At 33.3% G+C, this 60,891-nt stretch overlaps 7 protein-coding genes across 7 annotated transcripts; 4 read left to right on the top strand and 3 right to left on the bottom strand.

The window, feature by feature from the left end:
* The first annotated feature begins 7,548 nt into the window (after window positions 1-7,548).
* Window positions 7,549-8,010, top strand: LOC137822163 (uncharacterized). Its single transcript, XM_068627066.1, has one exon. It carries the CDS (start codon window positions 7,549-7,551, stop codon window positions 8,008-8,010), a length of 462 nt encoding a protein of 153 aa, XP_068483167.1.
* A 1,133-nt stretch (window positions 8,011-9,143) lies between these two features.
* On the top strand, window positions 9,144-9,899 carry LOC150025137 (uncharacterized). The gene has a single exon (XM_090295633.1). It carries the CDS (start codon window positions 9,144-9,146, stop codon window positions 9,897-9,899), a length of 756 nt encoding a protein of 251 aa, XP_090151759.1.
* A 1,787-nt stretch (window positions 9,900-11,686) lies between these two features.
* Window positions 11,687-12,280, top strand: LOC137822162 (secreted RxLR effector protein 161-like). The gene is made up of 2 exons (XM_068627064.1): window positions 11,687-11,877; window positions 11,971-12,280. The coding sequence occupies exons 1-2, from the start codon at window positions 11,687-11,689 to the stop codon at window positions 12,278-12,280; spliced, it is 501 nt and encodes a 166-aa protein (XP_068483165.1).
* A 3,838-nt stretch (window positions 12,281-16,118) lies between these two features.
* LOC137823204 (uncharacterized) lies at window positions 16,119-17,148 on the bottom strand. The gene has a single exon (XM_068628374.2). The coding sequence runs from the start codon at window positions 17,044-17,046 to the stop codon at window positions 16,447-16,449; it is 600 nt and encodes a 199-aa protein (XP_068484475.2). The 5' UTR covers window positions 17,047-17,148; the 3' UTR covers window positions 16,119-16,446.
* An 11,329-nt stretch (window positions 17,149-28,477) lies between these two features.
* Window positions 28,478-29,265, bottom strand: LOC137822864 (peptidyl-prolyl cis-trans isomerase 2). The gene has a single exon (XM_068627878.2). It carries the CDS (start codon window positions 29,178-29,180, stop codon window positions 28,662-28,664), a length of 519 nt encoding a protein of 172 aa, XP_068483979.1. The 5' UTR covers window positions 29,181-29,265; the 3' UTR covers window positions 28,478-28,661.
* A 2,834-nt stretch (window positions 29,266-32,099) lies between these two features.
* LOC137822899 (proline-rich protein 4) lies at window positions 32,100-33,462 on the bottom strand. Its single transcript, XM_068627922.2, has 2 exons — window positions 33,208-33,462; window positions 32,100-33,029 (listed from the first exon to the last, which is right to left on the bottom strand). The coding sequence occupies exons 1-2, from the start codon at window positions 33,377-33,379 to the stop codon at window positions 32,389-32,391; spliced, it is 813 nt and encodes a 270-aa protein (XP_068484023.1). The 5' UTR covers window positions 33,380-33,462; the 3' UTR covers window positions 32,100-32,388.
* A 5,436-nt stretch (window positions 33,463-38,898) lies between these two features.
* Window positions 38,899-41,444, top strand: LOC137821796 (large ribosomal subunit protein eL20). The gene is made up of 4 exons (XM_068626550.1): window positions 38,899-39,122; window positions 39,210-39,325; window positions 39,506-39,569; window positions 41,028-41,444. Exons 1-4 carry the CDS (start codon window positions 39,108-39,110, stop codon window positions 41,367-41,369), a joined length of 537 nt encoding a protein of 178 aa, XP_068482651.1. The 5' UTR covers window positions 38,899-39,107; the 3' UTR covers window positions 41,370-41,444.
* The last annotated feature ends 19,447 nt before the right edge of the window (window positions 41,445-60,891 follow it).

The following is a 60,891-nucleotide window of genomic DNA, read 5'->3' as shown; positions in this document are numbered from 1 at the left end:
TTCTTGTATAAGGATTGAAATATCCTTAAAATGTTTTGTTTAATTTTTTTTATTCTTTGTCGATAAAAAAAATCTTATTTTCAAATATTTATTTACATAGATTAAAATTGATATAATGTATAATTTTTAAAATATTTTAAATTATAAATTATTTAATCACTTTGTCATTATGATTTACATATTAGTAGAAAGGGTTATTTAGTAACAACTTTTTACATAGATTTATGGAATAATTAATATAGTTTAAACTATAATGATATGCTAACTAGTAATCTGTATTAGAGATTTAATTAATAGTTAATGTAAAAGTCATCATTTTATGTTAAAAGATAATATTGTTTGTTGACAATATTCTTTACTACATATAACACACAAGTAAAACCAACTACCTATAATGAACTTAATTAAGTCAATATGATCGTAAAATAATAATTAATATGATAGTTGATTTTAATGTAATAGGTAATATGATGACTATGAGTATGACATATATTAAATTTGATTCATACTAATAGATAATATAATAAATTATGTTTAGATTCAAGTAGATTATAGATAAATTAAATGTGATTCATATGTTAATATTGTTAGTATCATTAATATTGTTAGTATTATTATTATTAGTATTATTAATATTTTTAGTATTATTAATATTGTTAGTATTATTAATATTATTAGTATTATTAATATTGTTAATATTTTTAGTATTATTAATATTGTTAGTATTGTTAGTATTATTAATATTGTTAGTATTATTAATATTGTTAGTATTATTAATATTGTTAGTATTATTAATATTGTTAGTATTGTTAATATTGTTAGTATTGTTAGTATTGTTAATATTGTTAGTATTGTTAGTATTGTTAATATTGTTAGTATTGTTAATATTGTTAATATTGTTAGTATTGTTAATATTGTTAATATTGTTAATATTGTTAATATTGTTAATATTATTAATATTGTTAATATTGTTAATATTATTAATATTGTTAATATTGTTAATATTATTAATATTGTTAATATTGTTAATATTATTAATATTGTTAATATTATTAATATTATTAATATTGTTAGTATTATTAATAATAATAAGTATAATAAAAATCATAATAAAACTAGATAATTTGTTTAGTGTAGTGGTTAAATTTTACTTGGTTGCTGAAAGATTGCTGAAGGAACCTGGCTTCGAATCCCATTCACTGCTAATTTTATTTTATGGTGCTAATATTTACATACGGATTATATCCGTATGTAATATTGATTTTACATAATTTTACATACGGATTTTGATCCGTATGTAATAATCTGTATGTAATTCGCGTTTTTTTTGTAGTGTTCTCCACCTTACACCCATAATAAAATATTAATATTTGTAATAAAAAAAATAAAAAAAAAAATCTTAATGAAAATATAAGCAAAATACAAAATGTTAAAATAATTTTCAAAATTAAAAAAATTATAAATTTTTATAAAGAATTAAAATATTAATATTTATTGAGTTGTAGGATGAAGCATGGATGTAAAAAAACATTTTTGTTAGAAAAAAAAACTATTTTCACAACTTAACAACTGTATATATTAATAAAATATTAAATTAAAATATAAATTAAATGGTGAGTAGGATGACCTATCAGAAAATCAGAAGGATCAACTTTTTTTATAGAAAAATGATAGTGTGACAACTCAAAGAGAATTGTATACAACCCTGATGTGATAGGTTTAGAAATAAATATATATAATAATGAGTAAATTTGTAATTAAATGATATAAAAAAAATATTGAAATAATAGTATTGAGAGTTGTAATGTGGTTGTATAAAAAAAGATGGTTGTCCATGTATCATTATTTTTTTTTTTTATCGGAATTTCAGAGAAGCAAATGACTGCCCTGAAAAAGGTCACACATAAAGAGTTAGAAGCTAGCTAGGACTCACACAGAGTTAGAAGCTAGCTAGCTGGAAAGATATTTGGTTGACATTCGAAATGGTTATTCTTTTTAAAATAAATACCTGTGGTTATTGTTTTTTTAATAAAGAGGGGTTGATGTTTTAACAAAAATAAAAAAGAGCTTTAGTCACAATATGAAAATTTATTCTCATGTTTTCTCCTTCTCTCATGTATATCGTCTTTCCCTCTTATATGTGATCTCACTTCTTCCTGTTTCAATTAAATATGGGATGATTTTTTGTTGTGGTGTGCAATTATTGTATGTAATTTCTGCATGCATTCTCTCCCTCTCCTTTAATTCCTCTGCTATAGGGTTATTTTTTGATTCGGATTGAGCCAAAAGTCAAGCAGTGTCCTTCAAATTTTTATTGAATCACAAGTCAAACACTTCTCCAGTCAAAACTCAAACACTTCTTCACCCAAATTCGTAAAAAAATCCTTAAACTAAGCTTCGTGTCTTCAATATTTACCCAATACTGTTTGCATGTTTCAAAGTTTTAATTCTTCAAAGACAAAATTACTCTTCCCTACATAAGTACCACGTGCCATATCACAATTATCAAGAGGGAGTATTTTGCTTACATTTGTGAAACTAATATTTTTCTTAATATTTTTTAATAAATTATTATTTTGTTATAATGTAATATTTTATTTCAAAAAACAGTTGGAAAGTAGTTGTTTTTACTATATTTGCAAGTCTCCAACAAACTTTATTCTAAAATCTTTTATCTTTGTTTGTATCATTGGAGATATTTTTTATCATAAGCATTGTTTGGGTTGCAAAACTTGTTTTGTATTTCTACACGGCCTACTTTTATTGTTTATTCAGGAAGATTTTTTTTATATATCGGACAGTTAGTTTGTATTTATTTTTAAAAGAAATTATTTTTCATAAGTTAAGTAGAATTTTACTGTGTTTCTAATGTGTTTATTTTGAAAATAAGTAGTTTTCTGCTTATTTTAATAAATAAATTCTATCCACTTTATAAAAATAGTGAATTTTAAGAAAGTAATTATTTCAAAAACATGTAATTTAAATTTAAACAATGCTATGCTTTATTAAGAAAACATATTAAGAGACTATGCATGTTCTAGTTTAAAATAACGGAGACATGCTATTTGTAGAGTAAAATATCCACAGTAAATAGTTGAAGATTTGATTAACATTATGTCATCACTAGAATTTTAATTTGTTTTTGAAGTGGGGTTATGATAAACTTCAATAATAAATTATGAGGCTTGTTATGTCACAAATATTTTTCGGACTGTTTGAGCAATTATAGTAAGTAATACATTTAACGAGATTTAAATCGTTGTTAACATTACTGATAATTTTTGTGTGAGATAAATATAATTTTATATAAAAGAATTAAAATTTATGTTAGGATTCTAAGCATAAATTTGACTCTCACGTTAAATAAAAATAAACAAGTTCTTATCTCCTATATAATTTTTTTACAATTCATTAGTGTTGAATTTCTCCATAGTTTTCTTATAAAAATTTAATAATTTATAATAACCATGTTAAAGAATATATATATTCAATAAGAGATTTAATTAATTATTTTAGAAATTTAATGTGTCCTTAAAACCCCGAGTCCCATTAGTTTTTTTACATTGTTTTTGGGCACATGAATGAAAACACATTTTGTTGCATTAAGGGTTGAAACAAATTGAGTCTCCCACATAAACGAATGCATGGTGTTCCAACCATGAGACTAGAAATAGTGAGCCAAACAACCTTTCTTAACCTTCAATTACATAAAAACCACTCCACCTTTTTGTACTTCCAAGATCACTACCTTTTAAAGTTTACTTATATTATTTAATTATATTTTTAATGGATGTAATTATGAAACAAAAAATAATTCCAACTATAGAGACACTAAAATTGTTTTGCTTGAACGTTTACAATCAATACATTATTATGATTTTTACTATGTTTATCTGTTTTATAATTTAACAAAATACATATTAGTAAATATGTAATTATGAATAATGATATATATATATATATATAATCCAAATAATTGTAGATTTTATAAATATATTTGTATTTGTATATAACATATAGATATAGAATTCTTTAAAAAGTATTTATCATAAAAAATCATTGAAATTACATTTTGGCAATCGTTGGTTATTTAAATATGTATTTGTCATAAAGAAAAGAAGTGAACAACGCTGATTAAAAAAATAAAAATAAACATGTATTCTTTAAATCATATCATACATGATAAACTAGAAAAATAGTAAAGACACGTTGACGCATTTTTCTTAATTATCCATTTTCAGAATTAAAAATATAAAAGTCGCCATTCATAAAAAGAATTGACAAAATTCTACGGGATTGACATGTGACATTTACTTAGAAGTCAAAAACCTTCTTCACACACATTTTTCTATTATTTTCCGTATTACAAAAGGTCATGCTAATAGTTAATTTATATATGTATTTTCTGGAATCGGGTAGGTATTTGGTTGAGTTCACTAAAGCTCATTTAGGGAACGTGACAGCGTGAAAGTTTAGTATGGCCGCGAACTAATCTAATAGACCCAAAAACACTACCTGGCCTTGGCTAGTATCGTGCAACACCAGCAAGGGATAAATTCCACTAAAAGAAAGTATAACGTTTTTCCTACACGCATATTCTCGATAGCATAATAAATATAAATACATATTCCCAACAGCGTAATGAATATAAATGTCATATCTCCGATAACGTAATAAATATTATCCTCAGTATCCCTAATTACGTTGTTTAACTATTCCGATTTACATGCTTTATATCCATATAAGTTACTGTAAACTGACACATGCCTGGAAAGACCAGGGTCAGAAATCCAAGCTCATGGACGCTTATAAATAGACAAACACCCACAGAGAGTATCTCAACTTGCATCTTTGTCGTATATTTTACCATACACAATATATTTTGTGCTCTCACTGACTTGAGTGTCGGAGTGTAATCGCAGGTGGAGCCACCCTCATCCCCAGAAGATCGGTTTGTTGAAACCTGGAGGTCATTCCTAAGCACCTCATCCACTAGCTGACCGACCACCAAAAATGAATCCGAAAAGAGTTCATCCATACTCCGACAGACTTCGGCGAGAACAATATATAAAAGAAAATGACTATAAAAAAATCGTGATATATATTTTTATTTTTGGATGACTTAGAAAGATCATCTTTCGAATTCTAGTATGTTTGGAAGTGAATTGGATCTCGACTCTAAAATATTAGATTAAGTCGTTAGAATCAGAGAAAAGTATATATAAAAGATCTCTAAACTTAAGTCATTATACTTGATAGTTAAAATGATAAATATTACTAAAATGATAAATATTATTATGCTCAATTATAATTTTTGGATAATTCGGACCACTAGTCTATGAATTGTGTCCACTATTTACAATACAATTTTCACAATTAAAAAGTATTTCATAAATCGTCTTAAATATATTTTTCATTTGTGAAATAAAAAGAATCATACAAATAAGTCGAAGAAAATAATAATAAAGGGATATTAGCATTGGTAAGAATTGAGAAGGTGTATTGGTATGGGCGAGACCGAAGATCTGGTCATCCTGACCGAGACCCGGGCTTGCTGACCAAGGCCGGGGAAACTTGGCCAAGACCACGAGAACTTGGCCGAGACTACGGAAACTTGGCCGAGACGAGTGAAATTGTCACGGTCGACCTAGCCGACCGACCCATACATCCATCAATGCTCAAATCAAGGTCAATAAAACTAATTTGTCATTAAGGATTAGGTAATACACCATAAGTGAGATCCATTCCACTAATCAGGCCCAATAAGGTAACCCCATTAAAATAATATAAATAGCACACATCCCAAGGAGAAAGGTACGTCATTTATTATTGTGCACCTACCTGAATACTGATCACCCGCTTTACTGACTTGAGCGTCGGAGTGCCTTCTGTAAAATATGCATATATGTCCTACGTGGCATATATGTGATTTAAAAAAAAATCATAAAGTTGAAAGGTAGTTACTTTTGAAATTTGAAATTTGAAAGGTAGTTACATTTCAAATTTGAAATTTGAAAAGGTATTTTTGAAAAGTTTTGTTTCTATATTTAGGCACATTGATGGGATGTGTTGATGATTGTTTTTTATTAAGTGAAAGAAATTGGTCCTCCTTCAACCAAGTACGTGAGACATTTTCCTCTCCATCAGAAAGTCTTGTAAAAGTGAGAAAAAGGTAAAGAAGGAGAAACCAGTTTTGTGATCATCTTTTATCAACATATTGAAGAACAAATCTTCATGGATCAAGGTACGCATATTTATATTAATGATATTGTGAAAATCATATAGTTCTAAGATTAAACAGATTAAATAAATTCTTACATGTGGTATCAGAGTCGGGTTTAAGAACGTATGATTTTCCATTATTTTTGTCAATTATTTTCACTAATTGATAACCCTAATTTTGTTGATGAGAAAATTGATAATTTTATCAATTATATATTTCCACTGCTTAACAACGCCTTTAAGGGTTCGTCAAATTAATAATTTATTGCATTTGAAAAGTAGATTATTCTTCTTTATGATGATTCAAGATTTATTTGATTGCATAGATATAAAAGTAATAAATTGTTCTTCAATAGTATAGTATGAACGAGTTATATATAATAGCACTAAAGACTAAAGTACAATCATAGAAGTGGAAGCATAACAAATTATACTTTGTTATTGCAAACAGTGACATGAAATTGGAGTCATACTATGTAAATTTTGTTAATGGTTAGTATTGTTTTCTCAAAATCATGGTAGTGGGATGAAAGTAACACAAACAAACTTCACAATGAAGAACATTGTTCTTCATTAAATTATGTGTACATTACAAATAATTTGTTAGTCACCAAAGTGGCCAAATTAGAATGTTTTGATAAATGTAAAATTAAATAAAATTGAATTACTCATGATTATGTGATGTTATTAATGTGATGACATGATGATTCATACATGTTTATATTTTATAATGGGTATATTGAAGTTCATTGATTATAAAATGTTTAAGGATCACCCAAAGGTTGATTAATTGTTTTATAATCATGAACATGATAGTAGTTAATTAATATATTTGATCAGATGTGTTTAGTAAATCTAAAGATTGCAAACATGTCTAATTAAAGTATATCTAATTATCATTTACGTAAGAAAATATATGTATATATATTTTATTAGCATCAATTATGTTTATTGAAATGCATTGTTGGATCACCCAAAGGAGAATTTCAATGTACATTTATTGTCTATATGAATGTTATCTGAATTTGTATTATATGTTTATGTTCATAACTCAAAGCATTAAACTTCGAACATTATATGTTTTATGCAACATTTGATTCTGTCTCTCTTCATTTGCAAGCATCGTCTATTGTGAAGTTCAATGGGCTTAATTTTCCTGAATGGTCTGAACAAGTTCAGTTTCACTTAGGTGTTCTGGATCTTGATTTGACACTCTTAACTGATAAGCCCGCTGCTATTACTGAAACTAGCAGTGCTGAACAAAGATCTTTCCATAAGACTTAGGAAAGATCAAATAGACTATGTTTAATGTTGATGCTAATGACAATGACTGAAAGCATTAGGTCAACAATTCCTAAAACTGATGATGCTAAGAAATTTTTGGAATCTGTGGAAAGTATGTCTCAATTTGATACGGCTGATAAGTCAATTGCTGGGACATTAATGGGTACGTTAACTACCATGAAGTTTGATGGTGGTCGTACAATGCATGAGCACCTCACTGAAATGAAAAACATAGCAGCAAGATTGAAATCCATGGGATTGGAAGTGAATGAAAATTTCCTTGTACAATTCATCATGAATTCCTTGCCTCCTCAGTATGGTCCATTCCAAATAAATTACAACACTATTAAAGATAAATGGAATGTGACAGAATTGCAAAGTTTACTTATTCAAGAGGAAGCAAGACTCAAGAAGCAAGGAAATCACTTTGTCAATCTTGTGGGAAAGTCAGGATTAAGAATAAACCAGAAAAGAAGAATCAAAGGGGCAATAAAGGACCGTTAAAGGTTAATGAGTCATCTGCCAAAATCCACAAAGAACAAAAGAAGGACATGTGTCATTTTTGTAAGAAAATTGGACACTATAAGGAAGATTGTCTGAAACGTAAGATATGGTTCGAAAAGAAAGGTAAGCCTAGTGCTTTCGTATGTTTCAAATCAAATTTGGCAGAAGTTCCTTATAATACTTGGTGGATTGATTCTGGTTGTACCACTCATGTTTCTAATACGATGTAGGGAATTCTTATGACCCGAACCACAAGCCCAAATGAAAGATTTGTGTTTATGGGAAATAGAGTCAAAGCTTCAGTTGAAGCCATCGGAACTTATCGTTTAATTTTAGATACTGGACATCATTTAGATCTTTTCCAAACTCTTTATGTTCCTTCTATTTCTAGAAATTTAATTTCTTTGTCTAAACTTGATACAGTTGGATATTCTTTTAAGTTTGGAAATGGATGTTGTCGTTTGTTTAAACATAATCATTTTATTGGTTCTGGTGTTATTTGTGATGGTTTATACAAATTAAAACTTGATAATTTGTTTGTTGAGACTCTGTTAACCTTGCATAATAATATTGGTACTAAACGCAGTTTAGTGAATGAAAGTTCAGCTTATTTGTGGCATAAACGTTTGGGTCACATATCCAAAGAATACAAAGATTGGTAAAGAATGAAATCCTACCTAATTTGGATTTTACTGATCTTGGTATTTGTGTAGATTGTATTAAGGGAAAACATACAAAACACACAATTAAGAAAGCAGCCACAAGAAGCACACAACTCCTTGAACTTATACACACTGATATATGTGGACCTTTTGAAGCTTCGGCTTTTGGTAGAGAAAAGTATTTTATCACATTCATTAATGATTTTTCACGTTATGGATATATCTATTTGTTGCATGAGAAATCTCAGTCAATAGATGCCTTAGAGGTATTTATTAATGAGGTTGAAAGACAATTAGATAGAAAAGTGAAAATTGTCAGATCTGGTAGAGGTGGTGAATACTATGGAAGGTATGATGAAATGGGACAACATCCTGGTCCATTTGCTAAGTTCCTTGAAAAGCGCGACATAATATACAATGCCAGGAACACCACAACAAAATGGTGTTGCAGAAAGGCGTAATCGTACTTTAATGGATATGGTTAAGAGTATGTTGAGTTATTCTTCTTTACCCTTGTCATTGTGGATGTATGCTTTGAAAATCGCCACGTATTTGTTGAACATGGTTCCCAGTAAGGCAGTTCCAAAGACACCTTTTGAACTGTGGACAGGAAGGAAACCCAGTTTGAAGCACTTGCATGTTTGGGGTTGCCCGTCAGAAGTAAAAATATATAATCCACAAGAAAAGAAATTGGATTCAAGAACAACTAGTGGTTTTTTCATTGGTTATCTAGAAAAATCTAAAGGGTATAGATTTTATTGTCCTGGCCATAGTACGAGAATTGTTGAAACTGGAAATGCCAGGTTCATTGAAAATGGTGAAATCAGTGAGATTGTCGAACCACGTAAGGTGGAAATTGAAGAAGTTAGAGTGAAGATTCCTTTACCTAAAACTTCTTCTCAAGTTGTTGTTCCTACAGTTGTTGAAACATTTGACAACATACAAGAACAACAAATAAATGATGGAACACCTCAAAATGAAGTTGTCACCAATGAACTTGTAACAAATGAACCATATGGGGCAGTATTGAGAAGATCTGAAAGACAGAGAAAACCTGTTATTTTTGATGATTATGTGGTTTATTTACAAGAGTCAGATTTTGACTTAGGTATTGATGAAGATCCAATTTCATTTTCACAAGCCATGAAAAGCAATAATTCTATTAAATGGTTAGACGCCATGAAAGAAGAGTTGAAATCAATGGATCATAATGAAGTTTGGGACTGATAAGTGTCTAATTTCAGTAATATTTCATATTAAAATATAGGCACTTATGAGGATTTATTGCTAATTTACATATAAAATAATCCCTAATTTATGAATTTATACCTTTTTACATTTTTATGATCTTTATTTGAATAAGAGTATTTTATTCCCAAATTTGGTGTTAATTGCAGATTTCTAAGGAAGATTGGAGATTTGGATTAAAGATGAATGATTGGAGCTAAAAAGATAAAGATATAAGGTCCCAGAATGGAAAAGATGCAAAGAAAGATTGTGCCTTTTTTTATGTTTTATCATTTAGCCCATTAGCGCGACATAGGAAACAACCTAACCCTAGAAAACTAGGATAAATAGAGGGCTAGAGGCTCAACCTTAGTGTGCCAGATTGAGAGGAAAACACCATAGAGTGAATTGTAACCAATTGGGAGAATGGAAGGTGCTAGAAGTATGCGTGGCTAATTCTACCCTTTGGGATTGGGAGTAATCTGCTCAAACTCTTATGTATTGAGGTGATATATTATATATTAATATTCAGTTCTTGATTGATTATTGGTAATGTTGTTTTACTTTTAATTTTCCGTGACAAATTGAGAATCTTAAATCTGACCGGGAGGTATTTTTAGGGTTCGGACCTAAACAACAATACTTAACATATTTGAGTGCTAGGAATAGACTTGAAATGTTAATTGCTATTAAACGTCTGAGCTTCGTTCTAAGTTGTTCTTATAATTATGCGAGGGATCGATAGTTAGGGGACATTCTTAAGGATTTTATATGCGAGGAATCGATATAAATGATATTTATACGGGCATCAATTTCAATCAAAGAACTTAATATTGACATGCTAATCAAAATACTTGAGAGTGAGAGAGATGAAACTAATCCTTATTTTTCCAATTGAAACAACTAATTCTTTGTTTGTTTTCTTATTGATCAGTGTCAACACAATTAATTCAAAACTCTTTTAATTGTTCTGTTTTTATATTTAGCGATTATTGTACTCGATAGTTCACTGTTCCTTGTGGGATCGATATCCGTCCTTAGGGACAATTATTACTTTTGACAAACGCGGTGCACTTGCCGTAAAAAGTCATCAGGGACCTTGTGGAATTGCCTGAAGGATGTAAAAGAGTTGGGTGTAAGTGGGTCTTTAAGACGAAGCGTGACTCTAAGGGTAATGTTGAAAGACACAAGGCTAGACTTGTTGCTAAAGGTTTCACTCAGATAGATGGTGTTAATTACAAAGAGACCTTTTCTCCAGTTTGTAAAAAGGATTCATTTAGAATTATCATGGCATTGGTAGCTCAGTATGATTTAGAACTTCATCAAATGGATGTGAAAACTGCTTTTCTGAATGGGAATTTAGAGGAAGAAGTCTATATGGATCAAGCTGAAGGTTTTGCAATTAAAGAAAAGGAACACATGGTGTGTAAACTTAAGAAGTCAATATATGGACTTAAACAAGCTTCCCGACAATGGTATCTTAAGTTTAATGATATTATCACTTCCTTTGGATTTACGGAAATCATTGTTGATCGATGTATATATCTAAAGGTCAGTGAGAGCAGGTTTATAATTCTAATTTTGTATGTTGATGATATTTTGCTTGCTACTAATGATTTTGGCTTATTACATGAGACCAAGAAATTTCTCTCAAAGAACTTTGAAATGAAAGATATGGGTGAGGCATCCTATGTGATTGGAATTGAAATTATTCGTGATAGATCACAATGATTATTAGGTTTGTCTCAGAAAGCATATATTAATAAAGAGATCTAGAGAGATTTAAGATGGAAAAATGCTCTGCAAGTGTCGTTCCAATTCAGAAAGAGGATAAGTTTAGTCTTATGCAATGTCCAAATAATGAGTTGGAACGCAAGGAAATGGAACGGATTCCTTATGCATCTGTTGTTGGCAGCTTGATGTATGCTCAAACTTGTACCAGACCAGATATCAGTTTTGTTGTTGGAATGTTGGGCAGGTATCAAGGTAATCCAGGATTAGATCATTGGAAAGCTACAAAGAAAGTATTGAGATATTTGTAAGGAACAAAAAATTACATGCTCACTTATAGGAGATCCAATCACCTTGAGGTGATAGGATATTCAAATTCAGATTATGCTGGAAGTGTGGATACAAGAAAATTTACATTTGGCTATTTGTTTCTTTTAGTTGAAGGAGCAATCTCATGGAAGAGTGCGAAGCAATCTGTCATTGTTTCATCCACTATGGAGGCTGAGTTTGTGGCATGTTTTGAGGCCACTGTTCAGGGATTATGGCTGCGAAACTTTATTTCAGGACTTGGAATTGTCGATAGTATTGCCAAACTGCTGAAAATTTATTGTGATAATATCGCAACAGTCTTCTTTTCTAAAAAACGATAAGTATTCAAAGGGTGCTAAACACATGGAATTGAAGTTCAGAAACAAAGGGTGTCAATTGAACACATTAGCATCAATCTTAAGGTTGCAGATCCTTTGACGAAAGGTCTGCCACCAAAGACATTTAATGAGCATGTTGAAAGAATGGGTGTATCTAAAAACCCTTATTGACATTATGATTGAGTATTATGTTCTTCATGTATTGGCACTCTAAGCTCATTAGATTATTGTTTCTGATATTTAATGCATCCTATTTATTTAATTAGTTGTTGTATATACATAAAGAGTTATGTTGATATAACAGGATTTTTCTTTGACTAAGACATTATAGTTGGACCATCATGAGCCTTTCATTTATAGGTCATATTAAGTAGAAAACTAATATTGTAGTACTTAGAAGGAATTATGTTGATCCAATGACATAAAACCGTTAAGACTCATATTAGCCTATACTTAATGATGATATAATGATACAACCAATTCTTCAGATATTTCAACTTTATATTTATGGTTTATTTTCAATTAATGTAGTTCTTCCATATTGGCCAAGTGGGAGAATGTAAAATATGCATATATGTCTTACGTGGCATATATGTGATTTAAAAAAAAAAATCATAAAGGTGAAAGGTAGTTAGTTTTGAAATTTGAAAAGTAGTTACTTTTGAAATTTGAAATTTGGAAGGTACATTTCAAATTTGAAATTTGAAAAGGTATTTTTGAAAAGTTTTATTTTTATATTTAGACACATTGATGGGATGTGCTGATGATTATTTTTTATTAAGTGAAAGAAATTGGTCCTCCTTCAACCAAGTACGTGAGGCATTTTCCTCTCCATCAGAAAGTCTTGTAAAAGTGAGAAAAGGGTAAAAAAGGAGAAAACCAGTTTTGTGATCATCTTTTATCAACATATTGAAGAACAAATCTTCATGGATCAAGGTACGCATATTTATGTTAATGATATTGTGAAAATCATATAGTTCTAAGATCAAACAGATTAAAGAAATTCTTACACCTTCCGTAGGTACCCCATTTGGTGCTCACCCGAGACTGAGAGCTGAAGGAGAAGCACGAAGACGAAAAAGACCTCAGTCAAGCACCCAGCAACCTGCCCGACCGAAGGAAGAAGACGAAGACTTCAATAGTTCAAATTTTAATCTACAATTCAAATTTTTTATGTACAAAATAGAGAATAAATTTTTACCTTCAATATAATTATGGCATTGAAATCCAAGCATATACATACTTTGCCTATGTAATGCTCCATCATTTTCCTGTCTAATTACAAGATAATAATAATAGTAACTAAAACAGTACAACCCTTTTCATAAGTACCTTCTGGATTAAAATATTAGCTTTCCAAATGTGAACGTATTTGGTAAAGAAAAAATAAAATAAAAGAGGACAAATATTTAAAGACATGAAATATTTTGATCAGATTTTTAATATATTATTTATTTATATTTTTACCTTTATACTTTTAATTTTCTCTATTTTCCTAGATGATATAATAATGTATTCCTCTGCTTTTCTTTCTAGAATCGGTCCCACCCTAATCCTGAAGGTACCAGCTATGGCTTTTCTTTCCTATTAATGGCATACCTCTATTTGTGGAATTGTCCTTCTCAAGGTCACAGGTCATGGAAGACATTACTATGTCTTAGAAAAATACAAACAAATCAAATTAATATTTATTACTCCCATCCCATGGACCAGATCACCAAACCCATATGCACAACTAAAATTTATTTCTTCCAAAATCCACTTAATTAAATAAATTATTATATGTTATTTTGGTTAAAAAATTTAAATGTCTCTTTTTAAAAAAATCATGGTTAGATTACTCATAAGTTGGTTAATTTAGGATTATTTATAAAGATTGTTTTTATTGATATAATAAGTTATCATCTACATCTAGTTTGTTTTTAAAATTCTTTATGAATATGTATAGTCTAAGTTGATTAATTTAGGATTTATTGAGAGATTTTTTTATTGGTATAATAGGCTACCATCTAGTTTGTTCTTAAAATTTTGTATGAATAGGTAAGACAACTTATGTATCATTTTTGTTAACATGAGTTTTGGTCTAGTCTCTCATGTTTTTTTTCTTTTTTATTTTAATAATACTTTTTTTATGTGATTTCAAATGATTGTTTTTACTTGAAGTGTGAGCATAAGGAAGATGTCAAATTGCATAATAATATCTGACATGAAAACTTTTATTTTAAAAAATTAAAATATTTTAGTCTCCTTCGTATATAAGTTCAAGTTAGTTGTTATCAATATTAATTACTGTGAGATATGTATATATAAGTTAAAGTTAATTATTCTGAATTGTAATTAATATTATTTAATTTTTAAAGTAATTTTAAATAATTTATATTTTTTATTAATAGGAAATCAGTTGAGTTATAGGTGGGACAAATCAAAACATTTTATAGTGATCTTAATAAAAAAAAATCATGTAACAATCTTTTTATGTGATTTCAAAGAATCGATCTTACACTTTAATTGTTATTTTGTCCTATGGGTAGCTTCTTAGTTTTTTAGTTTTTCCTTCCGCTAAGTATATTGGTCTTATACTTTTTAATTTTTGCGACCACTATATTAATTTGGTCTTACACTTTTTAATTTTTTTAGTCATGTCGGTGTTACACATTTTAATTTTTGTTGCTGTTTCATAAGTTGGTCTTATATTTTAGAATAATCAAGTCCTTTCGACTAACAATGTCAGAAATTGCACTGAGATAAAGTCCTTGTACCAGGAGTGTCAAAAAAATATTTCTAGATTGATAGTACTAGAAAATTTTGTATAGACTAAGAGTGTGAAATTCTTTCGTCAACTAAGAGTACTAGAAATTTTTTGAGAAGTTATTGAAAGACGAGGGGTGACCTCGTTAAAAGCTCCGCAACAAATATACTCCTTCAATCAATATATGTTTTGTAATTTTAAGTCAAATCATATTTTTGGAATGAAAGAGTTTTATTCAAATTAAATACAATAAATTAAAATTATCTCTTTTCACCAGAATCCAAGATTTTCAATTAAAATAATATAATGTATTGTTCTCAAACTTGTTATATTATTAAAATTATAATATACCCTTTTTTATTAGTTATAATTTAAAGAAAATATTGATGAATTCATTTAGTTGAAAATATAATTTTTTTATAACTTTCAATTAAAATAATAAACTGAAAAGGAAAAATATTATTAAAAAGGAAGTAATTAATACTATATTTATTATAAAACATATAAAGAATAATAATTATATGAAACAATTATCATCAAAAATAAAAAATTTATAAAAGTTAAATTTATATTTATTCTAACTAGATCTTCTAAATCTTAACTACTAGATATTTTCTTTTAAGATTTTGAATAGTTTTATAATACCTGTATACTTTAAAAAAATTGAAAGCTTTGAAATGACTAACAACTTTTCTTTCAAATTAATGGGCATAGTTTAAAAGGAGATTATAAACTATTTATATAGTTTCCCTTAATTTGAATGGACAAAAAAAATCCCAGTAAGCCTCCTTATATGTACAAAGATAGGCATAAAATCCATAGCCACTAGAGATATAACATGAACTGGATATAGAATTTTTGCCATCCACGTTCTCATCTCAGTGCAAGTATAGATGCAGAAATCAGGTGATTGTTAGTTAATGCAGCAATCCGTTAATGAAAGTTGTAATAGTAACAAAACATGTAATACCAGTTTTTCATCTTCACATTCTTATGTGCAGTCATGAGTTTATAAAGATTTCCTAATTAGAAAAAGATCCCCAAAGATATAATAATTGAGTAGACATAAAAGCTATGGGAAGAACAGGGGCGTGATAAATGCAAAGCAGGCATTTAAAGATTGGAACATTAAGGTAAGGCAGACATATTACGTTCAAGCGCATTAAACAGTAGGAAACAGAGTATTCAGCCGATGATTTCAGAACCTCACCAAAACAAACCCTCCTTTCCCTAACCCCAAAAACATAGCAATAATAAACCCAGCAACTAAATCGCTTTTAATGTAAAAAAAGAAAAAAAAACGCAGATAAGCCACACCCTAGCTAACCCTAATTCTAAAGGGTAATCTTCAGAGTAGAATAAAAAAGAAAAAGAACCACAAAACACAAAAGCAAGGCCCCACCCATCATGTGCTACTACATCAACGCTCATTCGAAGGGCAGTCCCTTGCAAAATGGCCAGACTCGCCACAGTTGTAGCAGCTACCGCCGCCTCCGCCGCCACCTCCGCCGTACCTTCCACCACCACCACCTCCACCTTGACTACAGTCCCTCGCTATGTGACCCGTCTCGCCACACTTATAGCAACCCCCTCCACCACCACCTCCTCCACCATAACCACCACCTCCGCCGTAGCCACCTCCACCATATCCGCCACCGCCTCCATATCCACCTCGCCCTCCGCGACCTCCACCGCCATAGCCACCTCTTCCACCGCCGCCACCGTATCCACCTCTTCCTCCTCCTCCTCCTCCTCCTCCTCCGCCTCCGCGGGTGCCCTGCACGGGTGATTCGTCAGGGCCGGTGACGTCGACGGCCTTGGTGCGGCCTTCGGTGTCGGAGTCAATGAAGAACTCGACGGACTCTCCGAGGGCGAGGCTGCGAAAACCGTCGGATCGGATGGAGGACTGGTGGACAAAGAGATCTTCGCCGCCGTCGTCGGGGGTTATGAAGCCAAATCCCTTCTGGTCATTGAACCACTTCACCTTTCCGGTTATCCTCTGCTTCTCACTCTCGCTCATCTCTCTCTCCCCTTCGGATCTGATCTCTCTCTCTCTCTGTCTCTCTCTGTCACTGTCTGCTCTACGGCTCAAACTGCTCTGCACCTTCTGCCTTTTATACGACACAATTTTGACCTACACTTAACTTTCACGCAGTCCATCATCCAACGCTTCTGCTTTCTTCTTCTTCTTCAATTTTCTTTGTTTTCTCAATTTATTTAAATTAAACCAACGGCTGAGATTCATTTCTTCCAATCGGACTCGGGCAATCCACGTCTCTCAATTTTAACCCGCGTTTATTTCAATCCTTATATGTTTCTAACAAGACAACATCAATTAATGAACTGTTAAACTAGATTTACTTCTATCATTCTTGTCTTTTACTTTTTTACTCTATATGAAATCACAAATACTATATTTATTTTCCATTTCTAACAACTTTTTTATATTTTAAATCATCTAGTGATTTGTACATGTGATTTTAAATTTTGTTAATCTTTATACATATTATTCTCAATATGTTTTAATATTTATCATTTATGCTCCATCCAATTTTTTTTTATATTAATGTATTTTCAAGTTGTTTCCCGTGCATTAAAATATTTAATAATTTTTTTAATACAATAAATTAGTTTAATAAGTTTTCATTTCATAGTTTTACTAGATAAGGATTCGACCCATTTTATCCAAAATGTTCATATGTTTGAGAAAATTATACGACTTAAAATTGTACCGACCAGTCATGGGCGTCGTTGATCACAGGGAATATTGGTGTCACGTAAGCAGGATCCCACGAGCAGCGTGAGCCAGTATCTCGCGAAGCACGTGCGCCAAGGAGCCAAAGAGTGGTCAAACATCGGTCATCAGAATGTACCGACGTGCCATTAGACAATGTGGAGAGGTCGGGTATCGGGATCCGAACAGCAGAGCTGGGCCACGAGAGGTGGATCCCAAACCACACACCAGTTATCAGAAAGAGAGAAGCCTAGGTCACGAGAGTCCATGCATGTAGAGTGGATGACACGTTTAGGCGTAACACAAGTATAGAGCCACTGGAAATATATGACCTGTGAGGGTCGCGTTCCAGGGATGAGCTGCATGTATGACACGTGAACAGCTAGGACACTCCCAAAGGCGGGTGACCCCAGAGATCAGGTGCACGAGGAGGCACCCAGGTGGTCACCCTGTCAGAGGTCGCACTCTAATTAGATAACCCACGCGCTAGGTTATCCTAAGGGTGGGTAACAACAGTGTTGGGCCCACCCCCTCAGAAAGCCCATTTTGGGTAAAGAGGAAACCCTAGTTTAGTCTATATAAAGGAAAGCAACAAACTTAGCAAGGTACACTATTCATTTGCGTCACTTAACACACACAGTGACAATTATACAATTTTGGTGTCTCCTAGCCCTAAGATTGACTTGAGCGTCAGAGTGCAAACGACCTCTAGGGCGCCCCTTGTCTTTGTGTTTTCAGACATAAAGCACGTGTGAAGCGCAGGGATTCTGGACGTGAGAGTGACGTAGGCGCACGAAGACGTGTTTGGTCAACCGGCAGGAACAAAAATTAATAATAGAATAGATTAACAAATTGGTTATTTTCTTACCGATTGACTTTCTCGTCAGTTGATTTGGATAAAAAGTTTCGCCGCTAATTTGTCTCCTCTAAATTTTGTTTTGCATCTTCTCATTACATTGGAACGTGGCTTTGTTATAACAAAGGTGACTATACCTGCTGATTACACTTCGAGGATCAAGTCAGTGAGAGCATATAAAATAAGGTAAGTATTCATATTCAGTCTAGTATTCAGAAACAGCGTATCGGTACCAGGGGTCTCAAGTCCCTTTTATAGTTATTTCTCTAATAGTTTTCACTCACGAGAATATAATCTCTAGCATAAAATAGTAACAAAAAATCACCTGCTCACATGCATCTTTCATACTTTGGTGCTAACAAAAAGAAAACATTCTGTCCACGAGCACCTTTATGCATATATTTATTTAACTAACAGCTCTGTATATATTTACATATATTTTATTCTAACAACTTAACATATATCAACATATATATTTACTTAACAACTTTATATTATTATATGACCAAACTTATTATTTTCTCTATTTTAATTATTCTCCACGGGCTTACCAACAAAACTAGGTCGAGCCCATGACCCGCTTTTGGCCCAAAGTCGAGCTGACCATACCTAGATCGAGGTACCAAACACTTTTGTCCAGTACACAAGCCCCTCAGGCTCGAGCTGAACTTGGCTAACCGAAGAGGCTTTCTAGTGCTTTGGCGGCTGATGCAACGTGTTTCCCAGCGGGTAGGTGAGTTATGCTAAACAAAGCGTTTCCGAGGTGACATCTCACCACACTTTCCAAATCACACACGTGGCATCCTCATCAACAGTGGGAAAGTGGCCGTTTGGCATTCCCATACTCGTAAAAGCCAACGTTAGAAAACTTATTCTCATTTTACTGTTTTATTTCTTTTAAACCTCTAAAACCCTCTCAGAATTCTCAGCTTCTTCTCCATGCTTCCACTTCCTCACTCCAGAAACTCTCGCGCACTCAAGATCTTCCGTAGCAAAGAAACTCCTTCCTCTTAATCACTTATCATAACAGATATTTTCTCTTTACCTTTCTTCATCGTCGAGCATTCATCTTGTCGATTATACTGCCTGAGCTGGGATTCTCTCAGGATTTATCATTTTCTGTCGATTATTGTTGCTTACTTGTTGATTGCATTGTATGACTTTAGAATGTGCCCTTATTTTACTCTTAAATTGCTCATACTGCTTGGTCTGAACAATGCTTGTGTTTGTTTCGTGTTTGTGATTGTTCTAGATATAATCTGCAATGGATTACAAAACCTTGTACCCCTGGGCACCCCCAAAACCTTTTAAATGAAACCTCCTTCTATATCTCTCGTGAAATTGTTGTAGCTTTAAGAAAAAATGGTTGTCATTTTGGAAAAGACGATGATAGATTGAAAATAGTTTCGTGTAGGGAGGATGAGCCAATATGTTGCGATGAATCCTTGGACCCTAAGGGTCCATTTTGTTTCTTTTACACCACCGTTTTCAAAAAAGTCCTTTTGCGCCTTCCCTTAACCATTTTTGAAAAAAAAGTTGTTGACCGAGCTAAATGTAACTCCTGCCCAGCTACACCCAAATAGTTGGGCATTTATCCGTGCTTTCTTTATTCTTTGTTCCCAGCTCGGTATTTCACCGAATGTGAAAGTTTTTCTCTACTTTTTTGAGGTCAAATGCTTGGGCCGCCAATTGTGGGTGTCTTTCAATGGTGTATTTGGAAGAGTTTTGCTCAACCTTTTTCAGTCTTCATATAAAAACTTTAAAGTTAATTTCTAAAATTCCGATGTAACAAAAGGAATTTGACCCTTCTGGACGGGTTCCCTTTATATTGGACCAAAGAGCCACGATTCCAAGGTGCTAAGTGTCTGGATGACCTGCCCCCGTTAGATCAGGAGGTCTTCAAGTTTCTAACGAGCCTGAAGGTTGTCTTTGACACTGCCTTCCTCCTAAGCAAAGAGTTCTCTCCTGATGTCCTAAAGGCTTACATTGGTACTCCTCATTTCTTACCCTTAGGGAGATGAACCTTTGCCTTCTGTACTAACCGTTCACTTGTTTTCTTTACATGAAGGATGTTGTCCAAATTCAACAAGGAAAAGCTAGAGGAGATGACCAAGAGGTGAGGGTTACTGCCAACGTGCCCAAGGATCCTTAACGCAAAAGCTTAAAATTGTTGCCACCACCACCCAAGCCCTAACTGACAACGAGGAAAGCACCTCGGGGCTGATCTTTACAGGAAAGAGGAAGGTAATCATTGCCCCTACCGAGCATTCTCACTCAGATGGGTGTGCTTCCTCTCACCATGCTGCTTCTTTCGAAGGTCAGACTCTGCCCCCGAGATATGATGGTTGTCCAAGAGAGCGAAGGAGAGAGCTCCAAAGGAAAAAAAATCTATGGGACCCAAGCCTTGACACTCCCACATTCCTTGAGGAAGCCCTACTGCTTGCCGAAGAGAGGGAAAGGCTTATGGCTCACGATAAAAACCACTTGGTTCAGGAGGCCATAAGACAATTTGGCCAAGCCCTTGCCACAAGCTGCTTGACTGGTACCAAAATGAAAGAGCGGAAGGTGGCAAAGGACTTAAAGGCCTAAGAGATCTCCGAGCTCTGCAAAGAGATGGAACACCTGCAAAGTGAGCTTCAACATACCAAAGATTAACAACAAGAAGCTGAGCGACACTTGGTCGAGAAGACCAAGGAGGCTGCAAACCAAGCCCAAGAGGCTGTTGCAGAAAGGAGCAGGCTCTTGGTTGAGGTCGATAAACTCAAATGATAGTTGGCTAAAAAAGATGAAGAATTTGACAAAGAAACTGAAGCATGCAAGCAAGATGTCGCCCAAGCCTACCTTGTTGAGGCAGTCGTCGAACAAGCATCAGGACTCTACCCTGGCATTGATTATACTCAACTTGGCCCGGGTAAAAACCGTGGTCGATGGTCAAATAAGGGATGAGTAGTCTTACCTTTCAACTGTCTGTAAATTTGTTAATATTTTTAACAATGTAACGCTTTTTATTTATCAACATCTTTACCTCATGCACGATAATTGTGACTATCTTTGCAAATGTATGTCTCGCTATTTAACTTAGTAAACCTCAACTAGCTTAAGCCACTGCATGCCTCGTCATTTAACTTAGTAAACTTCGACTAGCCTAAGTATAACAACTATTGTTAACATATCAATTTAACACTTAGGTTAACTCTCTGAGCTTGAAGTAACCAAAATAACAAAAATAAAATGCACAAACTGAGCATGAGAAATCATGGGGTTCTCAAAGAACTAACCTTTTGATAAACTATACCCCACAGCCGCAACGAGCCAATGCTCATTCTCAACGTATATAGGTGTATTTCACAGACTTGGGCAAGGGTCACATACCTTGACCCTGCCAAGCATTGCTTCACATATCGCATACTCGGATAGCTGCACCTTTCTAAGTTTGGTCGTCTCATCCTGCACCAAGAATGATTCATTTATCTCTTAGGGTATCTAAACTCGGATACTCACTCGTACACCGAGTTAAACCCAATTTATCGTAAACATAATTGGACCATTCCATTGCGCATTACTTAATCATTCCACAGAGTGCTTGAATTCAGGTGATCATTCTCTCAACGAGTTAGGTCGACTTACCATGCACTTAAACAACTTAGTCACAATACTCATTCGCAGCGCAGGGCACCTAGCTCATGTGATTTCTCGCATACCGAGTTAGGTCATCTTGCCTTGCCTTCAGTCAGACAACTTAAGCATAGCAAATCAAACTGCAGAGTGCCTGAACACGGGTGGTCATATTGACACCGAGCTAGGTCGTCTTATCTGCCAATAGATAATCAATTTACACACAGGGCGCCTACTCGGATATTCTTACTGAGGCAAGTCGTCTTATCTGTTAATAGATAATCAATTTACACACAAGGCGCCTACTCGGATAATCTTACCGAGATAGATCGTCTTATCTATCAATAGATAATTAATTTACACACATGGCGCCTACTTGGATAATCTTACAGAGACAAGTCGTCTTATCTATTAGTACATAATCAATTTACACACAAAACGCCTACTCGGACAATCTTACCCAGACAGGTCATCTTATCTGTCAATAGATAATCAATTTACACACAGGACGCCTACTTGGATAATTTTACCGAGACAGGTCCTCTTATCTGTCAATAGATAATCAATTTACACACAGGATGCATACTCAGATAATCAATGTGTTAATTCTAAACAAATAAACAAAAATAATGCATCATCTTTCAAGAATAAACGCATTATTAGATGACCTCGTTGAAAAACCTCTTTTAGGGAAAAAAAGCATCACCTTAATCATCACATTGTTCATAAAGAAAAAGCATTAAAACAAAATGTCTTAACTGAAATAAAACTTGAGGTTTGACGTGTTCCACCTTCGAGGAATGGCTCCCACCTCTAGGGTTTCTAACCTGTATGCTCCACTCCCGAGCACCTCAACTATGCGAAACGGGCCAATCCACTTCGGAGATAACTTGTGTTCTAATTGGAAAGGATGGGCTTTTCGCATTACCAAGTTGGTAACCTTGAACTGTCGAGGTCTCATCTTGGTCTTTTGCCTCAACTTTCACCCTTCTCTTTAAGGTATCCGAGTTAATGCAGGCATAAAGTTCTCCCCTTTTATCTCCCTTTCTTGAACCTCTCCAGCAGGTCCAGGTCGCCTCTTATTGACGACTTCTGCCTGCGCAATACATTCTGGCTCCCCTGTCTAAACAGTGATTGCGTAAGTTCTCCTATTCTTCAGGATACTCTTGTAGCACTTTCGCGTCGTCTTTTGGTTGAACTTTATGGTAATAACTCCTCCCTCAGAAGAAGGCAGCTTCATCTTCATATGGGTCGTTGAGGCCATCACACCCAATCTGTTCAGGGAAGGTCGCCCCAAAAGCAAATTGTAAGCGGAGGATACGTTAACAACGATGTACCTGATGGGGATTGTCCTTGTCGCGATACCGTTAGAGAAGGTCGTCCTTAGCTCATCGTACCTTAGTACTTCTACCTGATCTCTCATGAAGCTAACCAAGCACCCATCGTATGACCTCAATTGATCGGGGGACAACTGCAGGCTAGTAAATGTTCCCCAGAACATCACATCAGCCAAGCTCCCTTGATCAATCAGAACTTTGTGCACCTTCCTTCCTACTATGACAACAAATGTCACCATCGGATCATTTTCGTGATGAACCACGTCTTTTGGGTCGGAGCTCGCGAAGCAGAGAGTGGCCTTTGGGAGATGATCAGGTCTCTTGGCCTCCAGAGACAAACTGCTCACGCATATCGCTTACTTTTGGAAGCAGAGTTTCCTTCTTCTGAAAATCCTCCAGAGATGATGTTCAGCTCTCCATGGATCGATATCTCATGCGCTTGGTCCTTGAGAGCGACCTCTCCTTTTGTCTTTTCCTAATAAGCCTCGAAATACTCCTTCAAGAAACCTTCCTTTACTAAACTAGTGAGTTGGTGACCGAAAGCTATACACCGCTCGACGTTGTGCCTAAATGCCTTGTGGAACTCGTACTAGACATCTTTTCGAGACCCCATATTCTGATAAGTCTTCTGGGGAAACTTCAATTGGTTCACTACCCCTAGCATGCTTAACAATTCCTTGTATGATATACACTTTCAATTTTTTTGATATTTTTGTTTTAGATATATTTAGTTGGTTGTAATTAATAATAATATTTTTTAATAATAAAAAAATAAGAAAAAACAATAAAATAAAACAATATTTTAATATTTTAATTACAAAAAGATTTAATATTTAATAAAATTAAAATAAATATCAATAATATTTTAATAAATAAAATAATATATAAAAAAATATTATAAATAAAATTTCATATGAAATATTAACAACCACCAATTACAAAATCATTATATTTTTCTTTAACCCAATGATTGGTTGGCATGAATATTTGGTTTGTGATCCATGAAAGTTTTCAGCATTGCACGAGATATTTGTTATCCAAAACAAAGATGATGTTAATTCTATAAAATTACATTATTTTAAATTAATTATAAGACCACATATTATTTAAAATATTTTTACTTTTTATATAATTTAAATGGTTCAACATAAAGTATTGGTTGATGACGTCAAAAACTATTTGTCAATTTTTTTTAATTAGAATAATTTTCAGGTTAAAAAATGTGTGGTGTGATTATTCATATTTATATTAGTTATAATATAAACATAACATAATTATTATAATATATATTTTAAATATTTTATATAAAAGACTTATTTTATATAAAAAAACTAAATTTATTTTACTCCATAAATTTTCATGCTAATATGGACAATATTAATTATTGATATGAATATTATAATATTATAATATATTTTATGTTGAAAGTTTGTTTTTCACGTAAAAATAATTTAACGTCATTTGCAGTCAATGAATCGTTTCAATAGTTTTTCTACTATGTACCCAAATAGTCTAAAATTTCAACTACGAACAAAAACTAATTTTGTGTGAAGGTATAAGAATGGAAAATATATTTAACTTTTTTAAATTTTGTTTCCAAATTAATGGTGATAAAAAAAAGAGTAAGGGGTACTATTTGCACAATCGATTACCTAAGATTTGTATAACCAATTATATGTGAAAAAAATAAAGTTATGATCGATTAAGTATTTCTATAATATGTTATTCTTCAAAATGAAGTGCATAATCAATTTTGCCCCAAACATAATCGATTATGTACTTCATTTTAAAGTATAATCGGTAATGCAAGTAACTAAGTGATTTTTCTAGTTTTATTTTAATTGCATGCTTGGTTATTATTCACTCGTACACGAATATTTGTATGCGTGAAGGACAATTTCGTCTTATCATTCAAGTTCAGCTGACTTTTGCACAATTTATTCACTCATGAGCAAGGTACTCCTTCACCAATTTACTTATTTTCACACTCGTATTTCGTCATTGATGAACGAATTCAAACAACAAAGACTCCCTGAAATTAAAATTGTTTATTATTGACTAAGAAATATAATAAATCTTCTTTATTATAATAAAATAGTTGTAAAAGTTTTTATTTTACCATTTTCTCTCTCTTCCACTATCATGCATGCATATTTAAGTTATTTAAAGATTAGAATATAAATAAGAATATAATTGGATAAAAATTAATTAATATGATCTTAAATTTTATGAGTGGTAAATAATTAAATAAAAAAAATCTGGAAAATTTGTCATTTGAAAAAAAATTATTTAGTATATATACATTAAAAATAGTACATTGAAATAAATAATAATGTGTTATATACTTAATACAATTTGATAACCTAATTTATTCGTATATGGTCGGATCTCTCCTTACAATTTTCGCTCTAACTCCAAGGTCTTTGATCTTTTCGGATCATCAGTATTCTCGACAATAGTACATGCAATTATACTCCAACACTTAAGTCAGTTTGAGTTCGAGTAAAAGATATTAGTTTAGAATCAGAATTATATTACCATTGGCCTTAGTGTATTCTCCTATTTATGGTAGTTGTTTTGAACTTTTTGTTGAACAAATGATTAAGTTGGGCCCAATTGAGTTCAATTATCCTTTAATCATATTCATGTGTGTTTACTATGAAGTACTGGTTAATGACGTTGTTAAATATTGTGTGCGGTTTGGGAGGTTGTTTGTGTGATGTGCTGATATGCCAAATATGTCTTAGTATTATGATACTTGACAATGCAAAAATGTTGTTGGACGGTCAAATTTCTCCTTATTATGCTCACTCTAAGTCTTCGATCTTCTCACCAAGAGTATATGTAGTTTGTGATAACCATTGCCGTTTAATAATATGTATAAATCTTTGATGTTGTCATTTTGAATTGTCTGCTTCAGCCGCAGTTTCACCTCCCAAAATACAAAGCTCAAGTCAGTTTGGGTTTGAGTAAAAGTATTAGTTATGGATTAGAATTGCATTGCCTTTGATCTTAGGGTGTTCTTTTATTTATAGTATTTGTGTTGGACCTTTGAATGTATGGATGATTATATTTGTCTAATAGAGTCCAATTGCCCTTTAATCATGATTTGTGGTATGTTTACTATGAAATACTCGTTAATGACGTTGTTAAATCTTGTTCGTTTTTTGGAAGGTTGTCTATGTGACGTGCTAAGATAATGAGATGCCAGATAAGTTTCTCTATTTGAATACAAAAATGTTATTGCAGGATCGAATTTCTCCTTACTTTGCTCACTCTACATCCAAGGTTTTCGGTCTTCTCGACATGGGTACCTCCTATGATTATATTTTGACACTCAAGTAAGTTTAAATTTGAACAAAGAATATTGATTTTAGATTAAATTACACTACTTTAATTTCAGGGTGTTTTCATTTTATAGTAATTATGTTGGACCTTTAATTTTATATATAATTAAGTTGAGTATAATAGAACTCAATTATCTTTTAATCATAATTCATAAATATTTATTATAAATTACTCATTAATAACCTTGTTAAATCTTGTACAAGATTATTAATATACCGAATAAAGTTCGGTGTTTGATACTCGACCGTACCCTTACCATGCTCGAGTAAAAAAATAAAGTTAGACACAAATAAAATTTATAGTTCAAATTTTAGAACATCATAGTAATAAAGTAACTAATATAAAAAATATAATTCTTAATAACTATACATGTTGTTAAACAAAAGATGAGCAACACAATTTTATATAAAAGTTAAAAATAAATAAATAAACAATTCGCTACCGGAATTAAGTTATCAATTTTTTATATGACCTAAGTGAGTCAAACCGATTAACCAGGTTACACCTAATCAAATGTCTATTTATTTTTCGATCTAAACATTAATTTGGGTCAATCTACCCTCCACATTTTATCAAACTGTTAGACTAATAATGGTTTCACAACAATAACTAAAAAATACTTTTTTTAAAAAAAAATAGGGTGTTTTTTCCAACATTCCAATAAATATACGAATAAAGTTAAGTTTAATTAATTCTTTACTCACTATGGTTTGATAAATTTTACATTTTATTTCTATACTTTATAATTATACGTTTTATATATTGAAATTACCATTTTTTTAGTTTATTTGCATACATTATTAATTTTTCTAGTTCTAGTTAATTAAAATAATTAAAACTAGAGGATATCAGAAATAATAACATATATATATATATATATATATATATAAACTCTATTATCTAAATGTTTAATCAAGCGACTAGATTAATTTGGATCGAACCGTAAAATAATTATATATTTTTTAAAATAAATTTAAAATGAATATTGTAATTTAGATATTAAATTATTATATTTAAAAATTAAAATGAATTTCATTGTTATAGTTGAAAATTTCAAACTATTTTTATTTAAATTCTACTTTTACGTTTTAAAAATGATCCATTAACCTAAAACCGTATTTAATGGAAAAATCACATTCAAGATTTTCAAGTAGTCGGAGATTTTTTTTTTTTTATAAAAATTTGTATGTTAGGCATTATTATGCAACTTTACATATCAGTTAGACGGTGATTTCAAGTAACAACAATCATCTCATATGAAAATAGTATTATTAAAAAAAGAAAAAAAAAATTTAGAAAAAAAAAATCAATGATTTTCTTAAAAGATATATCAGTGCTTTAAAATATTGTTTACGTCAGTTATTGCTTTGTTTAACATTTACTTAAAAAAAATCGAAATGATTGTCAGTTAAAGGAAAACAACATCTATGAATAAAAGTTGTAAACAGTGAACAATTATTTATTACCGTTATAGATTATATAAGTTACATGGAGGATTAAACAGTAATGAATAAAATACTAAAAAGGTAAAAATAATGTTAAAGCAAAAAAGAAGTAGGAATTAAAGATTAAAAAATGATTAATTCTAACTTTATTCAAGGTAGCAGTAGCATGAGTTTTATGATCGGAAGCAAGACTCCGACGTAACAACACCAAACAGAAATGTCTAAAGCCATCCACAAATCCAACAGACTAAAACAAAAATAAAATAAAGCACTAAAACGACACCGTTTGGATGAGTTTGTCTAGGACAGTTGCCCGCAGTCACTGATCATAACCTGCCCTTGTGTCTTGCCGGAGCTGGACCCAATCTTCTCGATCTCCTTCACCACGTCAAGGCCCTCCACCACCTCCCCGAACACCACGTGCTTCCCGTCCAGCCACTCCGTCTTAACGGTGCAGATGAAGAACTGCGACCCGTTCGTGCCCGGTCCCGCGTTAGCCATCGATAGAATGCCAGGACCTGTGTGCTTCTTGATGAAGTTTTCGTCCGCGAACTTCGAGCCGTAGATGGACTCGCCGCCGGTACCGTTCCCGGCGGTGAAGTCGCCTCCCTGACACATGAAGTTGGGGATGACGCGGTGGAAGCAAGATCCCTTGTAGTGGAGGGCCATGCCGCTGCGGCCGATGCCCTTCTCGCCGGTGCAGAGGGCACGGAAGTTCTCGGCAGTGCGAGGAACGGTGTCGGCGTAGAGCTCCATGACTATGCGACCTACGGGCTTCGCTGAAATGCTCATGTCGAAGAAGACTCTAGGGTTGGGCATTGTTGCGTTGCAATTGGGAATTGAAGGTCTGAGAGAGATTAAACGCCACTTGCTGAGTTTGAGTTTGAGTTTGGGAAGCGGAAGGAGTATAAATAGGGCGATGCTCGTTCCATTCGGACACGTGGCGTTCACTGAATAGGGGAACTCACTTCAGTTAAGATCGGATCCGTCCTATTCCTCGGTTCCTTTCTCGTATACTCCAAAGACCCGGCACCTTTTTTTCTTCCAAATAAATACTTTTAAATATTACTTTATTCAAATTACTTATGCTAAAAATAAACACTTTTTTTCATACCTCCTAATTTTTAGGAAAATACAGTTTGAGATTTTTTAGAATTGTATATAATTTTTAATGTTATAAGTTTAAAAACAAATATATATAATAAAAATTAAATTTATAATTAAATAATATAAAAAAATATTAAAATAATAATGTTGAGAATTATAAGTGATTGTATTATTAACCTAACTTTTAATACATATTTTCAATTCTCCATGCCCACATAAAGGAAATAGCATAACATGGATCGCCTGAAAGGTTTTCGAAATAAACATTAAAAACGTAAGTATACGTTTTAAAATTTGTTTCTTGAAATAATTTTCTAAAATGAAATGAATTTTTTATTTTTATTTTACATAATTGATGATATAAAGAAATAAATTTGATGAGATACAAAAAAAGAAACATCCTTTCTTTGGCAATCTCTTTTTTACCTCTACATTTTTCTTCCTACACCCCTATATTTTTCAAAAATATCGAAATTATCCTTTAGAATTTTACGTGTTTCCAGAAGAGTGGTTTCATAAGCAAAGGTATTTCCATAATAGAAAATCCAATACAAATTCGGAATTCCTAAAACATGTTCTAGAAAAGATATTCTGAAAATATTTCAGAAATAATAATCCGAAAGTCATTTTTTAAAGGGGTAAAACAGTCTTCTTCGAAAATGATGGGGTGCAGGAAGGAATTTGTAGAGGTGCAGGAAAAGGTTGCCCCTTTTCTTTACACAATCGTTCATAGGCTTCTTGGGCTTAAGCCCATCTTTCCGACCCAATTGTAAGACTTCATGAAATGATCAACCTCAATCTTTATATATAGCAAAATTTACAATTTAAATGGTGAAATTTAGGAATTATTAAAGTAATTAAATTTATAAAGCAAATAAAATATTGTATAAAAATAAACAACGTAATATTAAATTATGTAATTAACATGGAATTATTTTAAAGTATTTAGAGTAAAATTTGTAAATTTTAATTTATTTATGATTATTTTAAATGATAAAAACTATATAATTCCAGTTATTAAATAACATGTAATTTAGGTAGTAATGTTTTAGATTCTATATTAGTTTTTAAAAGACTAACAGAGATTAATTTTAAATACAAAATAATTAGTAATTAAAATTTTGGTATTTAATGGTTAGATAACAATTTATAAACTATTTTATAAATTTATATTAATAATAGAAATTATTTTAGATAACAATCAAATTTTAGTGTATAATAAAATGATATCTAATTAGTCAATGAAGTAACTAATTATTTTGGTCTCAAATTATTTTGTATTTAATTATTTTATTGTAATAGAGTATGAATTAGATAAATAAACTCATTTATTAAATACCTTTATTTTAATTAAAAATGCCAACCAATGAATAAATTTTAGCATTTTTTTATTCTATTTATAACAATAACTATCCTTTTTAACTTTTCCAGTTGATTTAAGTCAGTTTTGACAGTACAACTTAATGGTTTAGGTGAGATGAGATTATGTTATTTAAATAATCAAAATATTTAAGGCATCTGCATAATCAAAATTCAATCGAGATTAAGGTGAAATAATCCATATAGTACTTAATTCATACATCGGGAACTTGAATGAATATATATACGCATTTGTGTATTCCATTAGGCTCTCTAATTACTATTCTACGTAGGGATGACCTATTATACTATGGACAGTTGGAGAATTTTATACAAATTTTAATATGATATTTGAGCTATTATGGAGAAAATACCAAAATATTTTTTTAAAAAAACTAGGCAAATGAAAATTTAGAAAAGTCTTTGTTCTCGATATGAAGTTTAGACACTCCTCTTAAATGGTGTGTCGGTGTCCGATGGCACCTGTAAGACACATATCCGTGAAGTGTCAAATTCAAAAAAATATTTGTTAGATTGCTGACAATTCTAGTATGGTTCTAATACAATTTTAAAAAGGAAAAATACATTAATTTTCTCAAAATTCAAACTTTATTGTATAAATTGTTATTATGATTATAAAAATAAGAAACAAATCCTTGTGAACCAGTCATGAAAAACATATTTCTGCTCCAAAAAATAATCTGGAACATACTTATGCACATAAATCTTTATTGTCAATTTATATAATTCATAATTATATAATATATAGATTTGTGTCCCCATGTCCTACATTTTAGAGATTTTACTTATCTCCGTATCTGTATCCGTGTTATATCAGTGTCCGTGTCAGTATCCGTGCAACATAGGTTCTCTAAATTTAGGACGAAATAGTATAAGCCCAAAACAACGCAAGACCCACTATAAATGAAAGCTAAAACATAATTCAACAAAAAAATAAATTTGGAAAACTACTCACTCAATTTGAAGCCTACAAAGTTTGCATAAAGCTCGCTCGCACATGAATACTTTAGTAACTTCTAAGATATTTAGGGTGTAAAAATAGTTTTTCCTTACAAATATAGTAACTTGTAAGATATTTACTGTAATGCTCGTAGACTATTTCCCTTAAACTATTTTATCACAAAGAATGTGAAAAAATATGGATTAAGTTGAATGAATTAGAGTATCTATTAAGCTACATTTGTGATTTCAGATCTCTCATTTGTGAACCAAGTTTGTTGTATGCATCTGAAAAATTAGACACTCTGCCACTACAAGGATCATAAAAAATTACTTTAAAAGTACTTGTACAAGATTAATTAAAATACAAATCTTTACTTATTAATTAACTCCTCACATTCAAATTCATCAACAAACCCAAACTTTCTCAAACAACATTGCTCCATCATTTGTTTTTCTCTGCTCTCATTCTCCATCCACTGGCATGGATTTTATTTGAACATAATCAACCCCAACGTCACTGCTAACACAAAAATAATCAGATAGAAAACAAACACGTATCTTGTAAAATGTTACTCCAAGCTAGTGCAACGACAGTGGTCTATGAATGAGAGGGAGGCCAATTTCCAAACCATGGGTGTTGAAAGTAGTTTGGAGGGTCCATCCTTGGCATTAGAGGTGGGCACGGCTTCTTCTTGAATGGGAAAGGAGGAAATAATTTGAAAAATGGTGGCTTAGTTGGAGAGGGCTTGGAAATGGGAGTGGGAGAAGGTGTCTTTTCCTTTGGCGGGTCTGGTTTCTTGACACCGGGAGATGGAGTAGTAGTAGGAGGTTTCTTATATGTTGGTGTTGGAGATTTCTTATACACTGGTACTGGAGGAGGGAGAGGGTCTTTTGGGTGGTCTTCTTTAGGAGGGAAGGGGAATTTAGGGTGTTTGAAGAAATGCCAGAAGAAGGCTGAAGTGCACATAGCTGATGAGAATGTGAGTTTCCCAGAAGCAGGCCCAAGGGTGTGTGTATCTTCAGATACTGACTTAGTTACAATTTTGGAGTTTCCATGCGAAGGGCAAGGTTCAGCTGAAGCACTGTGCAGCTGAGCGTAGCAATCATCTTTTAGCTCACCATCTTCTACCATGTCCTGTGGAAGGGATACTTTGAAGTTTCCATATTCATCAAGCACACCCACCCCTCTTGTTCTGAAGTGTCCATGAGGTGACTTGCAATTTACCGATACACGTAGCCCTACATAATGCACAGGATTCTTATATTGTAGAGTTTGGCTTCATACTAGTAGTATAAGTAAAAGCTCAAAACCAATGTAGTTTATTGTATGTATAATATATGAATGAATGATTGAAGAATCAAACAAAGTTATAGCATTGCTATTACATTAAGCATATATATATATGAGACAAGGTACCTGAGAAAGCGCGACCAGTCTTAATATTGTTGTGGCTGCAGTCTGCGCACTCTCCTTGGCCAACTACCTGGACTGTTCTGTGGTCTTCATAATTGGAGCCTCTTACCACGAGAAACACAGACAACAAACAGAAGCAGACTAGTGGTCCTTGGAGGTGGATGAAAATTTGCATTGGGAATGGCAGCAAAGAACACCAGATGAAAGAAGAAGGCAGAGTTGGAAGGTGAGAGATGAAAGGATGAAGCAGATTGAGATTGGAGAGCTTAATTTATAACAAATGGATGGCTTACTGACTGTGAAATTAAGCACCTCACGCAGTCACGTTCTACACTCTGTACAAAGAGAAATTTCATTAACGTGCAAGGAAAGCAGCCAAATGGCTTTATCTATCATTGAATGCATCAGCCCTCAACCAAATGTTTAATGCATCTTTATGTGAATATCTGTCTCACCCTACCAAATAGCTCCAATAAATCACTTGTACCCCACTATAATGTTGTTCATATTTTCTTTTACCACAATCAACTTTTGGCTATGTTACCATTACATGGTTCCGGAGCTCTGGTAATAAGGTGACATGTACTTTACATTTGTATTAGGATTTTATTTTATATAATACAATTATATCATACCTTTTTAAAATATTAAAATTGGATTATCAAATAGTCTCATGTTCATGATCTAGAAAAAAGAAGAAGCAAGAATACTGTGTAAATACTGAATATTCATATGAAGTGCGGAAAGGAAGAAAAATGTGAGTAACCATCTATCCTTCCTATGTTTCTTGATTATCTTTCTCTGTACTTTTGTTATTGCCACTAAATTCATGCATATCCTCTCGTAATATTAATTGATATACTGTGAATATTTCTTTACAGGCTCTTAATAATTATTACTAACGCATAGGAGGTGTTTGAACAATTATCAATTTGTTTGAAATAGTTTCTGTAAAACGAAGAAAAGGTAGAGTGAAAGTACAAGTTTATTTTCCACTTATTTAAGATAAACCAGCATGGATCCCCTTTGAGTGAGCCACTTTCATACATCAACCAACTAAAATTTTTACGACAACCTGTGAAATTTAGAGATTTAATTCGTTCCCATATGACCACACATGCATGTATTGTCCAAACTTGATGCCAACAGACATTAGTTAATCTTTAACTGTCGTCTCATTTAAACCATGTGAAGCGCCACATGCTGGAACTATGGAGTTGTAGCTAATTATTTTGCCAGAATGCATAAACAGTGTAATGGTTACCATGTGATTGAATACTGAGATAAACAAGTTAAGCTGTTGGTTTTAGTCACGATTGTCTTACAATTGCGATAAATTTTTATCCAAGATATTGTTAATCAATAATTTAGTAATGGAGTCTCAAATTTAGAATCGAATTTAAATAATAAAATATTATTTAATATAACTAAATATAGTATCATTTTTACAACTAATATTTTTTACGATTTGTGATTCTCATTACTTAACCATGCACTATAAGAAATTTGTTATTTACATACCCATTATCACATACGGATTCAGATTCGTATGTAAAGTGAGCATTATATATGATTTTTACATACGGATCCAGATTCGTATGTAAAGGAAGTGTTATATACCGATTTTTACACATGGATCCAGATCCGTGTGTAAAGTAATAGTTACAAATTAATTTTTACATACGAATCTAGATCCATATATAAAGTGAGTGTTATATACGAATTTTTACATACAAATTTCGACTCGTATAGTTCTTGATAGGAATTAAAAGCAATGAACAAACTAAAATAAAAAAAAATGAAATATGAAAATATAAAAGAAGGTTATAGGGAATTGAAATAATTTTAAGATTTATTACGTTAAAATTAAATTAGAAAATTAATTCGAGTTTAATTATTTTTTTAATTTAATTAAAGAAAAAATTCTAATATTAAAATTATAAAAAAAAATTAAAAAACGAAAAAATATAAATATTAGTATCAATAATAATATTTCATATTGATTGGCTCCATCTAAATCCAATTAGAATTATAACACCTTTTTTTCTAATTGGTTTAGGGTTTAGGGTTTGCAACTTGTTCTTTTCGCTATTAATTGATTGAAAACACTTGTGATATCTTTGAAAATCAATTTCATGTGTTCAAATTGTGTTTTGATATGTTTAATATTTCTTTTACAATCTTAGTCTATTAATTGATTGAAACACTTATGAATATCTTTGAAAAACAATTTCACGTGTTAAAATTGTGTTTTCATATGTTTAATATATTTTTTACAATCTAAGGTCTATTAATTGGTTCAAACACTTATGAATATCTTTGAAAAACAATTTCATGTGTTAAAATTGTGTTTTCATATGTTTAATATATTTTTTACAATCTAAGGTCTATCAATTGATTCAAATACTTATGATACCTTTGAAAAACAATTTCATGTGTTCAAATTGTGTTTTGATATGTTTAATACTTCTTTCATTTGCAATCTAAGGTTTTGTAACCTAGGAAACTATAAGAAAGTGAATGTTCTGTATAATAATAGTTTAAAAGTATCTTAACTATTGAAAACAAGCGTATTACTTAACTAAATGTTTGGAACTTGTTCTTTTCGCTATTAATTGATTGAAAACACTTGTGATATCTTTGAAAACCAATTTCATGTGTTAAAATTGTGTTTTGATATGTTTAATATTTCTTTTACAATCTTAGTCTATTAATTGATTGAAACACTTATGAATATCTTTGAAAAACAATTTCACGTGTTAAAATTGTGTTTTCATATGTTTAATATATTTTTTACAATCTAAGGTCTATTAATTGATTCAAACACTTATGAATATCTTTGAAAAACAATTTCATGTGTTAAAATTGTGTTTTCATATGTTTAATATATTTTTTACAATCTAAGGTCTATTAATTGATTCAAATACTTATGATACCTTTGAAAAACCATTTCATGTGTTCAAATTGTGTTTTGATATGTTTAATACTTGTTTTACAATCTAAGGTCTATTAATTGATTGAAACACTTATGATATCTTTGAAAAACAATTTCATGTGTTAAAATTGTGTTTTGATATGTTTAATACTTCTTTCATTTGCAATCTAAGGTTTTATAACCTAGGAAACTATAAGAAAGTGAATGTTCTGTATAATAATAGTTTAAAAGTATCTTAACTATTGAAAACAAGCGTATTACTTAACTAAATGTTTGGAACTTGTTCTTTTCGCTATTAATTGATTGAAAATACTTGTGATATCTTTGAAAACAAATTTCATGTGTTCAAATTGTGTTTTGATATGTTTAATATTTCTTTTACAATCTTAGTCTATTAATTGATTGAAACACTTATGAATATCTTTGAAAAACAATTTCATGTGTTAAAATTGTGTTTTCATATGTTTAATATATTTTTTACAATCTAAGGTCTATTAATTGATTCAAACACTTATGATACCTTTGAAAAACCATTTCATGTGTTCAAATTGTGTTTTGATATGTTTAATACTTGTTTTACAATCTAAGGTCTATTCATTGATTGAAACACTTATGATATCTTTGAAAAACAATTTCATGTGTTAAAATTGTGTTTTGATATGTTTAATACTTCTTTCATTTGCAATCTAAGGTTTTTTAACCTAGGAAACTATAAGAAAGTGAATGTTCTGTATAATAATAGTTTAAAAGTATCTTAACTATTGAAAACAAGCGTATTACTTAACTAAATGTTTGCAACTTGTTCTTTTCGCTATTAATTGATTGAAAACACTTGTGATATCTTTGAAAACCAATTTCATGTGTTAAAATTGTGTTTTGATATGTTTAATTTTTCTTTTACAATCTTAGTCTATTAATTGATTGAAACACTTATGAATATCTTTGTAAAACAATTTCATGTGTTAAAATTGTGTTTTCATATGTTTAATATATTTTTTACAATCTAAGGTCTATTAATTGATTCAAACACTTATGATACCTTTGAAAAACCACTTCATGTGTTCAAATTGTGTTTTGATATGTTTAATTCTTGTTTTACAATCTAAGGTCTATTAATTGATTGACACACTTATGATTTCTTTGAAAAACAATTTCATGTTTTAAAATTGTGTTTTGATATGTTTAATACTTCTTTCATTTGCAATCTAAGGTTTTGTAACCTTGGTAACTATAAGAAAGTGAATGTTCTGTATAATAATAGTTTAAAAGTATCTTAACTATTGAAAACAAGCGTATTACTTAACTAAATGTTTGCAACTTGTTCTTTTCGCTATTAATTGATTGAAAACACTTGTGATATCTTTGAAAACCAATTTCATGTGTTCAAATTGTGTTTTGATATGTTTAATATTTCTTTTACAATCTTAGTCTATTAATTGATTGAAACGCATATCAATATCTTTGAAAAACAATTTCATGTGTTAAAATTGTGTTTTCATATGTTGAATATATTTTATACAATCTAAGGTCTATTAATTGATTCAAACACTTATGATACCTTTGAAAAACCATTTCATGTGTTCAAATTGTGGTTTGATATGTTTAATACTTGTTTTACAATCTAAGGTCTATTAATTGATTTAAACACCTATGATATCTTTGAAAAACAATTTCATGTGTTATAAAAGGGATACAATTATTAAGCCCACTCACTAAACATGGTGTTTAGTCAGCCCAACCCAATTGGTCTTGACTTCATACCCAATAGTTCTTTATTTATGAAATTTTCAAAAAAATCCTATATCAAATATACGAGTTCTAGATAAATTATGCGTGAATAACATTTGCAAAAAATCACATTTGATTCATATAATTTTAATTTGCAAATAGAAAATAATTATGATGAAATTGTACATGTGAAAAATAATTTTGATAAAATGTTGTGTAACTCGTATTTGGCTTATACAACCTTCATTATATCAAATTATACTGGAGTCCTTCTTATTATTTACCATCTATGTAACACTGACATGGACACACTGATACAATACAAATACGAATATGGACATAGAGATACATATAATTTCTAAAATGTAGGACACAATGACACAAATTTATATATTATATAATTATGAATTATATAAATTGACAATAAAGATTTATGTCAAGTGATTCTTAACATGAAAACTTTTACAAAAAAATATGAAATTGGAGCTGAAATATGTTTTGTATGGCAGGTTCATAAAGATTTGTTCATTATTTTTATAATCATAATAAAAATATATACAAGAAGTTTGAGTTTTTAGAAAATTAATGTATTTATCATTTTTAAAATTGTGTTAGAACTGCATTAAAATTGTTAGAATCCAACAAATATTTTTTGAATTTGACATTTCACCAATACGTGACCTACAAATATCGGTGTTCGATATGTGTTTCCGAAATAAACATGTCATGAAGTGTCCGAACCTCATAGCTTATCATGTACAACTTTAATATAATGATTTTTTTTTTAATTTTGGAAAAAAATTTGGACCAAATTGAAACACGATGTGGGCCTTGTCGGCCAATTATAGGTGAAAAGACAAAAATACCCTTAAAAAAATGGGGTACATATAAGATTACATTCTGGATCCCCTTTTCTGGAACACAATAATCTCTTCCGGATCTACTTTTTCAGAATGCATTATTTTTAATTTTGGATTTTCATTTTCAGAATAAAGAATATTTTTGAAAATTTGAAATTATGTTGGGTGCAGATTCAAAAGTTTAAGTTTTGGATGCAGGAAGCAATTGCGGGCATGGTCGCCTAGCCCAAGAATGGTAGACCCGAACCCGAACCCGAACCCGAGCCCCAGTCCAGTGCCCCAAATAGGGTTTCAAGCCTCTTTATATAGAAAGAAACCCAACTTTGATACATTTCTTCGTATCGCCGGACTGAGAGGGAGGGTGTGTTGCCATCTCAGAAATGGTTTCGTTCAGGGTGCGTATAATGCACACTATTTGGCCTTTGATCTCGTTTAACTCTGATAATGATTTTCATGGTGTAATGTTTGTTTGTTTTTTGCAGTTTCACCAATACCAGGTCGTTGGGAGGGCTCTCCCTACGGAAGCAGATCAGCACCCAAAGATTTACCGCATGAAGCTTTGGGCCACCAACGAGGTTCGGGCAAAATCCAAGTTCTGGTAAACTCATTATTCTCTTGTATCATTTCTTTTATTTTCTGAGATCCTTTTTGCAATATTCCCCTTTCACTGGATGTGTACCGATTTAGTTAGATTCGGGCAACTGAGTTGGTTGTCTCTGTTCCTGTTTTTTTTCAATTGTTTAGGTTTTAAGGTTGTTTATTTTTCTCTATTGATTAGGTACTTTTTGAGGAAGCTGAAGAAGGTCAAGAAGAGCAATGGTCAAATGCTCGCTATCAACGAGGTACTATATATGTCTTTTAGACTCTTTTTTTTTTTTTACATTTAAATTCGTATTATGCTGATGATTAAGATGTTTTACGAGTTGTTGAAAATAATGATAAAATGCCACGATTTCATGGAAACTTTCGATGTTAAACTTTTTTGTTTCCTTATATAACAATTTATAATTTAGTTAATGCTAATTATTTGCTAGCTTGGATGGTGGTTAATGGTATCAAGCCAACTTGTTCTATGATTTTTGCTTGTTGTTGATATGAGTATTGTGTAGAGTGTCTGATGGATTGATGTTGAGAAAGGTAATTGAGTTATTGGCTTGATAGTTACTACAAGGATGTCATGTTCATGACATCGTTACGCTTTATTAGAATAAAGGATAACTCTTCGTATACCAAGTGAAATGTATAACCATGGCTAAATTTTCCTCTGAAAGATTGTTTTGTAGACAAAGATGGGAATTTCTTTATTTTCAACGTATGCAATGTATGATGGAGGGATTGAGCAGTATTCTTTGTACTTATTTTGTATAATAAATTACTTCAAAAAATATTTGTTGCTTGCTATGGTTTTATATTTTACTTTTACAGCGTATATTTTTGCATTTATTTTATTTTTTAATTGCTGAGTCTCTGATTCTTACCGATTCTGATTTGTTGCATTCATTAAAGTTTGTTTTTTCCCAAACTATCTTTCCGTTTAGGAAAACCTGTTTTTATTACCTGAATTTGACTTTCAGAGTGACTGTAAAGAAAAAAAGTAACCTTCAATGGAGGTTTTGCTGTTTTGAAATACTTTCAGTGATTCTGTTTTCTTATGCACTGCCTTGTATAGTTCAATGAATTCATAGTGACTACACAGAAGTTCTGTAATGTTAAGTTTAAATGCTTGTTTTGCTTAGTCTATAATCTGTTAAATTAGTTCATATAATGACATTATTTTGGACATCATTTATGTGGTTAATATGTTAAGTTCATAATCTTTATGCTGAAATTTCACTCTGAAATTGGCTTTCAGAATGACTGTTTAAAAAAAGTAACCTTCAATGGAGTTTTTGCTGTTTGAAATACTTTCAGTGATGCTGTTTACTTCCTTTTATAGTTCAATGAATTCATAGTAGTGACTACACAGAAGTTCTGTAATGTTAAGTTTAAATGCTTGTTTTGCTTTGTCTATAATCTGTTAAATTAGTTCATTATTGGACATCATTTATGTGGTTAATAGGTTAAGTTCACAGTCTTTAAGCTGAAATTTCATGATGTTTTTGGTCGGATGCTTTTCCTGCTCTATTAATAATTTTTTTTAACTATTTTTGTCATTACATTTATTAAAGGACCTCCTTGAGTTCTTTTTTGGCAAAGTTGCGTTTGGATTTATATTCATCTACTTTGTTTGAAATACATTTTGTACTCCCAACTTTCTGTTGCCATATTGTGTTTACCCTTCATAATATTTTGTTGTGCAGATTTTTGAGAAGAACCCAACCAAGATTCAGAACTATGGGATATGGTTGAGGTATCAAAGTAGGACAGGATATCACAACATGTACAAGGAGTTCCGTGACACGACTCTAAATGGTGCAGTTGAGCATATGTACAATGAGATGGCTTCTCGTCACAGGGTCAGGTTTCCATGCATCCAAATTATTAAGACTGCTACCATACCAGCAAAGCTTTGCAAGAGGGAGAGCACCAAACAATTTCACGACTCCAAAATTAAGTTTCCATTAGTTTTCAAGAAAATTAGGCCACCATCAAGGAAGCTGAAGACCACATACAAGGCCAAAAAGCCAAACTTGTTTATGTAATATCAGTTTAGTCTTTTGTCCGACAACGATAATCCTAGATTTTGTTTATCATAATTTAAAATTCCTTTTGATAAATTAGAGAGATTCTTACTTCGACATCATTTTATAAAGAGTATTTTATAGACGACAATGTTCGAAATCTTACAGCACAAGTTTTAACTTAAAACTTCATCCATATTAGTAACGTCGTGTAATTGTGTCAATTTTTCGAGACTCCTATAATATTTTATTGCATAGATATAATGGTTAATATTAAAATCGTAAGCAATAGATAAATGTTAATATATCAATTTTATGTAAAATATCTTGTACAAAATTGTATTAAAATTTGTTCTGTGATATTATTTTACAATTATGCCTTTTTTTTCTGTTTCAAATTATTAAACCTATATCTTAGTTTTAATTTCAGATTGAAGAGATAGAAGATTTATTTTTAATTCTTTTTTTAAGATATTTATAGATTTAATTCTTTTATTTCAAATTTCGTTTCTTGTTTACTTAGACTAAAAAGATAGAGTTAATAGAAATAATAATTAAGTCCTAAATAAATTTAATTAGAGGAATATTTTAAAAAAATAACTTTATTTTTATTATATTTTTTAATTTAAAATACGATTAAAAAGACATTAAATTTGAATAAAATTAATGCTCACCAAATATGTTTCTAAATCGCGGAAGATGAGTGGTAGCTATGTAACACGAACACGAAGATATATAAAATTTTTAAAATGTAGGACACGGAGATACGAATCTATATATTATATAATTATAAATTATATAAATTGACAATAAAGATTTGTGTGCATAAGTATGTTCCAGATTATTTTTTGAAACAAAAAAGATGTTTTTCATGACTGGTTCACAAGGATTTGTTTCTTATTTTTATAATCATAATAACAATTTATACAATAAAGTTTAAATTTTTAGAAAATTAATGTATTTTTTCTTTTTAAAATTGTGTTAGAACCGTATTAGAATTGTCAGAAATCTAACAAATACTTTTTAAATTGCACATTTTACGGATACGTATCCTACATGTGTCATACGAGTGTTAATGTCCGATACGAGTATCGGACACCGACACGCCATTTAAGAGGAGTGTCCGAGCTTCATAGGTGGTAAGTGATATTAGACACATAGAGGCACGAGTTTGAATCTCATTTTCAAAATCTTCCAATTTTCTCGACACATAGTATAAAAGGATCTTAGGAAATTTTTACCACTACTTTTATGTATTTCCTTTCCTTTAATGCTTTCTTTTTTATTTCCTTAATCTTATTTGGTCGTTTTTCTAATTTAGCGGTTAATTTATTTATTTTCCTAATATCTCGAAAAAAATTTGAGAACACTAGTTGATCTCAGAATGGACAAGTTCATCTTCTGATTTGTCTTCAATTAGTGCTTCGAGGTACTTGGTACTCCATTAGGACAAAGAGGCTCTACCTATTGATCACACTCTGAAAGTCAGTGAGAACATTCAAAAATATCAAATTAGTTTCATTCTCAAGTATTCAGAAACAACATACATTTACTTGAGGTCTCAAGTCCCTTTTATAGATATCCCTTCAACGATTTTCTCAAATCTCAATAGAGCAAGATTTCAACAGGAAAATATAATCTCAACAAAAACATATAATCATAACAGAAAAACATATTGCTTAGGTGTAACTTTATTCTCGGGTGCTTAACAATAATAACACATTATGTTCACATGCACATGTATTCTCGGGTGCTAACTACTTTATTCCCAACAATTTTTATTAATATTTAATTGTATATATTATAAATAATAAGAATATTTCTTTTATTTTAGTTGTCTTTTTCTAGCTGTCCACCAGTGTCTGGTCGACCTCATGGCCCACCCTTTCAGCCCATACTTGCCCAAAACCGAGTTGATCATACCTAAATGCTTGAACCGATGTCCCAAGTGTTGAACCAAGTGGTGTTCATGCTTTGAAGAATCCAAACCTTTTGAAGGATGTTGAAGGCTTGACTGTGCTTGCTGTTGCTGAGTTGTCTTAGTTAGGATCTGGGGTAGTTTGAGTTTTGTAATCCACTCTAGATTGAATCCAAAGCATAAGCATTCTCAATCTTTTAAAAGAAAAAGTGTTTTTCAAACTAAGTGAAAAAATAACCGATTGTTTTGTCGAAATAAACCAATTGTTTTATACTTAGATGTCTTGAGAAAAGATTGAAAACTGTTTTTCAAATGGTTGAGTTGTTAAAACCAAAACAACCGATTGATTCGAGGAAACAACCGATTGTTTGTTTTGGTACCATAATAGAAAAACTGTTTAGCTTTGACTGAGCTTTAAATGCTTTAACTGTTTACGCTCCAGTCTTTAAATGCTTTGACCAATAATTAAATGCAATGAATAAGTTTGTTAAGATTTGATAACAAACAATATCTTTGAATAAATTCAGAAAAATAGATTTCAGTAACAATCTTTTGAACAGAAGTTTTTGAGTTTTTCAAAGAGTTGAGATTGCTTAGAGTTTGTGATTGATCAAAGAGTGTGAGATAGGATTTCTGCTTGTATTGATTTCAGATTTGCTTCTGTAACGAGTGTAATCCTTGTATTCTGTAGAACAAGTTTGTTTGTGTGTTTGCTGAGAAGTGTTGTGTGTTCTTGAGGGGATCAAGATCAGCATTCTTAGTGTTGGTGTGTTGGCCAAAAGAAGTGTGTGTCTTGAGGGGATCAAGGCCACTTTCTTGGTTGTGTTGTAAGTGATCTAGGGTTGATTGCTTAGTGGAATTCCTCAGTGGTTCCTGAGAAGACTGAATGTAGCTCTGGGTTTGGAGTGAACCAGTATAAACATCTGTGTGCATTCTCTCTATCCTTAAACTCTTTAAATTCAGTTTTGTTATTTGCAAACTGGTATAAACAACCGATTGTTTCTGTGAAACAACCGATTGTTTTTCTGGTGCTGTTGTTTTTGCTTGTTGATTTGGCAAACTGGATTCCTTATCAATTGTTTCTTGAAGTAATTTCATTCTTGACTTAAAAGTTTGCGAAAACCCTCTTTAAACCATTCACCCCCCCTCTAGTTTAAAGCCATCCATTCTAACAATTGGCATCAAGAGCTTGGTTCTTGAAATTTATTCAAGTTGATCCTAAAACTGTTTTTAAATGGCTAATAGACTACCTTTTGGGGAAGGTGCTTCAATCAACAGACCACCTTTGTTTTGTGGTTTGAACTACCAATTTTGGAAACTGAGTATGAAAATCTTTATGGAATCACTTGACAAAGGAATTTGGGATGGAATTGAAAATGGTCCTTTTGTCCCAAAGTTTGAAAAAGATGGATCTTTCATTGAAAAGCCTTAGTCTCAATGGACTGATTCAGAAAGCAAGAAGGCCAAATTCGATTGCATTGCCTAAAATATAATAACCTGTGCTTTAAATTCTGATGAGTTTTTCAGGGTCTCTCAATGCAAATCATCAAAAGAAATGTGGGACACCTTAGAAGTAACTCATGAAGGTACAAATGAGGTAAAGAGAGCTAGGAAACATGCTCTAATCCAAGAGTATGAGATGTTCAGAATGCTCTAAGGTGAAACAATTGCTGAAGTGCAGAAAAGATTCACACACATCATTAATCATCTCATGAGCCTTGACAAGACCTTTGAAAAGGAAGAGCTAAACATCAAGATCTTGAAGTGCTTGATAGAGCATGGCAACCCAAGGTAACTGCTATTTCCGAATCTAAAGATCTAACATCCTTGAGTATGGCTTCTTTGTTTGGTAAACTTAGGGAACATGAGTTAGAGATGAATCGACTCAATGTTCAAGAAAACGAAGACAAGCACGTAAGGAGCATAGCCTTAAAAGCTTCCAAGCACAAAGGAAAGCAAGAATCCAGTGATGATAGTGATGAGGAAAACCTTAGCTTGCTGTCAAGAAAGTTCAACAAATTCTTGAAGAGGAACCGCAACAAGGACAACAACAAAGATAGGTATGGAAACAAGAAATCAAATGATTTTAATTCCAATAACTATACTTGCTTTGGTTGTGGTGAGCAAGGTCATATAAAGGCAGATTGTCCAAACAAAAGCAAGGAGAAAAAGCCTAGCAACAAGGAAAAGAAAGGCAAGACAAAGAGAGCCTACATAGCTTGGGATGAAAATGAGGTATCATTATCAAGTTCTTCATCAAGTGAAGATGAGAAAGCAAACATCTGCTTGATAGCTAAAGAAGATGATGAATCTTGTAGCTCAAGTGAGGAATTCTGAAAGAAGTGTGAAGGACTGAGTCATCTGATCAAGTTCTTGGAAGGAACAGATCAACATTGAAGCTGAATCAATGATTTATCTGTCCACAAGCCCTCAACAGTCAAATTAAAGCTTCTTGATCACAAAGCACATGGCTTATTGAAAGAACAACATAAAGGATAAGATTTTCCTTTCTCTATTCTTAATTTCTGTTTTTAAGTTCTTTATCATGCTTAAACATCTTCTTTAAAATGCTTAACTTCATCTGCTTTGAACTCTTTATGCTCATGGTTAAAATTCAAAATCAGTTTAACTGTTGCAGAAAAACAACTGATTGTTTCTTCGAAACAACCGATTGTTTTGAGCCTAACAGCATTGTGAAGAAATCAATTTAATTTCTATTTTGAATTTCTATCCATTGCAGATCAATTTAAAGAGAGAATCTTTGGTCAATGAACCTGTGTTGAAAGCTGATCATGTTCGGAAAGAAGTTACAACAGTCATAAAGGAATATATTCCAAAATCTTGGAAATTCAAGAGCCTTAATGACTAGTCAAAGATCACATGTGAAGACCATGTGATTTTCAGCTTTTTCTGACGTTTTCTGTGCAGTGCAGGGTCAAGTCCTCTCTCTCTGAAAATCTGGTACCCACTCATAACATTGAATGCTTTTTGATTCTATTACTGCTATAAATTCTGTTGCAGCTGATCTCTTCCACAAGAACAACCAATTGCAACATCTCTTGCAAAATCTGTGAGTGAGCTTTTCTCTGTTTTCTTCTCTGCCATCATGGACTCAACTCCTCCCACCTCAAAGAGAGTCAAAACCAGAGCTGTAAGGTCTGGAGGAAGGCTAGAAGGATGGTTTTCTGGAGACAATGATCTAATTGAGAGGTATAGGTTTGAAACAAGCACCAAAATGATAAACAACCCCAAGGTTGTGTGCTTCGATTGGCTGAAAAGCCAAAAGCTTGATAATGTGAGGAGGTTGCTCAAAGATCAATCTCTCAGAAAGTTCTTGGAGTTGACGGGAAACATCTACCCAGATTTGATAAGGGTGTTCTACACAAATCTCAAGTTTGAGGGAAACAACCTAGTTTCTCATGTAAAAGGTGTAGAAATGGAGATAACCCATGAGGTATGGGCTGCTGTTGCTGGTCTCAAGTTCTCTGGTCTCAGGATTAACAAGGGAAACCTTGGGGTAGTGGAGGATTTCAACAAAATCCAATACTACAAAAGTTTCTTGAAGAACCAACATTCTCAAGTTAGGACATGCTCGGTTGGAGGCCTAAAGCTTGATGAAAGGTTGCTAGCCCTCATTGTGACTTGGATTCTAACACCAAGGGGGAGCAATCATTCTGTTCTTACTGAGGAAGATCTTGTATACATCTTCTGCATCATGAAGAATATCAAAGTCAATTGGATTCACATCATCAAAGAGCACATGCAAAAGGCAATGAGGTTAAGTGACTATCGCTATCCATATGCTGTTTTGGTATATAAATTTCTACTCTATTTTGAAGTGAACCTAGAAGATGAAACATCTGAGTTGGTCAAGTCAACTCAAGAGTTGAACAATGGATCACTCAGCAAAATGGGTTTTACCAAAGTAGGTGGCAAGTGGATTAGCAAAGATGGTGACTTTGGTGCCTCATCTAGTGCTGTTGCTGATCATGAACAAGATGAACCTGCTGATATGGATTTTCAACATGAAGATCTACCTGAAGCACATCAAGATGCTGGACCTAGTGCTGATGCTGGGAATCAAGAAGAAAGGATGCAAACCATGTCTCCTTTTGAGAGACTCATGATTAATAGGCTTGATAGCTTTGAAGAGAATCAAAGGAATCTCCATGATCTCTGTGTCAGCAATTTCCAGAGGATTGACAACAGGTTTGACAACATGGATGCACACTTCATGACTCTAGATGAACAGATTGAGGTTGTCCAGAACCAAATATTTGACCTTCAGTTTGCTGATGATGATGAATGAAGAAAAACAACCGGTTGATGTATCGAAACAACCGATTATTTTTGTTGGCTATATCAGTTTTTCGTTTTTGCTGCTTTTGCTGTTTAATTATGATGTAATCAAAACAATTATCTTGTTTATCTCTTCTCTTTGTCTATTTGTGAATACAAATAGGGAGAGATTTATGCTGTGTTTAAATTTCAGTTTTTATTATTGGTTTACTCTGATATTATGCTTTGAATTTCTGTATTTGTTTCTGTGTTAACCAATTATCAGAAGTTCTATATGCTTTGCTTAAAACGGTATCTTGCAGGAACTGCTTCAGATTCAATCAGGTACAACACAAGTATCAAGGATTTGTCTTCATCAAATAGGGGGAGATTGTTGAACCAAGTGGTGTTCATGCTTTGAAGAATCCAAACCCTTTGAAGGATGTTGAAGGCTTGGCTGTGCTTGCTGTTGCTGAGCTGTATTAGTTAGGATCTGGGGTAGTTTGAGTTTTGTAATCCACTCTAGATTGAATCCAAAGCATAGGCATTCTCAATCTTTTAAAAGAAAAAGTGTTTTTCAAACTAAGTGAAAAAACAACCGATTGTTTTGTCGAAACAACCGATTGTTTTATACTTAGATGTTTTGAGAAAAGATTGAAACTGTTTTTCAAATGGTTGAGCTGTTAAAACCAAAACAACCGATTGATTCGAGGAAACAACCGATTGTTTATTTTGGTACCATAACAAAAAAACTGTTTAGCTTTGACTGAGCTTTAAATGCTTTAACTGTTTACGCTTCAGTCTTTAAATGCTTTGACCAATCATTAAATGCAATGAATAAGTTTGTTAAGATTTGATAATAAACAATATCTTTGAATAAATTCAGAAAAACAGATCTGAGTAACCATCTTTTGAACAGAAGTTTTTGAGTTTTTCAAAGAGTTGAGATTGCTTAGAGTTTGTGATTGATCAAAAAGTGTGAGATAGGATTTCTGCTTGTATTGATTTCATATTTGCTTCTGTAACAAGTGTAATCCTTGTATTCTGTAGAACAAGTTTGTTTGTGTGTTTGCTGAGAAGTGTTGTGTGTTCTTGAGGGGATCAAGATCAGCATTCTTAGTGTTGGTGTGTTGGCCAAGAGAAGTGTGTGTCTTGAGGGGATCAAGGTCACTTTCTTGGTTGTGTTGTAAGTGATCTAGGGTTGATTGCTTAGTGGAATTCCTCAGTGGTTTCTGAGAAGACTGGATGTAGCTCTGTGTTTGGAGTGAACCAGTATAAACATCTGTGTGCATTCTCTCTATCCTTAAACTCTTTAAATTCAGCTTTGTTATTTGCAAACTGTTATAAACAACCGATTGTTTCTGTGAAACAACCGATTGTTTTTCTGGTGCTGTTGTTTTTGTTTGTTGATTTGGCAAACTGGATTCCTTATCAATTGTTTCTTGAAGTAATTTCATTCTTGACTTAAAAGTTTGCGAAAACCCTCTTTAAACCATTCGACCCCCCTCTAGTTTAAAGCCATCCATTCTAACACCAAGCACTCCTGGCCAATACACAAGTCCTCCAAGCTCGAGCCGAGCTTGGCTAGGCGAAGAGTGAAGAGTCTTGCTAGCATTGGCAACTGACATGATGCTTTTGCGGAGGGTAGGTGAGACGCAGTTATCGAAGCGTTTCCTGATGAGACATCCCACCACACTAAATTTGGAGCGTCCACGTGGCACGTGCATCAACGATGAGGAAGCGCTGCTGCTTCATCTCCTTCTTCCAAATAATTAAAAACTCATTTTCTCCTCCCTCACTCGTTACGCAAACTTCAACTCTCAGAACTTCTCTTACTCAAAAACTTTCTTTTCACTTCTTCTCATCGTCGAGCTATCACTACCTCCGTCGCACTAGGTATTTTTCCCCACTAATCTCTATTGCCAATTATTTGTTTATCTTACCAATTGCATTACCTGAACTATAATCTTATTTTGCTTCGCTTTTTCTGCCTGGCCTTAATTGTGCTTGTATTTTTTATGAGGCCCAAGGGGAGAGGGCGCCTACCCATGATGAAGACCAAGCCTAATCCATGACCTGAACACCCACCATACCCCAGAACATAGACTTTGGGTGTTGAGCATCAATTGGTCTCTCTTTTTGTAATTTCCATAGAGTAGGTCTATATAGCGTAATTAGGAGCTGAAAACATAAGAATGGGCCTATGAGACGTCCATTAGGGTAGGAAGGAAACCCTATCTTCTAGAACAGTTCGAATGGTGCGACATTAACCAAGGTCAACACCCTAGCCGCACCATATTTTGTTCATTCCCCTTCTACCCTCTTTTCTTCTTTTTCAAGGCTCCTAAATCTATAAATAGGAGGTCTTCCCCTTTGTAAACAGAAGTTAGAAGTTGAAATTATAGTAAAGAAATTATGCACAATTTTTGTGTGAGTAGTGAGTGAGTGTTCTCCTCCAAATTTGGTCTTATCTTGTGAGATATGAAGCTCTCAAGTGGCGGCCTCCTTTCACTCATCTTGGTGATTCCATCCCAGCAAGTGGTGTGATTCATCCTTGCTTCACCATCCCTAAGTTCTTCTTTCATCATCTCTTCCATTTATCCATTTCCATTCCATTCTATCATAAACATGTTCTTAGTTTTGTCTCTTTAAATTCCATTTGGTCCATTCTTTTGTGCTTACGTTGCTTGTTCAATTTCGCACCATAATTGTCATCATTCTCACCATATACTTGTGTTTTCCTTTTGTCTTTGTGAAATGAACCTTCACATCTACTTAACCACTTGGTTAAGTTAATGTCCAATGGGGGTTTTCCTTATGTTATCACCTCTAATTGTTTAAATCCAAATCTAAGTAAAGTGTCACCATAAAAATGATCAATCATAAAATCAACTCACATCATGTGGTTATCAGAGCTGAGGTTCTTATGCTTAATTTGTTTGAGTTGATTTGACACTTTACAATTTCTTGACATTCAAGTACCTTTACTTTCTTGTCTTTAAATTCAAGTATGTTTAAATTCTTGTCATTATTTTCTTGCTTTTTATTTTCCAGACCTTTAATTCTTGCATTTTTTTTTCTTTCGGCCATTAATATTCAAAACATTTTTCGTTTTGAATATGTTTCTTGTTATGCCTTTTATTGATCTTGCCTTTTACTTTGAGTCTTATGTTCATTAGTGTTCTAGGAGTCATTGTTTTGAATCTACTTACTTGCTTTTAATTGTGAAGTTTGCAGAATAATTAGAAACTTGTTTTTAGTAGAAGTAGATTTAAAGTTCCAAACACTTGATTTAAAGTGTTCAATTATATTGAATCCAACCATAATTTTTTTTGTGAAATTGCAAGTTCTTGACATGTGCATGATGCAACCTATGTTCATTCTTTGCCATAAGTCACATTAGTATAAAAAAAAACAACAAAAAATAGTAACGGTTTTCAAAGAAAAGTGACGTTAAAAACAAAAACAATAAAGAATTTTTTACAAAAGCATCTTTGGTTACCACTTGGTAAAGAAAATATTTTTTCCAAAAAAAATATGGATTCAACTTGATTGAGAAATTGTTTTCAATTTTGTAGAATTTTTTATCCTTTTGCTTTAGCATTTTTCTAATAAAAAAAGTTTCATAGTTAATAGTTTAGTGAGTTTCTTAGAGTCTTCTTTTGTGTCTTTTTTTGCTTGTCATCATTTTTTAAAAGTTTTGTCACCATCTCTTAATTCAAATTTGGTTTAGCCTTTTCTTGTTTGTCTTTTCTTTCTTTCCTCAAGTTTTGTGGTGAATTACCTTGAGCAAGTGTTGAGGCTTTGACCTTTTTCACTTGAGAGTTTTCAACCACAAGAAAGACCTTGGTTAAGGGAAGAAAATTTTCTTTGAGTGGTTGAGTGTTTTTTCTTCACATTGTCGCAAGTTTTCTCTTCCTACTAACTTCTTTTCTTTAATTGTTTGTTACTTGTGTTTCTTGTTTGTTTTTTGTTATGACTCATATTTCAAGTGGAGAATCATTTAAGCCCCAATCTCCCCAAAAAGCTTTTCTTATGGGATAATTGCGACGACCAAAAGAACTATTGCTAAAAAAGATGAAGAGATGAGGCAAATGGAAGAAAGACTCCAAAGGCTAGAATTGGCCTATGAAAGACCCCAAAGACGAAGACGACATCATCAAAGGCATGATTCAAGAAGTTATCAAAATTATGGTGGTCATGAAGAAGAAGACGAATGAAGGAGGCATCATTTTGAAGATAGGCGCCAACATGTGACAAAGCCTTTTTTACCATATGTAAAATTGCCTAGTTTTAGTGGGAAAAGTGATCACAATGTTTATTTAGGATGAGAGGCTAAGGTAGAACAAATCTTTAATGTGCATGAGGTCCAAGATAACTAAAAGGTTAAAGTAGTCTCCTTAGATTTTTTTGGATTATGCCATGCAATGGTGGCACAAACTTGTAATGGACGTTGGTTTAAACAAGAAGCCAACCGTGGTCTCTTGGGAGGATTTGAAAGAATGCATGCGTGCTAGATTTGTGCCTCCACACTATAAGAAAGAGCTCTTGTTGAAGCTCCAACGGCTTGAACAAGGAACACAAAGTGTGGATGCTTATTTTAAGAAACTTGAAACAACCTTAACAAAAGTTGACATGCATGAAAATGAGGAATCAAAATGGCTAGATTTATAAGTGGCCTAAGAAGGGATATCCAAGATGTGGTAGAACTCTATGAGTATGCCTCTTTAGAAAAGTTGGTTCACCTTTCCATCAAGGTAGAATCACAAATTTCAAAGAAAACCTCTTTTAAAAAAATCTCATAATGATGACTTTTACCACTCTTCTTAAAAAAACAAAAACAAAACTTCAACTTTTCCCTCCAATTTTAAAGGGTCCACTTACAAACCTAGAGATTCTAGACCCTGACCTTCCACTCCTAAATCCCCAACTAAAACCTCAAGTAAAAAATGCTTTAGGTTTTGGTCACATTGCTTCAAATTGTCCCTCCAAACGTAATATGACGGTGCATGAAGGAGTAGTTCTAAGTGACGATAGTTCACAAAGGTCTAGGTCTCCCAATCCCTCTAGATCCCCAAGTGAAGAAGAGAGTGAGAGTCCATGTGAAGGCGACTTATTAGTAGTGAGACGAATGCTAGGCCAAGTGTTGAAACCCTTTGATGAAAGTCAAAGAGAAAATATTTTTCATACTAGATGTCTCATTAATGATAAGTTGTGTTCTTGAATAGTGGATGGGGGGAGTTGTGCTAATGTGGCTAGCACAAGAGTAGTAGATAAACTTGGCTTGTCTACTACTTCTCATGCCAAACCTTATAAGCTTCAATGACTAAGTGAAGAAGGGGAGATCATAGTTAATAAGCAAGGCCTCATAGCCTTTTCTATTGGCAAAATACAAGGATGAGGTCTTGTGTGATGTTGTACCTATGGAAGCTACTCATATTCTTTTAGGTAGGCCATGGCAATATGATAGAAAAACTCTTCATGATGGCCTTACCAACAAAATTTATTTTAACTTCCATGGACATAAGGTCACACTAAAATCTCTCTCACCAAAGGAAGTCCATGAGGACCAACTTAAAATGAAAGAAAAGAGAAAAAGAAAAAGAAAAAAAAAGAAATCCAAAAGAAGCCTTCTCATTTCCCACCAAGAGGTCGAAAAGGTAATGCTTTCACAAAAGAACATTTTCATAGCTTTCCCTAGGGCCCTTGAGAGTGAGTTGGCGTTAAATAGTCCTCATTGTTTGGAAAATTTGGTAAAGGAATTTGAAGATGTTTTTCAAGACCCCCCAAAAGGATTACATCCTCTAAGGGGCATTGAGCACCAAATAGATTTCATACCCGATGCTTCTTTACCAAATAGGCTTGCATATAGGACCAATCCAACCAAGGCCAAAGAAATTCAACAAGTAGAGGATTTAATAACTAAGGGGTGGGTGCAAGATATCATGAGTTCATGTGCTATGCCTGTGATTCTTGTCCCAAAAAAGGATGAGAGTTGGAGGATGTGTACGGATTGTCGCGCAATAAACAACATAACCATCAAGTATAGGTATTCCACTCCTAGATTAGATGACTTGTTAGATGAATTACATGGGTCTTAAATATTTACCAAAATTGATCTTAAGAGTGGTTATAACCAAATCCAGATTAAATCAGGGGATGAATGGAAAACTGCCATTAAGATCAAGTTTGGTTTATATGAGTGGTTAGTCATACCTTTTGGCTTGAATAATGCCCCAACTACCTTCATGCGAATCATGCACCATGTTTTAAGGCCTTTCATTGGCAAGTTTGTAGTGGTCTATTTTGATGACATTCTTATCTATTGCTTGTCTTTAGATGATCATGAGATGCATGTTAGGCAAGTGTTAGAAACCCTTAGAAAGGAGAGTTTGTATGCTAATCATGCTAAGTGTATGTTTGCACTAGATCATATAGACTTCCTAGGGTTTGTTGTGAGTTCTAAAGGGGTGCATGTAGACAAGGAAAAAGTTGCAGCAATTCAACATTGGCCAACACCCACCATTGTTAGTGAGGTATGGAGTTTTCATGGACTTTCTAGTTTTTATAGGCGATTTGTGAAAGAATTTAGTACCATTGCCACACCTCTAAATGCCATAGTAAAGAAGGATGTGGTGTTTAAATAGGGACAAAACTAAATTAAAGCTTTTGAAAGTTTGAAAGAAAAATTGATAAGGCCCCCATTTTAGCCCTTCCTAACTTTGCTAAGACATTTGAAATAGAATGTGATGCCTCAAACATAGGCATTGGGGTTGTTCTCCTCCAAGAGGGCCACCCCAGCTTATTTTAGTGAGAAACTCAAGGAGAGTCATCTCAACTACTCTACCTATGTAAAGAACTTTATGCTCTTGTTAGAGCCTTGCAAAATTGGCAACACTAGCTTTTTCCAAAGGAGTTTGTGATACATAGTGATCATGAATCCCTTAAATATTTGAAAGGCCAAAGCAAGCTTAACAAGAGACATGCTAAGTGGGTGGAGTTCCTTGAGCAATTTCCTTATGTGATCAAACATAAGCAAGGGAAAATAAATGTGGTTGCGGATGCTCTTTCAAGAAGATATATGCTAAATGTTTTGGATGTTCAATTCTTAAGTTTTGATAACATAAAGGAAATCTATAAAGATGACATTGATTTCTCTCTCATCTATCAAGAGTGCTTAAAAGGAGGGCACAAAGACTTTTTCATCCATGATGGTTTTCTTTTTAAAGGAAAAAGACTTTGTGTTCCCCAAGGGTCTTTACGACAATCTCTTCTTAGAGAGGCACATGAGGGAGGTTTTATGGGACACTTTGGGGTAGCTAAGACTTTAGATACATTGCATGAGCATTTCTTTTGGCCACACATGTGCAAATCCGTACATAGCTTCTGTGATAAATGCATAGCATGTAGGAAGGATAAATATAAAGTGTAACCATATGGTTTATATACCCCTCTTCCCCTCCCAACTATGCCTTGGGTAGACATCTCCATGGATTTTATCTTAGGTCTTTCCAAGACATCAAAGGGTATGGATTCTATCTTTGTGGTCGTGGACCGCTTTTCTAAAATGAATCACTTTATTCCATGCCACAAAGTAGATAATGCTTCTTTTATTGCAAATCTCTTCTTTAAGGAAGTAGTTTGTTTGCATGGGCTTCCTAGAAGTATTGTATCCGACAGGTATTCAAAGTTCTTAAGTCACTTTTGTAGGACTTTGTGGGGGAAAACTTGGAACTAAACTCTTGTTTTCTACTACTTGCAATCCCCAAACTGATGGTCAAACAGAAGTGGTTAATAGAACTTTCGGTCAAATGTTAAGGTGCCTTATTTACGGGAAACCAAGGGTGTGGGAGAATTTACTACCTCATATTGAGTTTGCTTATAATAGAGTAGTAAATTCTACTACTCCCCACACCCCTTTTAAGGTTGTCAATGGGTTCAATCCCCTCACACCTCTTGACCTCCTTCCTATTCCTGTACTTGATGAGGTGTTGTGCAAAGATGGTTTTTAAAAAGCTTCTTTTATTAAAGACTTGCACCACCACATCAAGCAACAAATTGAAAGGAAGGTCGGTAAGTATGCTGAGCATGCCAACAAAGGGCGCAAGGCATTGATCTTTGAACCTGGGGATTGGGTTTGGCTACACTTGAGGAAGGATAGATTCCCTACTCATAGATTCCCTTTTCAAGTCATCAAGAGAATTAATGACAATGCCTATGAGTTGGACCTGCCTGATACGTACTTAGGTAGTCATTCTTTTAATATCAGTGATCTAACTCCCTTCTCTACAGGTCTTCAAAATTTGTGGACGAATTCTCAACCACCCAGGGAGCATGATGAGGCCCAAGGAAAGAGGGCGCCTACCCATGATGAAAACCAAGCCCAACCCATGACCTCAACACCCACCATACCTCAGAGGATTACTAGGAGCAGAGCATAGACTCTGGGTGTTGAGCATCAATTGGTATCTCTTTTTGTAATTTTCATAGAGTAGGTCTATATAGTATAATTAGGAGGTGAAGACATAAGAATGGGTCTATGAGATGTCCATTAGGGTAGGAAGGAAACCCTACCTTCTAGAATAGGTGCGACATTGACCATTGTCAACACCCTAGTCGCACCATATTTTGTTCCTTCCTCTTCTACCCTATTTTCTTCTTTTTCAAGGCTCCTAAATCTATAAATAGGAGACCTCCCCCTTTGTAAACACAAGTTGAAATTATAGTAAAGAAATTCTGCACAATTTTTTGTATGAGTAGTGAGTGAGTGTTCTCCTCCAAATTTGGTCTTATCTTGTGAGATATGAAGCCCTAAAGTGGCGGCCTCCTTCCACTCATGTTGGTGATTCCATCCCATCAAGTGGTGTGATTCATCCTTGCTTCACCATCCCTAAGTTCTTCTTTCATCATCTCTTCCATTTATCCATTTCCATTCCATTCTATCATAAACATGTTCTTAGTTTTGTCTCTTCAAATTCCATTCAATCCATTCTTTTGTGCTTATGTTGCTTGTTCAATTCTGCACCATAATTGTCATCATTCTCACCATATAATTGTGTTTTCCTTTTTCCTTTGTGAAATGAATCTTCACATCTACTTAACCACTTGGTTAAGTTAATGTTCACTGGGGATTTTCCTTAGCTTATCACCTTTAATTGTTTAAAATCCAAATCTAAGTAAAGTGTCACCATAAAAATGATCGATTATAAAATCAACTCATATCAATTTTCTTTGCGTTTATGCTTGTGTTTTAGCTATATCTGCAATGGATTATGGTTCAATTTATCCCTCAGCCAAAAAAGAGCTTCTAAAAGAGGTTTCCTATTACACAATCCATTTACGTCTTAGGGAGTTGAGAGAAAATGATTGTACCATGAGTAAAAAGTACGAGGGGTGTGTCAAAACTGTGAAGTGTAGGGAGGGAGAACCTATTTTTTGTGACGAGTCGTTGGACCCCGATGGTCCATTTTGCTACTTTTATATCACCTTTTTCAAGAAGGTTCTCCTTCGTCTTCCCCTATCCATTTTTGAAAAAGAGCTATTGACCAAGCTCAATGTAGCTCTTGCCTAGCTACATCCAAATAGTTGGGCATTCATCCGAGCTTTTATTATTTTGTGTTCAAAGCTTGACATCTCGCCAATTGTGGAAGTTCTTCTTTATTCATTCGAGGCTAAGCACACGAGTAGTAAATTGTGGTTGTCCCTAAACGGTACCCCTGGAAGAGGTTTGCTTACCTTCTTCCAGTCGTCATACAAAAATTTCAAAGGTAAATGTGTTAAAGTTTGAGCTTCAACAGGAGATCCGACCCTACTATACGGATTTCCCCTGTACTGGACCCCTAAACCCAAATTTCAGAATGCTTGACGCCCGGAAGATTTGTCTCCAAAAGACGAGGGTATATGTGATTTTTTGACAAGCTTGAAGGTTGTCTTTGACATCTCTTATCTATTGACCAAAGAGTATCTTCCCGACTCCTTGAAGGCCTATACTGGTACTCCTTATTTCTTACCCTTGTAAATGTACCTATATCACAATCATTAACCACTTACTTGTCTTTTCTTTTTTGCAGAAAGGATATTGTCCAACATTGGCAAAGCGGAGATGGCTGAGCGCGTTAGAAAGATGAGAGCAGCTACCAGCATGAGCAAGGATTTGTTGCCACCAAAAAGGAAAGCCCCTGTCGAGGTTGCTTCAGTCTAATCTGACCAGGACAAGAAAACCAACTCGGGCTTTATTTTCAAGAGAAATAGGCGAGACTCCCCTCCAACTCGGATGGTCGAGCTCCACACCATGTCCGGCTGATGACAAAGTGCAAGATTGCATAGTGTCTGAAAACCACAAAAATAAGGAGATCATGGAGCTCCGCCAAGGAATGGACCGCCTTCAGATGGAGATCAACCAACTTAACAACATGCATAAAAAAGCTGAGCATCTCTATACCGAGAAGACCCGAGAGGCACTGGTCCTCTCCGAAGAGAAGGACAAGCTTCTGGGCGAGATAGAAAATCTAAAGAAAGAGATGGCTCATAAGACTCCAACAAGATGATTGAGTCTCTCAAAGATGACGCTACCCGATCCTTCTTGGTCGGCTTCAAAACTGCCATGGAGCAAGCAACAGTAGTCCATCCTACGATGGACCTTTCCGTAATGGACCCGGGCAAAACCATGGTTGACGACCAATTGAGAAATAACTAATCTTAACCTTTATAATAGCTATGGACTGTAATATTTATTGGCTTGCCACACTTACTTGACATTATGGCCCTTTGAAAAATTTATGCATGTTTTTTTTTAACGTTTGTGAATCTTTTTACGTATACAAATGTATGCCTTGACTCTTAACTCATTCTCTTCATCTTAACACAACTAATATAACAAATTTCTGTTAACTTAAGCATAAAGTAATAACTTATTTACCTTGGTAGAACGTCTACTCTTAAGTAAGTGATGCATTCGGGGTGAGGACAACCTTTACTTTAACTTGAATCTCACGAATAACTCCGTCCCCCTTACTGGGCGACCCTTGGTATGATTATTGCATCAATTTCATGATGCCTTACTTCATAAGGTGTCTATTTAGGTAGTTGCACCTATCCCATGCTCGGTCATCTTCACCATATACCAGAACAAGTAAACTCTTCATCACAGGCACCTATACTCGAATGAATTCATTCATTCTAAGCTAGATCGTCTTAGAATGTGAAAAACTAAATCTAATAAACCCACTCCACAGGGCGTCTATACTCGGATGACTCTATTCACCCTGGGCTAGGACGTCTTACCATGTGCCAAATTAGCTAATTCAACAAATAAATTTATCTCACAGAGCGCCTATGCTCGGGTAGTCGCACTTACGCTGAGCTAGGTCGACTTACCATGCACTAAATCAAGTAAATCGTCAATCAGATTAACCTTACTGGGTGTCTATGCTCGGGTAGACGTACTTAAGCCGAGCTAGGTCGACTTACCATGTACTAACTCAAGTACATCAACAAACAAATTAATCTCACAGGGTACCTATGCTCGGGTAGACGTACTTACGCCTAGCTAGATCGACTTACCATGTGTTACATCAACTCTATTCAATCAAAACTAATGCACCATCTTCTGAGAACAAATTTATCACTAGGTGATCTCGTTAAGAAACTTCTTCAAGAAAAAAAAGAGCATCACCTTAAACATCATATTGTTAAAAAAAAAACATCAAAACTTGAGATTGGCCACGTTCCACGTTCGTGGGATGGCTCCCCCTTCCCGGGTTTCCAACTTATATGCTCCATTTCCGAGAACCTCAACTACGCGAAACGAGCCAGTCCACTTTGGAGATAGCTTGTTCTCCTGCTGGTAGGGGTGGACCTTTCGCATCACCAAATCGACAACCTTGAATTGCCGAGGTTTCGTCTTGGTCTTGTGCTTTTACTCCATCCTTCTCTTTAAAGTCTCTGAGTTGATACAAACATGATCACGCACTTCGTCCAACAAATCTAGGTTCACCTTCTTTCCTTCATTGGATTCTTCAACAACAAAGCTTTGAAACCTGGGAGAATTCTCTTGTATCTCCACTGGTATCGTGGCATCTGACCCTTATACAAAACTGAAAAGTGTCTCTTTGATTATTGATTGAGGGGTGGTGTGATAGGACCACATGATTTTGGGTATTTCTTTTGACCAAGTTCCCTTTGCCTTTTCCAATCTCCTCTTCAACCCCCTTAGTAGGAATCTTTAGCCGACTCAGCCTGACCATTCGTCTAGGAGTGTTCTACCGAAGCGAATACCTGCTTTATTCCAAGCTTCGAGCACAACTTACCCAACTGTTGACTAGCAAATAGAGTTCTGTTGTCGGAAACTAGGTGATGGAAGAGGGCCAAGCACAACCTTCCATGAAAGGCAAGAGCCAAGTCAAGAGCGTCTAAGACAAGCTAGGAGCGTCTAGGACAAGAAGACCAAGCTAGGAGCGTCTAGGACAAGCTAGGAGCGTCTAGGACAAGAAGACTTGGATCAAGCTATGAATGGGAGAGTGGCATACTAGCACATATTCCGTGAAGGCCCATCAAGTGTATTTTAGCTTTAATTGGGGTGTAAATAGCATAGCCATGTGGACACATGTTTATTTTTCTGCACATTAGAATTAAGGAGGAGTTAACCTTGATTAGCTAAAGGTTTCTAGAAGCCTTCACTAATCAAGGGACGGTTTTGGAAGCCATGTGAACCCATGTGCACCCATGTGCTCCATGTGCCCATGTGCCTCACATTTCCATTTCATTTGGCTTCCATTTGTGTAGCATTTAGGTCATCAAATCTGGTTCTCTTTAGCCTATAAAAAGAGGAGCATACACCTTGTATTTTCAAGATTAAGGAGAATAATGTTATGCTGCCAACATTGTGCCATACATTGCTTTTCCCTAGTTTCTAGGATCTAATCTTCATCTTCATCACCTACCATAGGGCTGGCCGAACCTCCCTCTTTCCATACACATCATGCACCTTCAAGATCACCATAGCTCCTAGGAGGATCTTGCACATTTCAATCCATAGCTTCCGCACCCTTGATCCTAAATCCGAGAAGAGCTCCATGAATTTGCCATCATTTGGTATCAGAGCATAGGTTCTTCAAAGATGAGTAGTTCTTGGTCATTTTCATTTTGAGTTCTTCTTTATTTCATGTTGTTCATCTTGTTTTCATACTTGTCTTGCTGTTTTTAATTTTTTACTTTGATTTGGTGTGCTATTTGGAAAATCCAATCGGTGCACTTTGCTTAATTGATCTTGAGCAATCCTTGTGCAATTTTTGGTAGGATTCCATACACCTTTGAGTTGCTGTTTTTATTTTAGGTATTTGAGTCTTT

This window comes from Phaseolus vulgaris, chromosome 9 (assembly GCF_051622355.1).
Source record: "Phaseolus vulgaris cultivar YP4 chromosome 9, ASM5162235v1, whole genome shotgun sequence".
NCBI classification, from domain to species: Eukaryota; Viridiplantae; Streptophyta; class Magnoliopsida; order Fabales; family Fabaceae; genus Phaseolus; species Phaseolus vulgaris.
The sequence above is the reverse complement of the archived record's forward strand: the minus strand, read 5'-3'. Positions and strand labels throughout refer to the sequence as shown.

What these genes read in the sequence shown, in the direction of transcription:
- LOC137822163 (XM_068627066.1), top strand. Translation starts at nt 7,549, where the DNA reads ATGACTGAAAGCATTAGGTCAACAATTCCTAAAACTGATGATGCTAAG.
- LOC150025137 (XM_090295633.1), top strand. Translation starts at nt 9,144, where the DNA reads ATGGATATGGTTAAGAGTATGTTGAGTTATTCTTCTTTACCCTTGTCA.
- LOC137822162 (XM_068627064.1), top strand. Translation starts at nt 11,687, where the DNA reads ATGGAAAAATGCTCTGCAAGTGTCGTTCCAATTCAGAAAGAGGATAAG. An exon ending in GTTGTTGGAATGTTGGGCAG is followed by an intron (nt 11,878 to 11,970) that starts GTATCAAGGTAA and finishes GCTCACTTATAG; the next exon opens with GAGATCCAATCACCTTGAGG.
- LOC137823204 (XM_068628374.2), bottom strand. Translation starts at nt 17,046, where the DNA reads ATGAGCGAGAGTGAGAAGCAGAGGATAACCGGAAAGGTGAAGTGGTTC.
- LOC137822864 (XM_068627878.2), bottom strand. Translation starts at nt 29,180, where the DNA reads ATGCCCAACCCTAGAGTCTTCTTCGACATGAGCATTTCAGCGAAGCCC.
- LOC137822899 (XM_068627922.2), bottom strand. Translation starts at nt 33,379, where the DNA reads ATGCAAATTTTCATCCACCTCCAAGGACCACTAGTCTGCTTCTGTTTG. An exon ending in GACTGGTCGCGCTTTCTCAG is followed by an intron (nt 33,030 to 33,207) that starts GTACCTTGTCTC and finishes TGCATTATGTAG; the next exon opens with GGCTACGTGTATCGGTAAAT.
- LOC137821796 (XM_068626550.1), top strand. An exon ending in CGGGCAAAATCCAAGTTCTG is followed by an intron (nt 39,326 to 39,505) that starts GTAAACTCATTA and finishes TCTATTGATTAG; the next exon opens with GTACTTTTTGAGGAAGCTGA. An exon ending in AAATGCTCGCTATCAACGAG is followed by an intron (nt 39,570 to 41,027) that starts GTACTATATATG and finishes TTTGTTGTGCAG; the next exon opens with ATTTTTGAGAAGAACCCAAC.